Consider the following 66,590-nt stretch of genomic DNA (forward strand, 5'->3'; position numbering starts at 1 on the left):
TTCAGGGTTTAATCCTGGCTCTGTACTCGGGGGTCGGGGGTCACTCGAGGGGTGACCTATGGGAGGGCCACAGGTGGTGCCAGGGACCGAATCCGGTTCCGCCGTGTGCAGGGCCAGCACCCCACCCACTGCACTGCGGCTCTGGCCCCCCTGCAGGAGACGCTTTCTGTGCAAGAGACCAGGATTTGCTCACAGGCAGGACGGGGAGCCCCCAGCCGTAGCCCCAGGGTTAGAGTACCCCCACCCCAGTAAGGGAAGAAGAATGAGCGGGGGTCTGACAGGCACTCCCGTAAAAGGCCTTTCAGCCTGACGCGGCTGCTCTGAGAGTCACGCAGGGCCGGTGCGTGGGGGGGGGGCCCTGGGCGGCTGGGGGGCCGCAGCTCGAGCTCTGGGCCAGGCCCGGGGAGGAGCCTGGGGAAGGGGCTCCGGGAGAGAGAGGAGGCGGCCCTGGTCCCTGGAGCCCGAACACAAAATCCTCCACTATCCAGATCGCCTCCGACTCCAAACCTCCAAGGATTCAAAGCCCAGGCCGGCCACGTGGCGAATCTTCAGGAAGGTCAGGCCCGGCGCTGAGGCCGCCCTTGGGAGGGGGAGCGGGGGGCCGGGGCACCCCACACGCGCCTTCCCCTCCCCTCTCCCCAGCTCTGCCTGCCGTGACCTGCTCCCTCTCCCCAGAGCTCAGGCATCTGCAACCTTCTGCCATTTCCCGGCACCCCAGGTTCCCCTGGCGAAAGTCGGGGCCCGTCTCGGCCCACCTTGAGAGCAAGGGGTTGCCCACAGGGGGCCTGTCCCCTCTTTGTCCCACACGCCCATGAGCTCCGCACCCCAGTGGCCTGGCCGGGGCACGGGTGGGGGTTCTTCCATCCCACAACCCTCCCAGCTGCAGCCGGTTGGCACAGCCCGCAGCATCAAAGGTCGCGTGGCCACCTGGGTACAGGGCAAGGTCTCCGCGGGCAGCTGTGCCAAGGCCAGCTTGTCATGGCCATGGGACAGTGGCCGGGACAGTGGCCGGGACAGTGGCCGGGACAGTGGCCAGGCCAGTGCTCAGGCCGTGTTTGTGCCGGCGGGGCCGGGCGCCTCTTGCCCAGAAGGTAGTCTCGCCCCTTCTTCCTACAAGGCTCTCTCTGCCTGTCAGAAAGTCGGGGTCCGGGCAGCGAGTGCCACCCTCTGCGGGGACTCCCAAGGTGACCCCCAGGGCTGACGAGGGGCAGGAGGACACACAGGACTGGCCTCACAATCGAGTCATGGCTGGACGTGTCAGAGGAACTGAGGCGTGCTCCCAGGAAGGGGGCGTTCCCTCACCTGGCCGAGAGGGGGGTGGGCTGGTCACACAGGCCCCCCTGGCCTCGCATGCCCTCCGACCCCAGACTTCCCGAAAGAAAGTGGGTGCCGAGCACTGTTTGTAAGAGCACTGGAACCCGCGAGCCTCTTGTGGTACCCCTGGACATGCAGAACCTTCCTGAGATCCAGCAGGGCCACTGAGCCCCGAGCCGGAGGGGGCTTACACCCCCCGAGAAGGGGCGCCCCAAGCACCAGCGCCCGGGCAGGATGGGAGCAGACCCCAGAGAACAGCCCCTCACACTGCCCTCCCGTCTCTGCACAGAGGAGCTCCGGGGCGGACCCAGATGGGGGAGGGTCGGCCCGGGACCCAGGCCCTGCCTTCAGGGCTGCTGATGCCACGTCAGAGAGCCTGCGCCCGGCCCGCGCCAGGCGGACACACGCTGTCCCTCCTCCCCGCGGGGGAGGGAAAGGTCTGGAACCTTCTGGCCTGCGTGCGCAGCCTTCCCAGGTTGGGGCCAGCGCGGGCACAGAGGACCCGGGCTCGTGAGCACCCGGGAGATGGGAGCACTCACCTGCCTCTGACTTGGCAGAAAACAGAGCCGAGGGAGAAGATGGGCCAGAGAGATAGTCCAAGAAGACAGAGAGAGAGAGAGAGAGAGAGTCCACGGGGACGCGCGTGTCCATCCCCGGCCCTTTCAGGAGCCACCCCTTTCTCAAAAATGAGAAAAAACAGGGCTGGAGCGATAGCACAGCAGGGAGGGCGTTTGCCTTGCACACAGATGACCCGGGTCCAATTCCCAGCATCCCATACGGTTTCCTGAGCACCGCCAGGAGTAATTCCTGAATGCAGAGCCAGGAGGAACCCCTGTGCAATGCCAGGTGTGACCCAAAAAGCAAAAGAAAAAAAGAAAAGAGAAACAAAGGGAAGGGAGAATGGCCCTGCACTGGGGGACAAAGTTAACGTCCCCAAGAGGCTAGACTGGAGATCTCTGTCCCACCACCCCCAAGAGCTGAGGGCCTGTCCCCGGGTCACGTTCTGTCCTGCTCTGCCGATACCTTCCCTGAGAAAGGCTCCAACCTGCCCTAGCCCCAGGAGTGGTGGGGGGTGAGGGGGAAGGAAGGAGGGAAGGGAGGGAGGAAGTGAGGAAGGAAGGAAGGAAGGAAGGAAGGAAGGAAGGAAGGAAGGAAGGAAGGAAGGAAGGAAGGAAGGAAGGAAGGAAGGAAAGAAGGAGGGAAGGAGGAAGGAGGGAAGGAAGGAAGGAAGGAGGGAGGGAGGGAGGGAGGGAAGGAAGGAAGGAAGGAAGGAAGGAAGGAAGGAAGGAAGGAAGGAAGGAAGGAAGGAAGGAAGGAAGGAAGGAAGGGAGGAAGGAAGGAAGGAGGGAAGGAAGGAGGGAAGGAAGGAGGGAAGGAAGGAGGGAAGGAAGGAAGGAAGGAGGGAGGAGGGAGGAAGGGAGGAAGGAGGAACAGAAGAAGGGAAGGAGGAGGGGAGGAGGGAAGTAGGGGCCACTTCAGGCACCTTCTTGCTCGTCAGCTTTTCTCCTGAGAATCCAGCCGTGTTTGGGGGCGCCCCTTCCCGGGGGCTCATAAGCCCTCTCTGGCTCGGGGTGCAGCGGGCCTGCTGGGTTTCACGTGGGACGGGGATGTCGGCCCGGATGCCCTAGTGGTCTTCAACCAAGATGAAGAGTTTTCTTCTCCTCCCCTAGCTTTGACTCCCTGGGCAGACACAGGCCAGGGCAGAGCTGGAAGCGTTTCCAGGAAGGGCCAAGCATTTCCGGGAGCGGCTGGGGTCAGCACTGGGGTTCCTGGGGCCGTCCTGGAGGGCTCAGGGGGGCTGGAAGCTCAACAACCCACCGGAAGTGAGAGCTGAGGCCCGGTGGGGGGGTGCTGGGGCTGGCTCGAGGTGGAGGTGGGTCCTCACCCACTTCCCAGCACTCCGCTGTGCTCAGGACCCCGTCTCCCGTCAGCACCCCCTGGCCCCAAGGAACACCACTGACGCCAGCCAGCGCTGACAGAGGCCATGCTGGGTGCCGGGTTCTAGTCCCAAGGCTCCGGCCTCACCGCGGCCTGGCCCACTGTCCGCCACTGTCACTGTCCCCGTTGGGGGGGTGATGCTCACGGCATCTCCTTCCTTCTGTGAGTGGATTCAGGCGGCAGCAGCCAGGCCCACGCCCTGAAGCCCTCAGGGACCGTCTCCGATCTCAACACAAGCCCCCACGTGCTTCCTGTGTGGAGCCCCCCCTCCCGTGAGGGTCCTGCGGTCACCGTGGCCTGGGCTCCCGACCCCTGGAAGACCGTGCCCTTGGCCCCCGGCCCTGCCCTCCCCCACGGCCAGCAGTGACCTTGGATAACTCCCCCCAGCCCCCCTCCCCGGCTGCCCTGTCCCGTCCAGGGAGGCCGCGGCGGGATCAGAGGCTGCGCCCTCCGCCCTTCCAGGCCAGGGAGGAACCGTCCAGCTGGCAGGAGGCGAGGGGCGGGGCCGGCCGCCTTTTATACCTCTGTCCAGCTCGTCAGGGCCATTCTCCGGCTCCCCCCACTCCAGCTGCAAGTCCCGCGAAGACCAGTCATGGTAAGCGCCCGCCGGCCAGCCCAGATGGCTCCCCGCGCGGGCTCCAGCCAGGCGCCCAGCTGCGGGGCCTAACTGTCCCTCTCTGTCCCCCTCAGACTTCCTACACGGACAAGGGCCAGAAGGTGAGTGCGTGCACGCGGGCCCAGCTCTAGGGCTGGGGGTGGGACGGGGCTCCGGGGCCTGCAGAGAGCAAGACGCTGGTGCAGAGCTGGGGACGCGGCACCCCGAGGCAGAATGTGCACCTCACGGCCCCGCCACCTCAGAGCATGGCCCAAGCAATGAAAAAAAAAAGAAGACAGGAGAAGAGAGAAGAGAAGAACCACTCGCACACGGAGGCTGTCTCCACCGCACGCCCCTGAGAAACACTAGCTCCTGGGGCTGGAGCAATAGGACAGTACACAGGGCGTTTGCATTGCCCGTGGCCAAGCCGGATTCGATCCCTGGCATCCAGGATGGTCCCCCGAGCAGTGCCAGGAGTAATTCCCGAGTGCAGAGCCAGGAGTCACCCCTGAGCATTGCCAGGTGTGACCCAAAACGCCAAAAAAAAAAAAAAAAGAAAGAAAGAAAAGAAAAAGAAAGAAAACAACAACAAAAATCCTGTCTTCTGTCTGTCTGCGCCAATCTCCCGCTCCTGCCCCGTCAGCCCCGTGCTAAGCCGAGTCGGTCTGGCCGCGGCCTCACTTTCCCCGCGGCTTCACTCTCCCCGCGGCCTCACTCTCCCCGTGGGCCTCCCAGTCCCCAGACCCAGCACCTGCACGTCCCCCTCAGAAGCCTCTTTCAGGCTGACCAAGGGGTCCGGCAGCTCCGAATCCTGGGAGGGGCCGGCAGCGGGGCCGCAGGGACCGGCTCGCTCTCCCCCGGACTACCCCGGGACTCAGCTGCGCCCCCCCTCTCCCTCTGCAGCCCGAGAGAGGCCGATTCCTCCACTTCCACTCTGTCACCTTCTGGGTTGGCAATGCCAAGCAGGTAGGAGGAGGGACATGGTGCTGGGGGCAGAGGGCGGGCCGGCGGCCACGTCCTTCCAGGATTGGCCCGGGGCGGGGGAGGGCCAGGCCCCGCATGGACACTCTTTGGATCCGAATTACATAACCCGGGCGTGGACCCCGGCGGGGACTCCTCTGCTGGGCACGGGCCAGGGGCTGCCTGGGCGGTCAGCGGCCCAGAGAGGAAGGCTGCGAGGGCAGGGGGCACGCAGCGGGGACCGCCGGCTGCCCCCTGCTCTGACCCTCCTGTACCCCCGGTTCAGGCCGCCTCCTTCTACTGCAGCAAGATGGGCTTCGAGCCCCTGGCCTACAAGGGCCTGGAGACCGGGTCCCGGGAGGTGGTCAGCCACGTGGTCAGGCAGGGGAAGGTGAGTTCCCGCCACGCTGGGGATGCGAGGGACCAGGAGGCCCCGTGCCCGCAGACCTGTCCTCTCCCCGCTGCCCCAGCGCTGGGCCCCGGTGGGGGTGGGCAGGGCACCCTGCTCAGCTCCGCCCTGGGGGCCCTAGAGCGAGCCCTCAAGGCGGGGGATCTGGTGGGAGAAGCCCCCACCCACCCCAGAGGAAGCCGGGGCCGGAGCCACAGTCCAGCGGGCAGGGCATCTGCCTGGCCCGAGGCCAGCTGGGTTCCATCTCGGCACCCTGCAGGGCCCCCGAGCCCGCCAGGAGTGACTCCCGAGCACTGAGCCAGGAACCACCCTTGGCCATCGCTGGGTGTGGTGAAAAAAAAGAGAAAAGGTCAGGGGCTGGAGTGATAGTGCAGTGGGGAGGGCGTTTGCCTCGCACACAAATGACCCGGGTTCGATTCTCAGCATCCCATATGGTCCCCCGAGCACCGCCAGGAGTAATTTCTGAGTTCAAAGCCAGGAGGAACCACTGGGCATCACCGGGTGTCACACAAAAAGAGAGGAAAAAAAAAAGGAGAAAAGGCCAAGCCCAGAGTCGCAGGCGGGAGAGGGGCCTTCGCCGGGCCCGGAGGCCAGGGAGACTCCCGGAGCCCCCCGTGACGTGCGCTGTCATCTCTGTCCTAGATCGTGTTTGTCCTCTGCTCTGCCCTCAACCCCTGGAACAGAGGTGAGGGGCCCTGGGGAGAGGAAGCTTGTGGGGGGGCAGGGGGTGGAGAGGGGTCGCCTGAGGGTCCCTGACCCCGGCCCCTCCCTGCGGCCGCAGAGATGGGCGACCACCTGGTGAAGCACGGGGACGGCGTGAAGGACATCGCCTTCGAGGTCGAGGACTGTGACTACATCGTGCAGGTGAGGCCGCCCCGCCCCCGCGGGAGAGGGGCCCCCACCCTTCCCGCCCTCGGCTGGACCCCTCTGGCCAGCCTGCAGGGGCCTTGCCTCACACACGGCCCACCTGAGTTCCCTCCAGCACCAAACACGGCCCTCGGCACTGCCAGGGATGGCCCCTGAGCACCATCAGGACTGAGCCCTGAGCACCAACCCCCCTCCCCAACGACATGGAGACACGACATGGGGCGGCAGCAGAGACCCCTGCCTCCCCTCGCCAGAGGCTGGGGCAGGAGCAGCGCGGGGCGGGGCAGGGCGGGGGTGACGGCCGCCTCCCTGCCCCCCTCACCCCCTCCCAGAAAGCGCGGGAACGGGGCGCCAAGATCGTGCGGGAGCCCTGGGTGGAGGAGGACAAGTTCGGGAAGGTGAAGTTCGCCGTGCTGCAGACGGTGAGTCCCGGGGGCCCGCCGGGCGGACCCCCCACCCCTGCCCCGCCCCCTCCCAGCCTTTCCCAGTCTGCAGGCGGCCCTGGGCGCCTTCCCTTGGGGCTGGGGGGCTGGGGACAAGGTGGGAAGCCGCGCCCCAGGCCACAGTGAGGGACTTGGTTGCCCCGTGGAACAGCTGGGGGTCTGCCCCTCCCCGTGGAAGGACCAATCCTGGGCGGACCGGTGGCCTCGGGGGGCGGGGGGGGCGGTCAGTGCCTCTGAGGGACCCCGGGTGCTCGCGGAGCCCTTCAGTGGGGTTCCAGGGCACTGCAGCCGACTCCACTGTAGCAACTGGGGGGGGCAGGCCCTCGAACTAGGGTCCCTGGACACAGACATCCCCAAACACCAGGGGTGGCGGAGGCTGCCCACTCAGGCGGGCTCTGTCCACAGTACGGGGACACGACACACACCCTGGTGGAGAAGATCAACTACACTGGCCGCTTCCTGCCCGGCTTCGAGGCCCCGACGTTCATGGACCCCCTCCTGTCCAAGCTGTGAGTGCCCCTCGGGCAGGCGGGCATCTGGGGGCCCACTGGACCCCGTCCCCCGCTGCAGAGGCGCCAGGGGCCGAGAGCGGAGGCCTGGGAGGCTGCCGGGGTTCCCACCCCCGCGGCCCTTGGTTTGCCCATCTGCGCAGTGGGCGACTGTGGGTGCCCGGGGAGCCCGAGGCTGGGGCAGTACGTGCCCGCTCGGCCACCGCCCTCCCCCCACCCTCCTGCCGCTCCTGCCCAGGCCCATCTGCAACCTGGAGGTGATCGACCACATCGTGGGGAACCAGCCGGACCAGGAGATGCTGTCTGCCTCCGACTGGTGGGTCCCACCACGAGCCCCTGGAGGCTTTTGGGGATGGAGGGGAGGTGGGCAGCGGCGGAGCGGGTCCACCGGGGCTGCTCCAGGACCCTGCCCCAGGTACGTCCCTGTCCCTCAAAGGCTGCAGTCCACTTTCTTCCCTCAAACTTGCGCCCAGAATCAAATCCAGGAGGGCGCCCTGGGGTGGGGGGCCCCCGCTGGCCCTCCGGCCCATGATGACCCCACACCGCCCGCAGGTACCTCAAGAACCTGCAGTTCCACCGCTTCTGGTCAGTGGACGACACGCAGGTGCACACGGAGTACAGCTCCCTGCGCTCCATCGTGGTGGCCAACTACGAGGAGTCCATCAAGATGCCCATCAACGAGCCGGCTCCCGGCAAGAAGAAGTCCCAGATCCAGGTGCCCGTGGGCGGGGCGCGGGGCGGGGGGCGGGGCGGGGCGCAGGGCTCGGGGCGGGGCCTGACCAGCCGCCCCCTCCCTCCCGCAGGAGTACGTGGACTACAACGGCGGGGCCGGGGTGCAGCACATCGCGCTCAAGACCCAGGACATCATCAAGGCGGTGAGCAGCCCGCGCCGCACCCGGGAGGCCCACTCGCAAAACAGTGTGTGGGGGGGCTGTCCAGGGTCTCTGGCTGGCACCGCACTCTGCTGCTCAGCCCCGTCCACTCCCACTTGGAGCAGGGCCTCCGGCTGTCTTGCGGGTTCTAGAAGCAGCGGGAGAGGCGGTGAAGCCCGCATTCCGGTCCTGGTCCTGCAGGGGACGCGCTGTGTGTCTCCAAGGGGATGTCAGCCCTCTCTGGGCCTCAGAGGCCTCACCTTGAAAATGATGCTGGGGTGTGACAGATCCACTCGGTCCATTCAGCCGAGTCCTGGCCCCTGCCTGGAGGAGACGGACCCTCCCCCCGTTCTTTCTGTGCAGCTTGACCTTTCCTCTCGTTCTGCACCTAACCTAGAATTCACCGCATCACTTTAGCAGATGCTTCTCTCTCTCGGGTGCCAGCCCCTGACAGGGACGGGGGACTCGGGCTGGAGAGACAGGGCAGCAGGTAAGGGCTGGCCTTACACGCAGTCGGCCCAGGTCTGATCCCCAGCACACCTGTGGTCCCCCAAGTCCCGCCAGGACTGACCTGTGAGCACAGAGGCAGGAGCTAAGTCCTAAGCACAGCCAGGTGAAGGCTCTGGTTTTGCGCACACAAGAGCGAAAGGAAAACACAGCAGACTTGGGGAGGGGGCAGGTGGGCACGGGGCAGTCCCCGGACGCCCTGTGCAGGAAGACTCGAGGGGAGGACAGCAGGGTGGGAGAGGCAGCGACGGGCCGCCAGGGCAGAGGGGACCGGGGCATGGGGAGAGGACAGAGGGCTGCGAGGGGCCGCCAGGAGAGTCGTGGAGTTGGGCCAAGGCCCCGCCCTCCGGGCCAGCCAGAGACTTGACATGATTGGGTTTAATTGCCATGAAATCATCCTGGTTACAATGCGAGCAGAGATGTCTCCTCACTCCGTGCCTCGGTTTCCCCAGTTACGTCATGGGGCAACCATCCTGCCCCACTGTGGGAGCGTTCCCCAAGTGGGGCGACCACCCCTGTCCCAGGGCTCCCGGGCCAGCGAGGGAAAGGCAGGGCCCCCCGCCCCCCCGCACACTGCCAGCTGGGGGGGTCAGCTCGGGGCTTGACCTCCTCTTGGTCCGACGTGGCTGGGGGCTGGTCTCGAGACCAAGGCTGACCTGAGCCCCCTGCATGGCAGATCCGTCACCTGAGAGAGCGGGGCATGGAGTTCCTGGCGGTGCCGTCCACCTACTACAAACAGCTCCGGGAAAGGCTCAAGACGGCCAAGATCCGCGTGAAGGAGAGCATTGATGTCCTGGAGGTGAGGCCTGCGGGGCCCATGGGGACCGGCTCTGGTGGCAGCTGGCCTGAGCCACCCTGCGGTCAGCCCTGACCCATGCAGTGGGGAGACGTGACACAGGCACTGCGCAGGGAGAGGCAGGGCAGGCAGGGAGTTGGGTATGACCCATCCTGACAGAGGAAGGCCTGCACATGCCCGGGGACGGCCTCTTCCAGGGGGTGACAGGCCTGGGAAATCTAGATGCTGGCTGGATTTCCGGCATCTGGGTGGCCACTGGTCCGCCCAGGTAGTCAGAGGAATCTGAGGAGTAGAAGGCTGGAGGGGATAAAAGGAGTGCCAGGGGTCTCTTGAGGTGATAGCGGTAGGCAGGGACCAATTTCTTGAGTCAGCCACTGAAGAGCTTGCATTTTTTTCTTCTGTGGTGGAAAACCATTGGCAACATATTGGTTTTACTTTAGCAGGTTTTTTTTTTTTTTTTTTTTTTTTTGCTATATAAGTCACTCCTTTAAAGTGCTAAGCCAGGGTTCGGAGAGCTAGTACAGTGGAGAGGCACTGAGCCTGCCAGGAGTAAGCCCTGAGCATCACCTCTGGGTATGGCTCAAAAATAAAAAGATTAGGGGCTGGAGCAATAGCCCAGCGGGTAGGGCATTTGCCTTGCATGCAGCCAACCCGGGTTCGATTCCCAGCATCCCATATGGTCCCCTGAGCACCGCCAGGAGTAATTCCTGAGTGCAGAGCCAGGAGTAACCCCTGTGCATCGCTGGGTGTGACCCAAAAAGCAAGATAAATAAATAAATAAATAAAACGATTAAATTTTTTTCAAAGTTTAACCCTGGAGGTCCAGAGAACCAATTCAGCAGGCCACTTGCCTTGCATACAGCCAACCCAGGTTCGATCTCCAGGACCCTCTATGGTCCCCAAAACACCACCAGGAGTGACCCCCTGAACAAAGAGCCAGGAGTAAGCCCTGAGCATCAAAGGTGTGGCTCAAAAAACAAAATCAAAACCGAGCAACCCCGTTTGCCCTTCTGAAGAATGGCCCGTTTTCCAGCACGGCTGACGGTTCTACCTCCCAACCAGCAGCAGAGGGTTAGGGCTGATTCCGGTTTCCACCGCAGGGTTTTAGGCCAGAGCAGATGTTACAGAGGGCAGAGCGCTTGCCTGGCACCACAACCCTCCACCACGAAATAATACAGGGTTTTACTTTTGTTTCTGCTTTTCTAGGGGCCACTCCTGGCTCTGTACTCAAGGATCTTTCCGGGGGATGCTGCCTGGGGGACCCTAGGGTTTTTTTTTTTTTTTTTTGGTTTTTGGGTCACACCCGGCGATGCACAGGGGTCACTCCTGGCTCTGCACTCAGGAATTACCCCTGGCAGTGCTCAGGGGACCCTATGGGATGCTGGGAATCGAACTCGGGTCGGCCGCGTGCAAGGCAAACGCCCTACCCGCTGTGCTATTGCCCCAGCCCCTAGGGTTTGAAGCAGGGGAGGGGCATGACCTGATGTGACAAGCCCCTCTGCGGGGAGAGGTAAGCCGAGACCCCGTGTGCGGGCCATGGGGGTCCAGGCCGGTCTCCGTGGGGGCTCATCCAGGCGCTGTGTGAGGGGTGCACAGGTGGAGGCGTCGCAGGGCCCCGCAAAGCAGCCCTTCTCGGCCGGCGGGCCTGTGCCAGGCCAGCCTGCGCCCAGCCTCGCCCCGTCCCCGCCTAGGAGCTGAAGATCCTGGTGGACTACGACGAGAAGGGCTACCTGCTGCAGATCTTCACCAAGCCCATGCAGGACCGGCCCACGCTCTTCCTGGAGGTCATCCAGCGCAACAACCACCAGGTGCGGCCCGCGGCCCCGCGCCCGGGCAGGGGGCGCGGCTCCCGCGCGGCCGCACACCTGAGCCTCCCTCTCCGCCGCAGGGCTTCGGGGCCGGCAACTTCAACTCGCTGTTCAAGGCTTTCGAGGAGGAGCAGGATCTGCGCGGCAACCTCACCGACATGGAGACCAACGGGGTGCGCGGCATGTAGGGGCCGCGGTCGCGGCCGAGCCGCCGAGGCCCCGCCCACCCGCGCGCACGCCTGGCCACGCCCCCGGCCCCGAAACACGCCCCTCCCGTTAGGGCCCGCCCTCGAGCCACGCCCACCTCCTGGCCACGCCTCCTCGGCAGGGCCACTCCCCGCTCTCCGCCTTCGGAAATAAAGCGGCCGCGGTCCTACGCGTTGTCCCGGTGTTTGTGCGCCTTCGGGGCAGTGGCGCCCTGCGGCTGCCAGGGGGCGCTCGGTGGCAGCGGTTCAGCCCGGCTGAGAACCGCCGGATGGGCGGAGTGCAGTGCTTACTCTCAGAGCGGTAAACGCTATGAAGAAAATTAGCGGGCTGGAGCCCTAGCCCAGCGGGAAGGGCGTTTGCCTTGCAGCAGCCGACCCAAGTTTGATCTCCGGCATCCATAGGGCCCCCCACAAGCCTCGCCAGGAGTAACTCCTGAGTGCAGAGCCAGGGGTAACCCCTGGCATCGCTGGGTGTGACCCAAAAAGACGAAAACGAAAGAAAAGAAAATTAGCGGATAGGATGCTTGCCTTGCATGCAGCCGGCCCAGGCTCCCTACCCAGCACCTCATACGGTAACCCAAGCCCACCAAGACTCATTCCTAAGTGCAGAGCTAGGAGTAGCCAGGTGTGGCCCCACAGAGAGAGAGAGAGAGAGAGAGAGAGAGAGAGAGAGAGAGAGAGAGAGAGAGAGAGAGACATTAGTTGGAAGGAAAATTAAATTAGTGCGTATTTGCATGCAGGGCACCGAGGTTGATCCCAGCAGAGCCTGTATATGGGTGTGGCCCATAAAGACACACAAATTAAATGTATAAGATAAAATGGATAATAAGATTGTGTGGAGACAAGCTGGGAGTAGAGACTAATTTCAAGGAAGGGAGGTTCCCTCTCGGAGATGACACTCGGGACCAGTCCTTGGGAAGGGGAAGGGCGGTGGCCCAAGAATCTGGTGATCCCTGTCCCCAATTTTGCTGTCCAGGGCCAGAGTTTGCACAGACAGAAAGGGGGGGGTTAGTTAAAGGCCTTTGGGGTAACAACCTTGCTCAGTGATCAAGTGACATGATTCCATGTCTTCGAGGTAGAGGGGGTCTGGCACTCCCCACCTTCTGCCCTCTTCACCCCCATCCTTGTCACCATACGGCAGGTCTCTTCTGCCCAGCTAACACTCACTGTGGCTTCCTTTTGGAAAGAGGCTACTTTATTTTATTTTATTTTTATTTTATTGTTTGCTTTTTGGGTCACACCCAGCGATGCTCAGGGGTTACTCCTGACTGCACTCAGGAATACTCCTGGCGGTGCTCAAGGGACCATATGGGATGCTGGGAATCGAACCCGAGCTGGCCATGTGCAAGGCAAATGCCCTACTTGCTGTGCTATCGCTCTAGCCCTGAAAGAGGCTACTTTTTTTTTTGCTTTTGCTTTTTGGGTCACACCCGGCAATGCACAGGGGTTACTCCTGGCTCTGCACTCAGGAATTACTCCTGGTGGTGCTCAGGGGACCATATGGTATGCTGGGAATCGAACCCGGGTTAGCCACGTGCAAGGCAAACGCCCTCCCCGCTGTGCTATTGCTCCAGCCCCCGAAAGAGGCTACTTTTATACTCAAATGACTCCTGCAAAAAAACAAAAAAACCTCACAGCCAGGAGACAGACTGTTAGTCTTTTTTCTTAGTTTGGGGTCTGGGGAGCCTTGGAGACCACACGGAGGCGCTAGGAATCAAACCCAGGTCAGCTGTGTGCAAGGCAAGTGTCCTGCTGGCAGACTATCTCTCTGGCCCCCAGGAGCCCATACGTGGTGCCAGGGAGTAAACGTGGGCCTCATACACGGGGAGGTGGCACTTAGCCTGTGAAGTTGTCTCTTCAGCTGCTCAGTTTTATTTTTTATTTTTTTTGCTTTTGGGTCACACCTGGCGATGCACAGGGGTTACTCCTGGCTCTGCACTCAGGAATTACCCCTGGCTGTGCTCAGGGGACCATATGGGATGCTGGGATTTGAACCCGGGTTGGCCACATGCAAGGCAAATGCCCTACCCGCTGTGCTATCTCTCCAGCCCCTCAGCTGCTCGGTTTTAAGCAAATTCAGCATCTCAGGCAGCCGAGGCATTTCACAGAGATCTAATTTTCCTTCCCACTGCCAAGCCATCCTGGGCCCGCCTTCTGATACGACATGATCAGCTTCTCCCCAGTGGTGGGTGGGTGTCTCAGGTGCTCCCAGAGCAGACCCCAGGCCATGAGCCGAGAGAGGGGCTGGTGAGTGGGACTACCCGGACTCCCGACGAGGAGGTGGGCAAGTGGAGTCTCTTTCCATCTGTTGGGATGCTTGCCAGTCAAGGATGACTCAACTTCAAACTAGGGGCAGGTGTGAGAGCTCGTGTAGCGGGAATTCTCAGTCTAGGGCGGGAGCTGGGAGGGTTTTCCTCCCCAGAGCATCTGGAGTCGGGCACTTCAGAAAGGAGAACTCTAGTCAGCAACTTGAACACTGCCTCAGGGGCGTCTGGACAGAGTAGGTGCTCAATAAATACAGGTTCAATAGTGCATGGCTAGTAGCTTCCTCCCTGTTCCCTGGCCCGGCCTCGCTGGCCCTGAGCCGCCTTCCTAAGCCCGCCAACCGCCCTGGTGGATGTCTCCTGCCTTTCTTCCCTGGTAGGGGGCGCTGCAGGAAAACCCTCTGCCTGCCTGGCAGAGTCCATCTGTTCCCCACTGAGCCGCCTGGGCCACGGAGCCTCCGTATCTCTGTCAACACGGGGGTCTTGGTCCCTTCAGGGGGTTGTGTTTCCACTAGTGGTACCCAGGCCCACGCTCACCAGTATGGGACATTTTCCCGCTGCTGGAGTTTGCCCCCTTGGCAGGTAAATGGTGCCACGGGAGCACTCTGCCAGCCTGCTGTGTGCCCTTCTCCACGTAAGTCATCTCCGGGGTGCTCTGGGGACCCGAGGCGCAGAGCCGACCCCTCAAGAACACCACTTCATCCTTCCCAGTGTGGGGCTCCTTTTGTTCTCTGTGGGCCAGGGATGGCACCCAGGACCTGGTCCATGTCAGGCACATCCCTGCTGGTGGCCCTTAGCAGCCCCCTCCTCCCTGATGACCGCCGGCCATCTCCTAGGCGAGCGCCTCAGGCCCCACCTTCCAGGCTCCTACCGACAGCCACAGGCAGGCTCATCCCACCTCCCTAACGGCCACCAGCTGTGGCAGAGAGCTACAGTGCTGAGAAGTTCTGGAAGCAGAGAGCAAGCTGCGGCTGCTCTGCCCGGCCGTGAGCCGGCCCGGGGCTCACCCACAGGCGAGCGGTGGCGGGGCTGAGTGGACCACACTGCCCTGGGCCTTTCACCCCAGTCCAGCCCAAGGCCCCCCCAGGGACAGAGAAAGGAAGGAGAGAAGGAGAGAGGGAGAGCAAAGAGACGGCGTGTCTGTAAGAAAAGTCAGTATATTTATGGTTTGCTTTATAAAAGTTACTATAGTACAATGGTACAGAGTATTGAATTCACAAAAATATGAACAAATATTTACAGCAAGACACACCCACAACAGAAACATTTCAAAACAAGTCACATACAGATGAGTCTCTATGCACAGACACCCCTAAAGCTGATGGTTCTCTTCTCTGCTGAGGAGGGGAGGAGGAGGAGGAGGAGAGAAGAAAAAAAACATAAAAGCAGAACCCGCCGTCTTCAAAAGCAAAGATTCCTTCAGTTAAAACTGAGCCAGCAACTATCCGGGTGGCCAACCCAGGGGAGGTGCCGGGGCTTCCGGGGCGGGGAAGGGCCCAGCTGCTCGCCCTAGGGGCACAGTGAGGCCAGGTGAGAGGGGGCAGCTGGGAGACCCCCACCCTGCTCTCCTCAGTGCCCCACTTCGCTGATGGGGGTGAGGGGGGCGGTGCGGGGACAACAGTGGCAGCGTCCAGGGGCCGCCCCTGGAACCTAAACTGGCTGCAAACAATTGTCTCTGCAAACAACACATTTGCTCAGGTGAAAAATAAATATGTCCTCAGCTGCACGGCGGGCAGAAAACCGCAACTGGAAGAGAAGGTCGCGCTGTGCCCAGGACCCTCCGAGTCTTTAGGACGCTGGTTCCATGCACCCGGGAACCGGCGGACAGTCTCAAACAGAGAGGGCGTGGGGTGAAGGAAAAAAAACACAGCAAAACCACCAATGACAGAGAGAGAGAAGAGAGAGAGAGAGAGAGAGAGAGAGAGAGAGAGAGAGAGAGAGAGAAAGATAACAATTCTTTGTACAAAATTTACATGATAACAAGCTTGACACAAGCTGAGATCCCAGGCTCTCCGGCCCGGCCTGCGTGTGCGGTGGGGTCCCCGCCGCGGCGCCCCGATCACGCCGTCAGCTTCGGGGCGGGCTGTGGGCTTCCGGAAGTACAAAGAAGTGAGCAAAAAAGACTTCCCACGTGTTTCTACAAGAAACAATGTTCTGAGAACAAGTCCTTGAGGCAGCCTATATACACAACTTGGTTCTGAACTTCAAAAACCCATTTTTTTCCCTTTGTTTTGATTTTATACACGCACAAGGAAAAAAAAATAATTCATGGAAATAAACCCTGAAGAGGATGGTGGGAAGGGGGTAAAAAGGGTCCGGAACAAAACAGTCACAAGACTTAGGTCTGAGTTTAAAATCTTCTCCAAGATTTTCTCTGGGAGAAAGCATCTCACTCCAGAAATAAATATGTCACGTCTTGTTAGGGGGCTGGGGAGGCTCTGTGGGGCAGGGGGTGCGGGCTGGGGGCCGGAGGGCGAAGCTTATGAACAGAAAAATGCTATCTGCATGCGGTCAGCCCTGGGGGGTACAGGCCCCTCTCCCAGGGTGCAGGTGGGGCGCGACAGGGCAGACACAGACCCTGCCCCCTCACACCTCCAGGGGGCGCCCTCCTTGCTGGCATTCGAATGAGAAAGTAAACATTGAACCCAAGATTGGGAAGAAGGGGCGGCGGCGGGGAGAACCCCGGGGGAGAGCCCCTCCTGGGAGCAGCCTGGCCCACGGGCTCGACTCGAGATGGCGCCCCCAGGCTGCTGGGGGAGGAACAGGCGGGGCTGAGGCACGGGGCAGAGGGGTCTTCTCAAGAGTCCACAGGCAGAGAGGGGACCTGCATAGTGTTCTGGGGTCAAAGCCAGCTGGCCTGACCCCCTGCTCTCCTCAGCACCTGGCCCGGGGGTCCAGAACACGGTCCCCGACACCCCAGCCCCCACCCCTGCCCCCACCCGGCCCCGCTCCGCTCTCTGGTTCTGCCTTCACATTTGAACGGTCCAAGTCTTTCCTCACGACGAGAAGACACGGGACATAGCAGCATTCGTGGGGAGAGGCCGATGATGACGACGACGATGGGAAAGAGGAAGGACAGGCGGCGGGTGGGGGCAGGCGCGGGCGGACCCTGGCTGGAGCTCCCGGGCGCGCCCCCGAGCCCTTTCCCGCGAGGGGTCCTGGGGTAGTGTTCAGCACCTGATGGGGGGCTAGTTGAGGGTCCCCCGGCAGTTCTCGGAGCCGCAGAGGCAGGGGATCTTGACGTCCTCGATGGGGAACTTGTAGTCGTAGGTGATCTCCTCGTTGACGCTGATGTGCTGCTTCGAGTAGATCACGATCTTCTTCTGCGCCTCCACCGTGATCACCTTGGCATAGCAGTTGGGCTGCGGGCAGAGGGCGCGCTCAGACCACCCTCCTCGCCCACCCTCCGCCCCTGCAAGCACCCGCGGGCACCCGCGCCGTCTCCAGCCTGGCCAGCGGGGTCAGCTCCCTGACCCCCTCAGTGTGGCCGCGCTGTGCTGCTGGCAAAAGCAGGGGCAGCGGCTGAGGTCATCTGGGCCAGAGCTACGACGCTGACCACAGCCCTTCACCGAACAGGGGGCTAGTGCCTGTGGCCAGGCCCGGAGTGTCGCTCCCTGCTGCCCACACTGCCCCAGGCTTTGGGTTCAAGACCCCAGTGCCCAGACACAGCCCCCGGCACCCAGCCTTAGATCTGACTGATTTATTTACAATATTTGGATTTGGGGCCATACTCAGCTTTGCTCAGGGGTCAGTCCTGCGGGGCTCAGGGGACCGTGTCCAGTGCCCAGGATGGAACCAGGGTGGGCCGTGTGCAAGCCAAGTGGCCAGCCCACTGTACTATGGCTCGGGCCCCTCTGCTCAGTTTTTTAGTCACCCCCATCCAACAGTGCTGGAGGACCCAGGGGTGCCAGGGAGGGAACTGGGGACCGGCACGGAGAGGCGCTCTCAGCCGAGCTCCCCACTGTCCTACAAGGCTGAGGCCTCAGCCACCCCCCACCCCCTGCACCCCTCCAGCCGGTTCCCTCAGCCCGCCTCACTCGGCTCCCAGGGACGGTCTCCCCTGGACTCGCCCATCGTGGAAGCTGCACGGCCTGCAGACTTCGGGCCACTCACCTGGTCACCCCAACAACCCAGAAGGCGGCAGTCACCACCGCTGCCGTACGGCTTGGGAAACCGAGGCACAGAGACCCTGGGTTCACTCACTAGTTGGCCAGCGCCTCCCTGCTCCCGTCAGGAGCCCCTCCTCCTGGGACTGCCCCCCGCAAGGGCGTCCACGAAGACTCTGCTGCCCCCCGGGCCCACGGCAGGCGGAGCTCCCGGCACTCACGTTGCAGCTGTGGTTGATGAAGCGGGCGAAGTTGCCGCACTTGGTGGCGTCGATGATGGTGTCGTGGTCCACCCGGAACATGTAGCTGCTGCCGATGCCCTCGTCCTCGTAGCGCTTCTCCCGCATGTCCGCGATCACCTGGCCGCCAAGACGTCAGGGTTGGGCCCCGTCCCCGTCCCCGCGCCTGCACCCGCCCACACCGCCGGCCACCGGGGGGCGCCTACCTGGCGGATGTTTTGGCCCACGTACTCGATGACCATCTCGTCGGCTGCGATGGGCTCCATGGCGAACAGGCCCCAGTCGTGAATGTGGCTTTTGCAGAACTTGAGCTTTTTCTTGCGGAACTGGGGGGAACAGAGAAGGGGTGAGACCCCCCTGACTGCAGGTCCTGCTGCCCCACCCCCGTCTGCCCCGGGGCCCGCCTCACCTTGAGCTGGTTGAACTTGAGCAGGTCGCTGTCGCAGCTGCCAGTGAAGGAGGACAGCAGGCGCCGTTGCTCCGAGCGTCGCTCCGAGCCGGCCCGCGTGGAGGCGTGTGGCTGGGCTGGGATGCTCATGCCCTGCGGGACAGACCCAGGACAGACCATCAGGGCGCAGCCCCCGGTGGCACTCACGCACGCCCCCGCCTTGGCGTCCCCACGCCGGTCCCTGGCTCCAGGCTGATCTCTCCTGTCACTAACTGTCCCTTTGCTTCCAGGCCTTGCCACCTGCACGCCACTTCCTCGACCTGAGTTCGATTCCCAGCATCCCATATGGTTCCCCGAGCACTGCCAGGAGTGATTCCTGAGTGCAGAGCCAGAAGTAACCCCTGAGCATCGCCAGGTGTGACCCAAAAGAGCAAAAAAAAAAAAAAAAAAAAAAAATCCAGAACACGGGCCTCCCTGTCCCACAGCATCTGCCCAGAGGGAGACGGGGGACTGCCCAGACCCCGACCCCCTCGCCAGGCCCCCCAAACTGCCCATGCGTTTGGAACCAAAGAGCTATTCTCTCTCCCGATGCCCTCTCCTTCGCTTCCCGGGGACTGCCCCTGGCTCTGCCCTGCGCTGGCCACGCTCTCTACGAGGCCCACAAGGCGAATCACCTCCGGCCCTCGCCCCCGGGGGCTGCATAGCCCCCAAACTCAAGCTGTCCCAAAGCGTGAGCTCTCCCCTTCCCAATCCCTCCCCCCACTGCCGGCCTCATATGTCCCGGCCCACACCTGGGTGTCTGCGGGGGGCTCGTCGGTGCTGGCGCGGCTACTGTTGAGGTATCTGAGCTTGTCCTTCTTGTCGATGGTGTAGAAGCCCTCGCTGCGGGCACAGCCCGTCACGTGCTCCCGGATCCCGTCGTCCCGCTTCTTCTTCTTAGCGGAGGAGAGGCTGGTGGGTGGATGTGGGTCAAGGGCCACACAGACACTTTTGGACAGCCCTTTCCCGTACCCTGGTGAGCGAGGGCGTGTCGCCCCAGGGTCCCTTCTGCCCCCCAACACCAGGCCACCCAGCTCCCCCTCCCGCACCAGAGGCCGCCTGTGGCCAGCTGGCACTCGGGCAGATGCGCCCAGCTACGTGCCCTCGTTGAAGCGTTTAGATTGCATTCTCCCACAGTTTCCCCATCTGCAAAAAGAGTAAGATGACTCCTCACTGGAGGACTGCGTGTGCCGAGGTCAGTCGGCACCCAGGAACTCCAGAGACAGGCGCCCTGGGTGGGCGGCAGACAGAGCCAGGGCTACACTGACACGCGAGTACCAGTGACCAGCATGGGCGACATTCTCTGCCCACATTAGCTCGGGTTCAAACTCAGTTCTGCTCCAGAGTCGCTGTGTGACTCTGGGTGGGTGGCTTAGCCTCCCTGAGCCTCCGTTTCATCAGCACCCAGGTGGCCATCACAAGCCCCTCTACCACACTCTGGGAAGCCCTGACTAGGCCCAGGGGCTTGGGACGAGGCCGGTCCCTCTGTCACGGGGGGGCACTGGCAGGATATAGGGGTGGTACACCCAGAGCGTGTCGTTGAGCCAGTCCATGCCGTTGTCCTGCTGCAGCATCCGCTCGTACGTGACGCACAGGAAGCGGATGTCCTCGTCGTCGATGCCGCCGTTCCAGATGTCATACAGGATGGTCATCTCCTCGAACTCAGAGCGGGGTCGGAACAGAGGTGGCGGCGGCGAGAGCTCGGGCGAGGCTGGGGCCACCACCAAGTCCTCGTGGCGCTTCTTCAGTAGCCGGGGCCCTCGCCCCTTGGCCAGGTCCATTAACTCATCGTTGGCCTCGTCACGCCCCCGGTGGCCAGGTGGGATGGCCTCCGAAGGCCATTGGTTGTCCAGCTCCTTGAATGGCAGCTTTGTGGGCTGCCCGAGGGGCGGGGGCGGGGGTGGGGGTGGCTGGGGGGGCAGGGGTGGTGGGGGGGCCGGGATCCCCGTGTTCCGGAAGTCCAGGGTGACAGCCCGGGGGTCGTGGGCGCTGGGAAAGACGGGGGTCTGCGGCTGGCCCGCCAGGAGCAGGAGGTCCCGGCCCAGGGCAGCGCCCCCGGGCGGCCGCACCAAAGACCCGTCCAGGGAGAGCCCGGCAGGGGGGGATCGCCGGGGCCGGCCCGGCTTCCTCTTCATGGGCGGCGGGCAGGGGGCCAGCGGGGCGGGCAGCAGCGGGGGCAGCTGGCTGGGGGGCCGAGTCTGGGCCCGCAGGACGGGCAACGCCAGGGGCAGGGGCAGGGGCAGGGGCAGCGGCAGTGGCAGCCCCGTGTCCAGGAGCACGGGGGAGGCCAGGGGCCCAGCGCGCTCGTCCCGCCGGCCAGCCGGGAGGGGGCAGACGGGCAGGAGCAGGGGACCCCCGGGCTCGGGGAAGGTGGGCGTGAAGCTGAAGTCCCGGCCAGGAGTCCTCGGGAGACCCCCACTGCTCAAGCTGGGGGACTGGGAGGGGTAGGAGAAGGGGCTGCCGGGCACCTGCGGGGAGCTCAGGGACAGGCCGCTGCTGCCCCCCGACAGCGGGGGGTCCCCGCCCGGTGTGGCCGGCACCGTCTCTGTGCTCTGCGACTTGGCCAGGCTGCCACAGAGGCCTGGAGTTCGGGGAGGCTGGTCGTCGGGGGGCGGCTCCAGCGGCATGGGAGGGGGCGGGGGCTCTGGGGTCTCGGGCTCTGGGGGTGGGCTGGGGGGCCGGGCGGGGGGCAGTGGCGGCTGCATGGGTACGGAGCTCATCAAAGGAGACTTGGACTCCACTTCCAGGATGATCTCTGCAGAAAGGCAGGCCAGAGCCCCGTCAGCGTCCCTGGGCCCCGGGGAAGGAGGCGGCCTGTCCCCAAGGGGCCCCTGCACTTCTCAAGGACCTGATCAAGCCCAGAAAAGGTCTCGGCGAGTGGGGGGGGGGCGAAGGGGCAAGGCACAGCTGCCACCACCGACCCAACACGGAGCACCCGGAGATGCAGACAAGACAGCGGGGGCGGGGGTGGGACCCGCAATCTCCCCTTTCCTGGCTCACTTCTCGGCACTTGGAACCCTGCCTGCACACGTGAGCTGGGCACCGGGGCCGTGCGTCTCTGTCACGTTACTGGCATCGCACTAGCACAGAGACAGAGGAGCCAGGTACCAGATCCAGGCTCTGTCCAGGCAAAGGGGGAAGCAGAGTTTCCCCGGATTCCCCTAGACATGTGTGTGCACACGCACCCATGTGGGGGTGGTGTGTGGTCTGTATGTATGTGTGTATTGTGTGTATATGTGTGTGCATGTGTATGTGTGTGCATGTGTATTGTGTGTATATGTGTGTGTACTCGTGTGCACATATGCATGAGCTCACGCTAGTTTTCTGGGGGCACGCCTGCCCGTCACTAACAGAATGTGCACATCACCCCCACTCTGGGAACGTCTTGTGGGATTTGTAGTCCAAGGGGAAGGAGCAAGAAGGCGGTGCTTGCAGGGGAACAGCCCCCCAGGCTCCAGGATGCCCCAGGCCTGACCCCAGGGGACCAGCCCCCCTCCCGGCCTCCCTCTCGGGGAGCTGTTACCTGGCACGGGCTCCGGGGAGGGTGCGGGCTGGGCCTCGGTCTCTCTGGCTAGGGGCTCAGGCGTCATCGGCCTGGTCCCTTCCTGGCCTCGGCGCAGCTCCTGCGGGGGCTCCTTGCGGGCGGCCGCCTCCTTGGTGCCCAGGGCCTGGTGGGGCTCCTCCGGCACGGGGCTCTGCCCCACAGGGCCTTCGTCCTCCACCTCAATGTCCACCTCCTCCTCCATGGGCCCAGGCGCCAGGGCCAGCGCCCCCATGGCCATGTCCTCGGCACTCTCGGGAGCGGTGGGGGCCGTGCTCTCTTCTTCCTCCTCCTCCTCCTCCTCTTCCTCCTCAGCATCCTCCTCGGCCTCCTCCTCCTCCTTCTCCTCCTTCTCTGCCTCCACGGCTTCCACTGTGTCCAGCTCCTCTTCATCCTCGGACGATGAGGACGAGGACTCGGAGCTGGACTCAAACTCAGAAGTGTCTGAGCTGTCGCTGGAGGAGCTGGCTCGGGTCCCGGAGGTGGCGACGCTCAGGGTCTCTTCTGGGAGACACGGGGAGCCCTCTCGTCACTACTGCACGCCAGCCCCGTCCCCACACTCAGCAGGGGCCAGGGACTTGCATGTGCAGCGCCCAAGCCCGTGAGAAACACTTAAAATCCACCATATAAAACCAGTCTTTTGAAAAATAATTAAAAACCTCACAATATAAAACCTATCTTTAAAATGTTCCCCCCCACCCGGTTTCTGGGGCCACATTAGCAGTGTCCTGGGGCTACTCCCAGCTCTGTGGTCAGGGGTCACTCCTGGCAGTATCCAGGGATCAAACCCAGCATGAAATGCACCTCTCAGTCTCCGACCAGTGGCGTTTCAAGCACCTGGTACATGCCCCGCGTCTAGAGACTTCCAGAGCCTTCCCCGCTCCCTGGCCCCAGCAGCCGTCATCGTGTGTGCGGGCACACACGTCCCGGACACGCACACATGGCACGGGCCAGGCACGTGTCCAGCTCGGCCTCGGCCCTGGCGCCAGCTGCCCACTCACCTCCATCCGAGTCCCCGTCCTCCTTCTCGCTGGCCTCCGACATGGCCGTGTCGTGATCCTCATGCTCGGACTCCACCTGGTCGTCACTGTCCTCCTCATCGTCCTGGAGAGCAACCATGGGCGGTGGGTGAGCCCGGGGTGCCCCGTCAAGACCAGCCCGCAGCCCCCCTCCCTGGCCCCCAACGGCACCTTGTCTGACGTGGACGAGGTCGAGGAGGAGGCGGGACTCAGGGGGGCCCTGTCCTCCTCCTCCTGCTCCTCGCCCTCCTCCCCCTCCGTGCTCTCCCGCTCCTCCTTGTCGGAGGCCGAGGAGGAGGGGGACGTCGTCGACGAGCTGGAGGACGAGGACGCCGATGAGGACGAGGACACGGACAGGGACTCCTTCTCATCTTCCTCCCCGCCGCTGTCCAGCGCGATGGGCCGGCCGGGCCGCCGCCGCACCACACTCTTGGGGTCACGCTTGGCCAGCTCGCAGGGAGGGTCGGTCACGTCCCGGTCCCGCTCGCGCTCCGACTCTGTAGGGAGGCAGGGGGTCAGGGATGGCCCGGGGACCCCGGCGCCCTTCGCCCCACAGGAGGACGTGCCGCGAACCTTCATCTTCTTCGTCCACTGAGGCCGAGGGCCGCAGGCGCTTCTGGTCACCCGTGGAGGTCGTGTCGGGCGGCTCCTTCCTCTTGACCTTGAAGGAGGGCAGGCGGATGGCGCCCCGCAGCCCGATGCCCAGCCCCAGGCCCTCGTAGCCCAGGCCCTCGCCCTTGCCCCAGGACTCCAGCAGGCACGAGGCGAGGCGGTCCTTGGGCTTCGGCCTGTCCTCGTCCTTGTGTTCGCCAGACTTCACCGGGGTCAGCGAGGCCTGGAATGGGCAGAGATGGTCACGTGGCTCCCACCCTGCCAGGGGCCCCGGCGTCAAGGTGCCCCCCTCCCCCGGCCAGGAGCAGACGCCCACCTTGGCCGAGCGCTCCTTCTTGGCCCACCACTCGTCGAAGGCCCGGAAGGCCACCACCTCCACCATCTTGCGGTTCAGGTCGCGCTTCATGATGGCCTTCAGCTCCTTCAGCACCACCAGCAGGACCCCATCCACCGTGGCCTTGTGGGGGTCCTCTTGGCGTGGCACATAGCCTGGAGGCGGCACCGACGGGTCAAACTTGGGCAGGGGGGGCCAGGGCTGTCCTCGGCCGGGGCCGGCGTTGCTCAGGGCGAAGGGGCCCCGGTAGGGGGGCAGGTTGACAAACTGCAGTCCTGCCGCCATGAAAGGCGGGTAGGGGCAGGCGCCGTGGCCGGTCATTAGCCGGCTCAGCATCTGCGTTTGCATCTGGAAGGACATGGGCATGCCCCCCCACTGGCCCCCCAGCACGTGGCTCATGTCCACTTGCATCACGGGGAACAGCCCTGGGGGGAAAGGTGGCAGGGGGGGCAGGATGGGCGGGGGCGGGACGCCAGGTGGCGCTGGCAGGGGCGGAGGGGGCACAGTCACAGCCGGATGAGCTGGGGGTGGCGGTGGCGGCGGCGGGGGCAGAGGTGGGGGCATGGGGAAGCCGGGCTGTGGTGGGGGTGGCGGTGGTGGAGGGGGCAGCGGGGGGAAGCCGGGGGGCGGGGGCAGTGGCAGGGTTGGGGCAAGCACAGAGGGGGCGGCCACGGCCCCAGCCCCTGGGGTCACCACCATGGGCTTGGGACAGTCAGCACTGGTGATGGGGGCCGGTGGCATCTCATCATCTGAGATCTCCATGTCCTCGCCTGAGGACTGCTGGCCCTGTGAGGACAGAGAAGGCAGTGAGGAAGCCGGCGGGGGGCCACAGACCCTGTCCCTGAGGCCTCGGGCCACTCCTTTCCCTGCGTGCATGGGGGCGTCTGGCCCCCCACCCATCAGGAGCAGGTGCGCCATGGGACGGAGCAGCTCCTGCGGGGGAAACTCCACAGACACAGACCGGCAAGTCTGAAACGCCCCGGCTGGGAGCAGGAGGGAGCGAGCAGGGAGAAATACATTGTTTCCGTCTCAGAGAGCCGCTCAATTTGTAGCCAGGGGAGATAATGCTAAGAAGTAACTCTCCTTCCAGCCGCCACGTGGGCACCTGACCAACTCGCTCCGGAGGAAACCGGGGCGCTAGGAGCAGATCTGAAGCCCAACGTGGCCCCCCAGCCAGGGCTGCCCTCTGCCCTCCACAGGGACAGAGGCCCCGAGGAGGTGACAAGCGAGCAGAGGTGGCAGGGGAGCCTGCCTGGGCTTCTCCTAGCACCCCCTCACACAGGGGCGGGGGACAGGCTGGCGCCCAGCAAGGGGCCTCCGGTACAACTCTTGGCCATGGCTCCAAGAGGGAGCTCAGGCCCAGGACAAGGGCAGCCCTGGGCTGGCATGGAGGCAAGGCAGGGGCCCGGGAGAGGACTCCTGTCCTCCTAGCCCAGACTCTTGTCCTCTCCACGGACACGGCTACGGGACAGAGCTGTTGGCAGACTGGAGGGAGCCCCTCTGGGTGAAGGGTTAGAAGCTGGAGGCGATAGTGGAAACGGGAGCAGAGAAGAGGAATGCCAAGCCTTGGGTCTGACTAGGTCCCCTCCCCAGCCTCATCAGCCCAGTTACGGGCTGGCGACCCGCGCATAGAGGGTTAAGCAGGCACGCGGCCACCAGCCAATCACGGAGCGCCGGGATCACTGACCCCAGGCCCAGCCCGCCCCCGGCCCTCCCACCGGGGCGGGGCGAGAAGGAGGGGCAGGGCTGGAGCTGGAAGGGAGGCGCGGGGGAGAGGGTCTGGCGCACCAGGCGGTGTGGGGCAGGGCTCCCACAGTCCCACTTCACAGACAAAGAAACTGAGACCCGCAGGGGCCAGTCTTCCCAGGGCCGCATCACTAGGAAGTAACTGAACTGAAGCGTAAGGCTCAAGGTCTGGAGCCTAAACGATCAAGCACCGCCTCGGCAAAGAAAGGGGATTTTCCTCCCGCCGGAGGCTCTGCGCTGCTCCCCTCCTCCAGGCTGGGGTCGCGGGTACAGCTCAGCCCTCAGGTCAGGCCCGGGGAGGCCGGGGCCGCGTGCCCTGCAACCAACAACCCGCAACCACCAGGGGGCGCCCGCGGGCCAGCCACAGGCCCCGGGATTCCCTCGCCGGGGCCCTGGGTCACAGTCGCTTGGTGGGAGCCCCTAGGCCCACTGGCGACTCCCCCTAGCCAGGAGGTTAGCGGGGCAAACACCCCCTAATCCTAGACTGACACCTCACCTCTAAACCCTGTCCGCTGCACCCCTGCCTGGACCCCCTTGGCATCAGCACCCACTAACCCGGCGCCCCTGTGGCCAGCTACCTGCGCTCCTTCCCTCTGTTCCCCCTGAGGCAGCCCTCGGGAGGCAACCTGCACCCACGGCCTGGGGGCTGTTCACTCAGGCCCTGAGGGGCCCGGGCTTCCGGGACAACCAGGCCTATGCCAGGCACGAAGACCCAACCCTACGCCCACCTCAGGCTGGAGTCTGGGCAGTGAGCCCCCTGTCCAGGCTCTGTGGGTGAGAAGCAGGGATCACCCTGACCTGTTTCTTGGCTATAGCCCTAGACTGGAAGGCCCCCTCACCCCTCGCCCCTGCCTGCCAGCCTGAAATCTGCCCCGTGGTCAGGGTGTGCTTTGGCCAGCCCAAGTCACCCGGACAGATGGGGCTTCAGAACAGCCCTTCCCAAGCTGCCGGGGGTGGAACAAGCCTCCCGCTGCCTCTGGCCTGGCGGGCCCAGGGCTCCCTCTCCCGCACATGGAAGAGACCCGGGCTCGGAGCCCCGCTGCACTTTGTCAAGACCTTCCCTGCGCTTCCTAGACGGGTGGGGGTTTTCCCTGCTCCGCGCCTGCCTCCGAGTCCTGGCTAGTTCTCCTAAGAGGACGACCCTTGCATGGGGGGACGCGAGTCCTGGCTAGTCCTCCCAAGAGGATGACCCTTGTGCAGGGGGACGCAGCATGAAGCCAGCCACAGCACAGACAAGCAGGCAGACGTGGGGGTACCTCATCCATCTTCTCTGAGGTTGGGGTCCTGTCTCCAGCCAGGTCCAAGGCGGCCTCAGCTGACTGACCCAGAAGGCCGGCAGGGTCCGGGGGCCCTGGCTTGGGTGGGGGCCGGGGGCCCAGGTCCAGCTCCTCCTCGTCATCGGAGTCGGGCAGCGGCGTGGGGCTGATGTCCTCCAGGCCCGTGCTGGAGGGGCGCGAGGAGGGGGGCGAGGGGCCGCGGAAGCCCAGCTGGGAGGTGAGTGGGGAGAGCTGGGAGGACGAGGAGGAGATGGGGCTGCCCTCCATGCGCAGCTCGGGGTCCGAGTCCTGCTCCCGGAGGAAGGGCAGCTTGGTGCGCTGCTCCTTCAGCAGCATCTCGATGCGGGAGTCCAGGCTGTCGTGGGTCTTCTCGGGCCCGGCGGGCGACGACTCGAGGGTGGGCGTGCCGGGGCTGTCGCAGGGCTCGGGGCTCCAGCCGAAGGTGGGGCGGCCGCCCAGCTCCATGCAGTTGGCCTCGGGGGGCGGGGGTCCCGGCGGCGTCCCTGGCTTCTCCTTGGTCAGAGGCTCCGCGGGGGGCAGAGGCGGGGGTGCAGGTGCCCTCCGGAACTCCCCACTGTCCCGGGCCCCAAAGGTGGGGGCGGGGCTGGGCTCCTCTGGGGGTGGGGGGTACGGGGGCACGGGGGTCTGGTAGGGGGAGAAAGCGGACTTGAAGGGCACCCCCGTGGCAGGGGGCGCTTGGGCTGGTGGTGGAGTGTGGGCAAACGTGGCTGACTCCTGCGGCTGGGCCTTGAAGGAGGGGGGGGCGCTGCTGCCCCCACTGCAGCTGACTGCCCCGAACGTGAGGTCTGCGGAGCCCCGGTAGGCAGCTGTGGTCCCTGCCACCGGAGGGCCCCCCCCAGAGGAGCCGTGGACATAATGGTGCTCGTGGCGGCGATTGTAGGCGTCCGTGAACTTGCTTTCATGGCGCCGGGCCTTGAAGGGGGCTGCGGGGTCCTGGCTGAAGAGGTAGGACGGTGTGGGCTGGCGGCTGGAGTAGCTGGAGTCCTGGGAGAAGGGGGTGCCCAGGCGCGGGGTGAGCGGGGTGCCCTGTCCATAGGAGTTGGGCGTGTCCAGGCGACAGCTGGAGTAAGCAGTGTCCTGGGAGAAGGGCGTCCCCCCGCTGTTGGGGGTGACCGCCGACGAGCCAGAGCCACCGCCGGCAGACAGGCCACTGTCCCTGAGGCGCTTCAGGGCATCTGAGAGCTGGAGAGAGAACGGGGGAGACCTGGGTTCGATCCCCAGCACACGGTAGACCTGGGTTCGATCCCCAGCACTCCACAGTCCCCTGAGCACGGCCAGGAATAATGCCTGAGTGCAGAGCCAGGGGGTAACCTCTGAGCGCTACCATGTATGGCCTCAAAAAAGCAGCTGGGTGAGCCAGGTGTAAGGCAGAGGTGGGGAGGCCGGGAGAGGGTCTGGAGGGGCCTCACCCTTCTCTAATCTTGGAGTGGACAATTACACTGCAAGAAATTTTACGATCTTGGGGCTGGAGAGATAGTACAGCTGGAAGGTACTTGCTTTGCATATGGCCAACTGGGGTTTGGTCCCCAGCACCCCGTGTGGCCCTCTGAGTCCTCTCCAAGAGCCGTCCCTGAGCACAGAGCCAGGAGTAAGCACTGAACCCAGCTGAGTATGGCCCAAAAAGCAAAAGAAAAAAATTAATTTTATGGTCTTCAAAAGACCCTGACAGTAGGGCGTTTGCCTTGCACGCGGCCAACCCGGGTTCAAATCCCAGCATCCCATATGGTCCCCTGAGCACAGCCAGGGGTAATTCCTGAGTGCAGAGCCAGGAGTAACCCCTGTGCGTTGCCAGGTGTGACCCAAAAAGCAAAAAAAAAAAAAAAAAAAAAAAAGAATAACAAAAGACCCTGACACTCTGGTGTGAACTGGGATCGCACTGGGGTCTCAGGCCCCTTCTGGCAGGGGGAGCAGAAAGAAGGGGAGCTCAGGAGCAAGAACAGGGGGGGCCAGGCCCTGTCCCCTCAGCATCACCCCTGAACACCTTGACTGGGAAAGATACTTGGGAGGCAGACACGCGCAGACTGTCTCACCCATGGGACAGCCGTCCAGGGAAGGTGCCGGGAGCACTTGGGGAATGACCAGTCTTGCATGGAAAAATCTGACCAAGCCCTTGCGGGGAACAGGGTGAGGGTTTCCAGGACACGGGGACGGGGCTGAGGGTGTCTGGGATCCACCCACCTGCAGGGTCTCATTCACGATGGGAGAGACGGCGTCCAGCTCGCCCACCGGGAGGGTCTGGGGCGTGTATCGGCCTGTGACCAGCAGTTCATAGAACCGCATGCGTGTTTCCCCTGTGGGAGGGTAAGCAGAGCTCAGTGAGACTGCAGGGTGCCCACTCGGCTTCCTCAGGGCCCCTGTGCCTGAGCCCCCCGCCTGGCCGAGTTCCCGCTTCTCAGGATCCTGTCTGTGTGGCAAAACTGACAAACTATGATTTTCCTGCTGCTGAGATTCGAAATTTATGCCCAGTGGTTGGGACTCCCCCAAGACCAAAATACTGACACTCCCCCACCCCCACACAAGGCCCCTTCCTGCCACCTGGCTGGCTGTCCCCAAAGTAAGAGTCGGGTCTTTCCAACTGGGAGCACAGAGCAACGGAGGTGTGTGTCTCTGGCCTAGCACAGCAGGACGCTGTAGCGCTGGCCCTGGGGTACCCACTGACCCTCGGGTACCCACCTTCGGAGCCAGCCCAGAGGCCCCACAGCCCCATCCTGGCCCCAAGTGCAGCTGCTTACATATGCAAAGGAGGCCGTTCCTGGAGCGTGCTTTACAGTTTACTGCTTACTGCGCTTTCTCAAAATACAAACCCACTGGCAGTCTTTGAGGACTTTTTTTTTTTTTAGAAAGGAAGTTTTGGAGAGTGGGAGCTGGATGCTCCATCGAGTGGGCCCCAGTCACTCTCAGGAAGCCACAGAAAAGCAGATTGAGCTGGGCTCAATGCCCTCCACTTCCCCGCCAAAACACACACACCCAGAAATCGAGAAACTCCGTACAGGAACCTGGACTTGTACACTGACTCGGAACTAGGCCCAGGCTGGTCTGAGTGTGCGACCACGTGCCCACCACCCGGGGTCCTTAAGAAGCCCCAGAGGGGTCTTGGAGGCTGCCAAGCTGGCACATTAACAACAAACAAGAGAGCACTGCACTTGAGCCCCGATTGCCCCAAGCCCCGCGCTGACACCTCTCAGCGGCTCTCAGGGCTCAGCCGGGGCAGCCAGCGGGCCCCAAGGGCCATGGACACAACAGGGTCTGCCCAGCTAGCGACGAGGGCGGGCTGGACCTCAGAACCAGGCACTGGCGCAGGAAACGTCCCTAGAGACGGGCCAAACTTTGGGGATGCCCTAGAGTCCGAGCCCTCCCCCCACCGACGGGCTCCCTCGCTGGGAGGTGGGGGCGTGTCTGGCCCCAGGGCGCTCCCGCGGGGGCGGGGTGAGAAGAGCCGGATTCCCAGGCCGCCAAGGTGCCGCTGTCTCTTTAAGAGAGGAGGGAAGCCGCGGTGTCAAGCCAGCAGCACCCAGAGCTGAACCGTATCAATGAAGCCGCACGCGGCGCCCACCTCCAAGCCCACCTCCAAGGAGGCGGTGGGGGCCCCCTGGGAGAATTCCCCTTTCACCCGAGGGATTTCTCTTTTCTGTATTTAAAGGAATCTGGGGCGCACGATGCCACCCTTCCCCAATAAACAAGCGCAGTCCCCTTCCCTCACGGAGCCTGCAACACGAGGGACTCTCTAAGCCCAGGGCTCTGGGAGGGGCCCAGGGGTGTCAGCGGTGGGGAAGCCTCCGGTGGTCCCCAGAGGTGCGGCGGCCAAGGACAGGCACATTTGGTAAATTACAGCTTGTCTCCTAGCAACAGACAACACACTTAGCAACACGTGACTCTACCCTCAAGAGGGGGCAAGGGAAAAAAAAAGGCTGCAGGGGGGCATCCAAGGAAGAGGAGAGTAGCAGTGGGGGGAAGGGGCCACCTGCCCCGTGAGGGGGTGGCCGTGGGGCCTGCACTCACCTTTGGTGTCCAGTTCCACGTGGATGATGTTACCCATAACAGACGTGCTATGCAAGTGTTGCACCGCCTCCTTGGCGCCGCGGACCGTGCTGAAGACCACCTTGGCGATCCCCAGGTGCTTCTTGGTCTTGGGGTTGTAGAGAATCTCCACCTCCTCCACCTCCCCATACTTCTCGCACATGTCCCTCAGGAAGTTCTCACGGATGTTATCATTCAGCTTGGCAAATGTCACCTGCTTCGGAGGCACTGGGCCCACGTAGAACTCATCGATCTGGCAGGGGCCAGAGGGGGAAGGGAGTTTGGAGAACCTCCACAGGCCGGGGGGTGGGGGGAAACACCACATTCCCCAGTCACCCGCGGGTTGTAGACAATGAAGGGTAAAAAAATATGTGTAATTTTTTTTTGAGGGAAAAAAAAAAAAAACCACGCGGGCGGGCGCGGGAAGCGGAGGATTAAATCGTTTGGAACGTGGAAGTCCTCCGGGTTCGAAAGGAAAGGGGAAAAGAAACAGTTTCCAGTTTCTCTTTCCTTAACCCTCCATTCTCCCAGCTGCCCCCTCGGGGGCGACCCCGAAAGAGAAAGTTGTCCTCCTAAGGCCCCCAGCTGCAAAGGGGGCGGGTCCGGGCCAAGCCCCCAGGCTGGCCGAGCAGGGCGGGACCGCAGGGACCACGAGCCCGGCGCGGCCTGGAGGATCGGCCTGGGCTCCAGGTTGCGTGCAGGCTGTCGGGGGGCCCACCCCTCTCGGAGCCATCGCCGCTCCCCGCCAAAACTTCCCCGGCCGTCCTGGCGGGAACTCGGAACCGGGCAGGGCTGGGTCGAGACTGACGTTATTTTCGAACTCGGGAGTGGGGGGCGGAGGGAGGCACCGCGGGGAGGGGGAGGGGGGTCCCACCTTGAATTTGGGCACCGACAGCTCCAGCTCCTTGGTTTTGGTCCAGATGCCCACGACCCGGGGATCTTCGACAATCTCCACCGGGCGGTTGCTGGACATCTGCGGGAGAGTGCGAGCGGGTGGGTGCAGGGACCGGTGGGCCGGTCCCACTCCGGAGGGGGGCGGGGGGGGCGCGCAGGGACAGACCCTCTCCTCCCGGGCACTTGTCAAACTCGGGGACTGGGGAGCAGCTGACAGTTGGTCGGCAGGTCGGGGCTGGGGGCTGGGGGGAGGGGGCGCCGGCCACTCACCGCCAGGCTGAAATGCTGCCCATCGTAGCGGTACAGCTTATGGTGCCCCTTTTTCAGGGCCGGGTCGATCATCAACTTGTAACTTCTCCAATGGTGGTTCCTCCTCTCGCCCGAAGGGCCGGGCTGCGGCGGGGGCTGCTGGTGGTGGTGGTGGGGGTGACTGTTCTCCATGCCGTTAACCCAACCTGAAAACCAGCAAGTTGTTGTCGTCTCCGCCGCCGCCGCCGCCGCGGCCGCCTCTACACACACGCACACACACACATGCGAGAGAACCCGATCGGCCGGCCCCCACCCCCTCCCGCCTTACCGGAGCGCCCCGAAAGGAGCTGTCTCGCCGGCTCCCCCCAAAACCAGAATGGGCCGAGAGAACCCCCCTTCCGGGAGAATTAGGCGGCCGCCCGCTCGGCCACCGTCTCGGGGCGGCAGCCGGGGGCTCCCGGGGGCCCCCGCTGCGGGCCGGCGGGGCCCGGGGCGCCCGGAGGACGCGGGCTCCGGCCCATGGTGCCCGCCCGCCCGCCCGGCCGCCCGGCGTGGCACCGGCCCGCTGGCTCGCTCGGCCCGGCCCGGGCGCGGGGCTCGCGGCAGGCCTGGCGCCGCCCGCCCGCCCGCCCGCCCGGCCGGCCCGGGCCGGGGGCTCCGGACGCCCGGCCGCGGCCTCTCCCTCCCCGCGCCGCGCTTACATCCCCGCCGGGCGCCGGCCTCCCTGCGCCGCCAGCCAGTACATGGTGTCCCCCGCGGGAGCCGGGGCCGGGGCGGCCGGACCGCGGGCCGGGACCGGAGGGCGCCGCCGCCGCCGCGGCTGCCGGGCCCGGAGCTGCCGCCGCCGCCGCCGCCGCTGCCGCTGCCGCCGCCGCCGCTGCTGCTGCTGCTGCTGCTGCCCGGGAGGCGGCTGGCGGCGGAGGCTCGGCTCCCAGTAGCCGCACATCCCACAATACACCGCTAAGGAGCCCGACCCGAGCGCTCACCCTCCTCCTCTTCCTCCTCCTCCTCCTCTTCCTCCTCCCCTCTCCTCCTTCCTCGCCGCTTCCCCGGGCTCTCTCCCGGCGGCGGCAGCTGCGCCGCCAAAGCCCCGGGCCCCAGCGGCCCCCCACCCCTTACTCGCGCGCTCCCACACTGCCTCCCCCCTCCCCGGGGGAAGGCCTTTTAATTTATTTATTCTGCTGGGACTTAGGTGGGGGGTTCGGCGGCCGGGGGCGGGGGTCTCCCCGGCTCTACCTCCTGCTGCCGGGGGGCTAACCCAGGAGCCGCGGCCGCCGCGCCGTGCGCCTCGGGCCTCCAAAACTGTTTTCAAACTGCCAGGACCGGAGGTGGGCGCGTGGGGACTCGAGGGAAAGGGTTGGGTAATTTTTTTGTTGTTTTTGTTTGTTTGTTTGTTTGCTTGCTTGGTTGTTTTCGGGTGAGTGTGTGTGATTGTGTGTGTGGACGCAGGGAACCGGGGGTAGGTGGTGGAGGGGTAGAGGCAAGGGGACTCGGGGACAAGTTGCAATCGAGGTATCTCGGCTCCGGCTTCCTCTTTTGCCCCGCGACCCCCTCCCCCCACGGGAGGAGCCGAGCAGGGGAGGGGAGAGCAGGATTTTAACCAAATTAGCATTCACATTCCTCGGAGGATGCAGCCCTCGCCTGGACCCCAGTGATAGAAGCTTTTCTCTCTGTTTTTATTTTTGGGGAGGAGCGCCTTGTAATTGTCTTGAACACATGCTTCTCTTCTCCCCCCACCCCCCTTCTTCCTCCAGCCACCAGCAGAAGAGAGAGTCCCCCCCTTTTTTGCATTTATCTTTTCCTTCCCCTTTCTTTATTAAAGGTCCGGGAGTGGCGGCGGCCAATCAGCGCGCGGCTTCCATTTTGTGAGTTCAACTCCGAGGCTCCCGGGCTCGGCGAGGGCGCCTTCGCAGCCCCCTCTGCTTCTCCTCTCGGGCGTCCGAGGCGCCGGAGCCGCCCGGCTGGGGCGTCGCGGTGCTGTATTTCATATTGGGGCTCTTTTCGGGGTTTGTAATTTGGCCGTGGGTAGGTAATTGGCTGGAGTAGGGCGGCAGGGCGCGACAGCCAATCAGCGCGCGGCTTCTATGGGGCTTGAGTTATTAGACGCTGATCTCAAAACATCCTTCATCAGACACCAAGGAGAGGCCAACAGATGAGGGGAGCCATTTTTCTGCAATGGAATTAAATGGCCAAGTGGGTTTTTCCTTTATTGCAAATGGGGAATGTTTTTCCTTTGACTCCACCATCCAGTTCAGGACGTCTCAGTGTGTTTAACATTTGTCAACAGGCTAAAGGATTCAAAATTGGAAGAATGAAGAAGACTTTTTAAAAAGATCTGGATTTTTCCTTATGACTTGGAATCCATCTTTGTCTTGTATAACTAGGTCATAGCACACCATTAATGTCAGCAGTTAACAATTTTGAATTCCAAAAAACCTAAGTAAACGACATATTTAATTCTTTTTTCCTTTTTTTTTTCCTTGGGAGGGGGTGGGAGGGAGCTTGGAGCTGTCTTAATACTGTATTCTCTTGACTGAACAATAAATTTTTAAGTATAGTTTCCTCTATTAAACACTTAAACCTGGCCATCTTATTAACTCCTTCTGCTCTCTTTTTTAACAAGGTAATGTTTTAAATGTATAGTTTTAGGATTAGCTAAATGGCAGCAACAAAAAATTGTAAGCATTTGTTACTCTTTTTTTTTTTAAGTCGTTAAAAACCTTTTACATTGTAAGTACCCAAGCCAGTCTGTCCTTAGGAGTGCAAGTTTTCATGTTAATGTTGCTGCGATGTCCTTAATTTTTCGGAACCTTCCTCTGCATGTATGTCTTTGTCTCTTGTCTGATAGCAGCCAGTTTAATGCTTTTAGACGATTTTGCTTTTATAAAGCTAAGGTTTTTTTTGTTTTTGCTTTAAGCTTTGGGAAATGTTTTTAGCAATAAGTGCTAGCCAGCCTTCTGCCCAGTAACGTACACTTTCTTTGAAAATCGATCTATTTGAAGAGAAACAGCTCGGTCTTTCTCATGGTGGGGTGGGGGTGGGGAGAGAACCTTCTTTCTCTTTGTGTAGAGAGAGACTCGAGCCGTCACAGAAAACTAGATTAAAACTGGGAAACAAGTCCGAGCTGGCTCGAGCCAAGCACGACGTTTGCTCGGGCGTTTTCCATGGCGGTTGGGATGGCCGGTGCGTCTTTTGCCTTTGTTTGATCTTGACTCTGTCTTCGCCTTTTGTCTCTTAATGACGGTCACACCATTGCTATATCCAGAACAGTAAACAGTCCTCAGCGAAGCCGCCTTTCGCCAACCCAACCCGGGAAAGTTTGCCGAAGTGGAAGGAGCAGAAATTGCCATGAGAGTGTAACTTACAAAAAAGGTAACAGCAACAAAAGACACCACCATGCACCCCCAAATATTCCCACCTAAACAATCCCCCCTCAAAGAGGTTCTTTCTGTTTTTTCTCTTTTTTTTTTTTCTTGTTTTTACAAAAACACTTCCAAAACCTCCGCCCAGCTTCGTCCTCCAGACTGCCAAGGCTCCGGGCTGAGCGGGTAAGTAAATCCTGCCGATAAGAATAAAGAAAAGCGCCTTTTGCCCCTTCGAGGAAGCCTGCAGGCCCAGGGCCGCGGGCCGGCGGCGGATTCTGGAGCTTTGGCTTTTGGCAGCCGGGGGGGCCGGGGAGGGGGGCCGGGGTCGCGCTGGGCGCTGGGGCCCCTCGTGCGCGGGGGGCGAGCGGGGGGTCCCCGCGCCCCCTCGGTCCAGGGCGCCGCCCGCGCCCGGCCCGGCCGCCCTCCCGGGTGCGCGCCCGGTGCGGGGGGGGGGGGGGGGACGTGGGAGGGCTCGGGCCGGGCGCTGGGGGCGCGGGGCCCGTTTTCCCGTCGATTCCGGGGGGCCCCTCGGCTCTCCGGGGCTCCGCGGCCGCCGCCGCGCCCCAGGACAAAGGCCGGCGTCCATGTTGGCAGCATGACGCAGCAGCCCGGCCGCCGGCCCCGCCGGGCCTCCCGCGCGCGCGCGCCGCCCTCCCGCGCCCCGTGTAGTCTCGGGCTCAGAGTGGCGGCCCCGGGGGCGCGGGGGGCCGGGCCGGGGGGCTCGCGGGGGCCGTTGCGGGGGCGCGGGGCGTCGCGCGCTGCCCGAGCCGGGCGGGCGGACGGACTGACTGAGGGACTGACTGACTGACTGAGGGACTGACGAGGCTGCCTGACTGACTGACTGGCTGGCTGACTGAGGGACTGACTGACTGACTGACTGACTGAGGGATTGACTGACTGACTGACTGACTGGCTGGTGGACTGAGGGACTGACGAGGCTGCCCGACTGACTTCGGCGGGCGGCCCCGGCTGCCTGACATGGCGGCCTGCCCGCGCGGCCGAGGCGGCCCGGCTCGCTGACTGACTGAGTGGCCGGCGCGGCGGCCTGACGGGCGCCATTTCGCGCGGCGCGGCGGGGCGGGGCGCCCGCGGGAACCCCAGGCCGCCCCCCCCCCCCGCCCCCGCCGGGAGCCCCTTTGTCCCCGGCCCCGGAGTCGCGCGGGCGGGCGCGGCCTGGCGCGGCTCCCCGCGGGGGGGGGTGGGGCGGGGGCCCGGCCGCTCTGTCCCAGGTCTGTCCCGCCGGTGACCCCCGGGGCCGCGGGCCGGGCCTGCCGCCGCCGTCCCCGCCAAGGTAGGTGCCGGCCGGGACTGGGGGGCGGCCCGGGCTCCCCAAACCCGCCCGGCCGGTTCCGCGGCCCCGCCCTCGGCGCGCCGTGCCAGCTGTGCCCGCGGCGGGGCCCCCCGGGGCTCCCGGACGCCGCCCCCCGCCCCTGCGGGGGCCCCGAGTCCCACGCGGCCAGCCGGGGACACGGCGGGCTTTGTCCGAAGGGCGCGGCCCGGAGGCGGTGACCCTTGGCCTCTGACCCCCGCCCCGGCTCCCAGAACCCCGCGGGGGCACCGCCCGCCTCCCCGCCCCCCCGCCACGGGGCGTCCCGGAACCCCGCGGGCGGCACCCCAGCCGCCGATGCGGCAGGTGGCCCGGCCGGGCGGGCGGGTGACCTTGGGCGGGTCCCCGCGCGGCCCCGCGGAGGGCGGCGAGGATTAAGCGTGGTCAAGGGGCGGCCGCGGGCGTGGCCGCGGGCCATGGCCGGCTCCTCCCCGGGGCCTCCGAGCACGTGGCCGCGAGCAGCGGCTCCTGGGCCCGCTCCCGGCTCGGTTTTCTTTTCTCTGGTTGGAGTTTGGAGGCAAGTAGTGACCTGCCCTGCGGCCAGTTTGGGGCCAGGGGTGCAGAGTGGGGGCCGTGATTTTTGGGGGGGGTCACAAGCGATTCAGCCAAGGTCACAAGGCCACGGGCTCCCAGGACGGGATTCCAGGTGTCTTGACTGCGGCCCGGGCCACGGCACCCGGCGGCCCAGCTGTCGGGGCTATTTTGGGCTCCCTCCCTGTGCCAGCTGTCGGCCGGCCTCCGCCGAGCAGCGCTGCCCGTGGCCGGGCTTGCCACGTGACTCCTGGGCTCCGAGGGGCTCCAGTCCCACCTAGCTGGGTGGGCGCCTCTTGTCCCTGGTCGTGGGGGAGGTAGCTGAGGTGCCGCTCTCCAGGGGTGGCATTCCACTGGGCCACAGGAGCTGTCCCCCTCCCCCGTGACCCTCTGCCCCCGAGGGCCGCCTGTCCCTCTGGGCGAGTCTCTCCCCTGGGGCCGGGCCTGGGGTGGTTAATTGATTCGAGCCTCCCCTCCCTGCTCCAGCCCGTTCCTCCACTCCTGCCCCAGCCAATTAGGGAGCAATTAGGCGCTAAACTGTGGTCTGGGCGTGATTCTTGGAAGGCCCGGAGGAGAGGTGACCTGGAAAGATCTGGAAGGATGGTGTCCCTTCCCTGCTTCCTTTTCTCACTTGCCTCCCTCTGCTGGCTTGGTCACCGGCCTGGGACAGGAGGGGCGTGGCCGCTGCCCCCCTCCCCCAGGGAGCCCTGGGGCCGGGCTCCTGCTGTGCTGGCGCCAGGCCCGGGCCAGCCTGGAGAGGGCCACGCCAGCGGAAGGGCAGCTGGGCCGTTCCACCACTGGGTGCCCAGCTCCCGCCCCTTCCCTTCCTCTCCGCAGCCCCGTGCCGGCTGCATGTGACCTTTTGGACCCTCTGCTGGAGAGGCCCCCAGGCATGTTTGCAGCCAGTGACCTTGGCTTTTGGCCGTGCTGGGCTGGGTCTCCTCTCCTGGGGCCCCAGAGGAGGACGGGGCGGGCGTAGCCAGTGGGGCTGGAGTGGAGAGGGGTGGGCAGAGCCTGGGGCCCCCCTTGCACCCCGACCCCCTGATGGCTGGGAGCATTAAGCACACAGCCGCCACCGGGTCGGCCCTCCTCGGCCGGCCGGCCCGACAGCTCTGGCCAGAAGCAGCCCGCAGTCCTGGTCCTCCCACTCTCCAGGAATCCCCGGTGCCAGGAGGACAGAGCCTGGCTCCGGCTGCAGGTAAGAGCAGGCTGGGGCAGTCCTCCAGGAGGCGCAGGGCAACTGGCCTGGCTCCTGGGTATTTTTAGCCACAAATCCAGCCCCCGCATCAGCCCTGGAGCTGGGTCCAGCTCTGACACTGCCCTGCGGGTGGGGCCCCGGCCGCCGCAGCTGTTACCCCTGGATGCAGGGGCTCCCGGCCCCGTGCCGAAGCCGCTCTTACAGTTCTGGTCTCATCCCAAGTTCAGCCCCGTTTCTCCGATGGAGAAAGTGGGGACTGAGGCCTGTGGCTTTGGAGGCAAGTTGGGGAGAGGCCGAGCTGGCTGCAGAGGTGAGTGGGCCTCTCCTCCCTGCGTCCCCTGCGTCCCCTGTGGGCCCGGAGAGCCGAGACCCGGCCCACTCTCGGGAACCGCGGGCTGTCCCAGAAGAGGCCACAGAGAAGACCTGGGCTGCTGCTGCTGCCCGCCGGGCCCTTTGTGCTCGAACCCCGCCACCTGGTGGCCCTGGCCCCCAAGGCTGGCCGTGGGCACCTGCCCAGCGTGGGTGTGCCCCTGCCCCTCCCAGGCCTTGTAGACTGCAGCTGGCTCTGAATAAACCTGCGTTGCCGAAAAGGAATGAATGAGTCCGTGTAACTTTGTCTGGGCCCCACCCAGCCCTGGGCCAGCCCTTCCGCTCCGCGTAATCCCCGCTGCGGCCGCTGCTGCCCCCTGGTGGTCACACCCTGCCCTGCCGCGGGCCAACCTGGCCGGGCAGAACTGCCAGGCTGGCCATGGCCATCTCGTCCCCCCAGTGAGAGCTCGGGCGTGGGGACGGGGGCGGAGACGCTGAGTACCACCAGAGGATCCCGCTCACCCCTCTGGCCGGCCCAGGGCTGCCTGGGTTCCCTCCCGCAGCCCGGCCCACTGCCTTGGGTGAAACAGCAGCACGAAGGCAGAGAAGGGAGCGAGGGGCCCAGGGGGCCCTTAGTACCTGCCCCCAGCTAGTGCTCAGGTGTGGGGCGGGGTGATGCTGGAACCCTGCTTGTGTGGACGGTGCCTTCAGCACCCACCGAGACTGGTGCTGGGGCCCCGCTGGCCCCCCGGAGTCACCCCTGAGCACGGCGGGGGGTCCTGCTCCTCCGGGATAAAGCCCCCAGACTAGCGGCGCCGCCCCGCGGGGGGCTTGCCCGGGACGGCTCCGGACCGCTCGCCCCCGGCGGCCCAGCAGGGGGCGCGAGCCGCCCACCCCGCAGCCCCGCGGAGGTGGGGGCCCCGGGGCCAGGGCCGTGCTGTGCCGGCCCGGCCGCTCCCCCACGCGGGGACCGAAGCTCCTGGAACCCGGGCATGCGTGGGGTGGGGGGGCGCCCGCCAATCCAAAGAGACCCTGACCGCCGGGGGCGGCCGAGCCGGCCAATCAGAGGGTCCCTGCTGGAGCCGAGCTGCCAATCAGGGGCACCTGCTCCGGAGTGGGGGGAAACGATAGCCCTGGCGCGTGGGGCCGGGACGGAAGCGCGCGTACCCCGGCGGCGGCAGTGCCTCTGGGACCCGCACCCAGGCGCGGAGGTGGGCCGGGGCGGCTGCCTGGCGGAGGCGGCGCCGGCGGGCGGGGCGGGCGGGCGGCCGCGACCCCGCCCCCCGGCGCGCCCCGCTCGCAGTGTCCCGCTCCCGCCGCAGCGAGCCAGTGCAGCGGGCTCGGGGCCATGGACGCCCCCGCCGCCCCGGGCCCGGGCCCGGCCCGCAAGGAGCTCAAGATTGTGATCGTGGGCGACGGCGGCTGCGGCAAGACGTCCCTGCTCATGGTCTACTGCCAGGGCGCCTTCCCCGAGGTGAGGCCCGCGCGCGGGGGGCCTGCGTGGGGGGCGCGGGGCCGGCCGAGCCCGAAGCCTCACCGCACCCCCGCCCCGACAGCACTACGCCCCCTCCGTGTTCGAGAAGTACACGGCCAGCGTGATGGTGGGCAGCCAGGAGGTGACCCTCAACCTCTACGACACCGCGGGTGAGTCCCCCGGAGGGCCGGCCGGCGCCTCCCCCTTGCGTGACTGGCGGGGTTCGGGTGTGAGAGACCCCAGCCCCACCCGTGCGCCTCTGCTCCCCACTGTTCGGGCCCCCTGCGTGCTGCGGGTGCCCTGGAGCCCTGCGCTGGGCCCAGGCTGCATTTCGGGGGGCTCCCCGCTCAGGGGCCAGCCGGAAGCCAGGGGCCCCTCGGGCACCCGGCCCACGCTGGGGTGTGTGTGGGTATGGGGTGCGCGGCAGTGGCTCCGGGGGTCCTGGGCCGGGCTCAGCCTTCCCGATCTCCTGGGGAGAGGCTCGGCTCTGCCACCTGCAGCTGGGGCGGCCCGGGTGCAGCTACTTTGGAGTCTGTCCTGCAGGGGAGCAGAGGGCAGAGCCCCCACCCGGCTCTGAGTCAGTGTCCAGTGACCTGCGTGGAGCCTCGTCATCAGCTGGCTTCCCCTCCCTCCCTCCCCCTACCCAAGATGTTCTCCACCCCTCTGTCCCCCCTCCTCTCCCCATCTCCCTCTCCCTCTCCCCACCTCCTGGAGAACCAGCCTGACCCCTCCTGCCCCCTTCCTCCTCCTGACTTGGCCCACCTGTGTTCCCTGGGTGTGTCCCCCTCTTGCCTGGGGAGGGACCTGCAGGCTGCCCTGGAATCTGGTCAAGGCCAAAGGTTGCTGGGGAGTCCCCGGGCGAGGCTGCTGTGGCCACTTTTAGTTTCATGTTTGCTGACCCCACCCGGGCAGGGGCTGCCTCTCTAACACCCCCCTTCGCCCCCAGCTGAGACCCCTCTGGGAGCCTGCTTGCTGCAGGCAAGGGGCGACTAAGAGGGCGATGCCGCAGACAGACAGACGGACGGACATCACTGCAGGACAGACGGACACCACTGCCGGACAGACAGACACACTGCAGGGCAGCTGCCACTGCTGGCAGGGCCATCCCGCCCGGCTCCCTCCGCAGCGGCCTTGCCTGGAATGCTACAAGACATTAGGAATTTTATCTGGTTTTGGGGATCACTCCTGACTCATTGTTGGGCGGAAGGTATGCAGGATCAGGGGTCAAACCCAGGCCCTGGTGCAGACGTGCTCAGCCCAGTGGGCTGCTGGGAGTGCGGTGAGAGAAGGGCAGTGGGGAGGGGGCGCAGTGGGAGCCGGGGGGGACCCTGTGGCTGCTGCGGGCCGCCTTGGGTCAGACCTGAGCCTTGCTGTCACGGAGGGGGCTGCTGGCCACACAGTCCTCCCGGAACCCGGGCCCCAGAGGGCCTGGGGCGGCCTGGACAGCTCGAGGAGGGGAGAGGCGGTTCCCCGCTGCAGTGCCGCTCGCAGGGACCCGAGATGGCTGACAGGTCCACCCACGTGCGCTAGCGGATGCTCTGGGGACAGAGCAGGAAGGGACCCGCGAGTGAGCGGCTAGAGCAGGCCTGAGACTGCGGTGAATGGGGCCAAACCTGTGGTAGAAGGTTCTGGAAGCTGAGGGCTAGCGCCATGGGGAGAAGCAGGGGCATTTTCCAACTCCACGTGGTTCCCCAGAGTAGGGGGCCTTGGGCTGATTCTGGGTCTGTCTGAGCGCAACACCCCCCCGCCCCCCGCAGCTGCTCAAAGGTGAGAGGCGGGGCTGTGGGTACCCCAAGACAGGAGGGCAGGAAGCTGTGGTGAGGAGTTTCCTGCGCGGGGGGCAGGGCATGCTGGGGGCGCAGGAGGGCGTGGGGTGCTGCTGGCGGGGACGCAGCATCCCTTCCCAGTCGGAGTGGGGCTTCGGGGTGGGGCGTCGTGAGGAGGCGGGGGGGGGCCCTAAGCGGGGCGCTTCCCTTGGCACCCCCCATCTGCACCCCTGCTGTGCCCCCTCCCGCTGGCGCCAGGGCCCTGCCTGACTGCGGTCTGGCCTTCACGGTCTGCAGATTTGGGACCTGGGACCGAGTGGCCTCAAGGCAGCCCAGGCCTTAGGGACCCCCCAAAAAAGCTGGCGGCCACAGTCAATCTGCACAGAGCACAGGCCTCCTGGGCACCCCAGCTGGCGATTGGGGGGGGGCGCTAGACGCTGCCCCGTCCCTCCCCAACTTCCCTGCTGGTCCGTGGGCCCTAATTTCCTGGGGCTGGAAGGGACTTTCCCAGGCCCTTGGGAGTTTGTGTTTCAGTGGCCGCTGTCCAGTGTGACCAGCCTTATCGCCCCCTTTACGAGATAACTGAGACCCAGAGAGGCCCCGTTTCAAGGTGGAGAAAGGGGTGTCTGCAGTGAGCCTGTTGTCCACCCCACTCTGAGGTCAGCAGTGCTGAGAAGTCCATCTCCTGCAGCCAGGGCCCCTCACCGCATCCTTAAGGGAAACTGACGCAGGCACAGTTAAGCCCGGAAGGCGGCCTGGAGGAGGCACCAGAGTCTGGCTGGGTTGCGCATCTCTCTTTCCAGGGTCTCTTAATTAGTTTTTGGTTTGGGGCCAAACCCAGCAGTGCTCAGGGGCCTCTCCGGTCTTATACTTGGGTCGGGGTCACTCCAGCTGGGTGCCCGTGTGTTAGGTATGAGAGCTCAGACCCAGAGCTCCTGGGCCGGAGAGATAGTCCTGAGGGGAGGGCGCTTGCCGGGCACACAGCCACCCCGGGCTTGGTCCCTGGAACTGCACGTGGTCCCCTGAGCACCACCAGGAGTGAGCCCTGTGCAGCACCAGGGTTGGCCCTGAAGCCAACAACCAGCCAAACACAACAGGCCTCGTCCACTCAAGCGCGTGCCCACTCCGTGCCCACCCCTCCAGCTCTCGCTCTGCAGCCCCTTTTCCTGTGTCGGCAGCCTGTTTCCGCCTGGTCAGCGTCAGGGCATGTAGGGAGCACGGCGTGTGGAGGGCCCCCCTCACCCCTGCACTCTCTCCAGCCCTGCAGGGCCTGGGGCGAGGGTGGTAGTCCTGCGCTGCACCGACCCAGGGTATAGCGAGGTGGTGGGGCACCTGCCTCGCGCGTGACCAGTCTGGGCTCGACCCGGTATGGGCCCCGAGCCCACCGGGGATGGCCCTTGAGCAGAGGCCGGAGTCAGCCCTGAGCACTGCCGGGTGCGGCCCCAAAAGACACACACAAATCTATGTATAATAATTTGACATCAAGGAAAATCCAATCAAAAGCAGTTATCCTATAGTTCCAGCTGAAAACGTTGAATGTTTATTGCTGATTCTCTCGCATCTCTTAACTTCTGAGTCCCAATCGCTGTCACTGCTAAACTCGAATTCCCTGTCTCTGTCACTGCAGACTCCGAAGCTTCGTAGCCACATTACTAGGGATGAGTGTAAAATAATGTATTTTCAGTGAAAGCCCAGAGCATTTTTTTACCCACAGAATCATAAAAACTCTAGTGCTGAAAATCCACAGGCTGGGGCCCAGCGATAGTACAGCGGGGAGGGCGTTTGCCTTGCACGCGGCAGCCGACCCAGGTTCCATCACATAGGGCCCCCCGAGCACCACCAGGAGTAACTCCCGCGTGTAGAGCCAGAGTAACTGGGAGCATTGTGGGTGTGACCCAAAAACAAGACGAAAAAGCAAAAGAGCCTGTGGGTTTGCTTTGGCTTTTTGGGTCACACCGAGCTGTGCTGTTCAGGGCTGACTCCTGGCTCTGGCTTGGGGAATCACTCCTGGCGGGGCTCAGGGGACTACACGGGGTGCCAGGGATCGAACCCAGGTCAGTCACATGCAAAGTAGGGGCCCTGCCACCCTACTATACCATGGCCCCCAGCTTCCCTCCATCTTAGGAGGGCCCCTCCCCCTCCCCCAGCACTGGGGGGCTGGCTGCAGGTCAGGGCGACAGACCCGCTCTGCTGGGACCCGGGCTGGAGGGGGCAGGGGTGGCTACGCCCGGTCATCAGTGGAGGCCATTGTTGGCAGGAAGGCGGGCAGGAGGGTGCTGCCGGCGCCCACATGGCTGGCACAGGGGCCTCCGTGCTCTGTGCAAGTGACCTTGCTTTCCGCAGAGGTGACGGGCGGGACTGGGGGAGTTTGCAGAACCTGCGGCCAGATAACAGCTGCGTCTGCCGCCGCTGAGCTGGGCCACTGGCCGCCGCCTTGGTTTCCCAGCAGGATACTTGTCCCCCAGAAGGGGACAGGGTACCCGTGTCCTTGGGGAGCAGAGAGCAGTGGGGTCACGGCGCGGGAGGCTTCGAGTTCGCCGCTGTCGCCTGTTTTGCTCTTGGGCTGCGCCCGGCGTTGTGCCGGGGAGACCACAGATACGGGGGGGTGGCCCGGGGCCTCCCCCGCGAGCCGGCGCTTTGCACTTGGCACCCAGTGCTGAAACTCCCAGGGAAACGCTGCCAGAAACCGGGAGCCCGAGGGACGCAGCCTCTTCTAGGCGTTGCTGTGTGGAGGCCGGGCCCGCTCCCCCGCCAGCTGGCCTCCGTGTCCGTGTGGCGCCTGGGCCCGCCCTGCCCCAGAGCGGGTGATCCCGGAGACAGCTGCGGAGCTCCTGTGCAAGGTGCGATGGGGGAGCTGGGCCCCCCCCCAGCCCCCCTGAGCCCCTGCCGCTCTGACCGCAGGGCAGGAGGACTATGACCGCCTGCGGCCCCTGTCCTACCAGAACACGCAGCTGGTGCTCATCTGCTACGACGTCATGAACCCCACCAGCTATGACAACGTGCTCATCAAGGTGAGCCCCGCGCCCCACGCCCCTCGCCCCGCGGCAGCCCCGCCGCCTCACGCACCCTCCCCAGCCCGCTCCCTCCCTCGTCCGCAGTGGTTCCCTGAGGTCACGCATTTCTGCCGGGGAACCCCCATGGTGCTCATCGGGTGCAAGACTGACCTGCGGAAGGACAAGGAGATGCTGCGGCGGCTGCGGGCGGCACAGCTGGAGCCCATCACCTACATGCAGGTGAGGCTGGGCGGGGGTGTCCAAGGGCCCATCACCTACATGCAGGTGAGGCTGGGCGGGGGTGTCCAAGGGCCCATCATCTACATGCAGGTGAGGCCGGGCGGGGGGTGTCCGAGGGCCCATCACCTACACGCAGGTGAGGCCGGGCGGGGGTGTCCGAGGGCCCATCACCTACACGCAGGTGAGGCCGGGCGGGGGGTATCCAAGGGCCCGTCACCTACATGCAGGTGAGGCCGGGCGGGGGGGGAGTGTCCAAGGACCCATCACCTACACGCAGGTGAGGCCGGGCAGGGGGGTGTCCAAGGGCCCATCACCTACACGCAGGTGAGGCTGGGAGGGGTGTCCAAGGGCCCATCACCTACATGCAGGTTAGGCCGGGCAGGGGGGTATCCAAGGGCCCATCACCTACACGCAGGTGAGGCCAGGCGGGGGGGGGGGGTGTCCGAGGGCCCATCACCTACACACAGGTGAGGCTGGGCAGGGGTGTGTCCAAGGGCCCATCACCTACACGCAGGTGAGGCCTTGAGGCCCGAGAAGCCGGGGATGGCGGGGGACAGGGGGGGAGCTCAAAGGGAAGGAGTGAAGCTTTGCATGTGGGGCCGGCTTGGACCTCTGGTCTGCGCCCCCTTGCCCCCCTCCATCTCCAAAAATTAGTCATATTGGGGCTAGATATGGATGATCCAGGTGTGACCCCTTGTGCTCCATCAGGCCCTGATCAAGGCCGGGCGTGGCCCAAGCCCCTCCCCCCTCCAAAGTAAAAGGGCAAAACTAAGCCAGTTGAAGTGTTGCTGTGGAAAGCCAGCCTGAGAACCCCCCAAACTCCAGTGAGTGCAGTGACTCCTCAGCGCTCTGCCGCGGGGACAAGGGGGAACAGGGTCCCGGAGGCGAAGCGCTGGCCAGACCCCCCCCACAGCATGGCCCGGCCCAAGGGCCCTCTGTGGCTTTCTGGGTGAGGCCAAGGAGAAGGAAGAATAAAAGGAACCGAGAGGGAAACTAGTAACATTTAATAAAGAGAAATAAGCATAAATAAAGGTGAATTTGCTTTAGAAATAAAAGATTGCCCAGGGCCCGCGAGCCGGGACTGCAGAGCCGCGAGGAGCCCCTGAGCAGGGCGGGGTGTGGCCCAGAGGTGCCTCCGAGGTGAGGCCTGACGCTCTCTCACCAGGGCCTGAGCACCTGCGAGCAGATCCGGGCCGCCCGCTACCTGGAGTGCTCGGCCAAGCTCCGCGAGAACGTGGAGGACATCTTCCGGGAGGCGGCCAAGGTGGGCCTGAGCGCGCTCAAGAAGGCGCAGCGGAAGCAGCACCGACGGTGTCTCCTGCTCTGACCCCGGCCGCCCGGCCGCCCCCCAGCACCCCGCCCGACCCCGACCTCCCAAGGGCACCTGGCTGTGTGGCTGTGTGTGGCGGTGTGGCTCGACCCCCGGAACGTTCCGGAACTCTCCCAGGTGGGGCCTGAGACCACGGACTGACCCTGAAGGTGCTGACCCCTCTGTGCCCGGACCAGCGCTGCCCCCGGCGGGATACCCTCTGGGCTGTGCCTGGAGGCGGCCTGGGGTCACGTCACTGTGGACTGGCACTGTGCCACCCGGTGCCGGCTGCCTCCCTGGGCCGCTGAGATAGGCACCCCAGAGCCCCCTGCTTCTGGCTTCCTTCCCCCGCGAACTCGGGGCCGTCACAGGCCAGTCCTATCGGGAGGACGCAGGCCCCCGCCCGGACATGGGGCCCCTCGGGCCTTGGCTCCGACTCTGGCCATTCGCCCAGAGCTGGGCACATGCCAAGGAGGAGAAAGTGTCCCCCAGAAGCATGCCCGGACCCCCCGCTCCTGACCCCTGCCTCTGCCTCTGCTCCATGGCCGGGAATTGGAGCTGACGAGACGTCCGGTGTCCCACCCGCCCACGCGCTGCCACAGCCTCGACAGGGAAGAATGTTCTGGAGCTGGAGCACCCCCAGGCAGGGCCCAGCTGCCCCTCCTGGGGGCTCAGAGCCCGGACTTGGATATGAATGTACGAAGGGGACTGCCCCTCCCCCCAGAGCAGCTGGGGGGCACCCACCTCAACGAGGCTCCCAGGGAGCACCTGGGGCCGGGTGAAGGCTGGGGGTGACGTGGGAGTTGCTGCTGTAAATAAAGGCTCTGCGCCCCCCATCCCGGCCTGCGCCCCATCTCTCAGTGGTGCTGCCCCCGCTCTGGGGCGGGCCGCACTGGCGGAGGGGCCAGAGAAACAGTACAGCTGGGTGGGAACAGAACCCACACCCCCAGCCCCCGCCTGGGGAAGCAGGTTTGTGGGTGTTTACATAATATCTCAGGCTGGATTCTCTCTCTCTTTCTTTTTTTAAGGTCACGCTGGGCAGTGCTCAGGGGTTACTCCCAGTTCTGTGCTCCAGGGTCGCTCCCAGTGGTGCTCCGGGGACCAAGTTGTGCCGGATCAAACTGGGACCTCCCGCCCTCAGCCCGTGTCCTTTGAGGGTCCTGGGGAGACTCGAGTGTGACTCACTGGGCCGGAATGAGGATGCAATGGGGCAGGTGCGTGCCCTGCAGAGGGCCAGCTCCGTTTCGGTCCCCTGCACACCCCCACAAGTGACCCCTGAGCACAGCCAGGTGTGGCCTCCTGACCAAGCACAACAGCCACGAAAGTAACTCATTGCTGGGTGAGAAGGTGCCTCCCCGTAGTGGGCAGGTCGGGGCGGGGAGAGCCAGGCAGGAAGGGCAGCTGCCCGTCCCTCGCCCCCACAGCTGACCAGCAGGACCAGCTCACCCGCCCCCAGCCCAGGCCCCTGACCTCGAGGTGGCCACACCTGGGTGAGAATCGGGAAGCTGGCGGCAGGCAGGGGCACCCGGAGGCTGTGGGCACAGCGCCCCCTGGTGGTGGCCGCGCAAAGCAGGCGCACAGGCGGCGTCAGTGGTTCTCTGAGAACAGCCCCGGGAGGGGGGCGCGGGAGCACGGGCTAGGCCAGGGCGGCCCCCGTCGCGCTCGCCTGGTCAGCACAGACCCACCCTCACCCGAGGGCTCAGGGCAGGAGCAGGGCACGGGGTGGGGGGGGCTCCCTGAGGCTTCCGGCCTCTCCCCCAGGAAGACAGCCCGGCCCCAGCTGAGGCCGGGAGGGGCGGGGGAGGCCTCGGGCAGGGGCGCGGGGCGGGGGTGGGGGACATCATAAATAGAGGGGCTGGGGGCCAGGCAGCCACAGTCCGTGGGAGAAGCGCTGCGGCCCCGGGGCAGGCTCACGGCTTCTTGGCTTTGCTTTTGTTCTGCTGGAGCTTGGCGTGCACCACTCGCAGCGTGGTGAGGAAGTTCCCGAGGAAGAGCACGAGGAAGGTGAGCGCCAGCACGAACACCTGCGGCCACAGAGGGCAGAGAGGGGACCAGGGGCCACAAGGGCTGAGCACACACCTTGCTGCTCCTCAGGGCCCCCCCCCAGGCAGGGCGTAGGGCCAGACAGGCCTTTGGGGGCTCCTCCCTCAACCTCCTGCGCACGCTCAGAGCCCTGGGGGGTCCCCGTTCCCGCAAATACCCTCCCACCAGCTCCCCGGCTCCAGGAGCAAACCCTGGTCCCCAACACATCACACACCGCTACACGCGCATCACATACAAATGCATCACCTACCAATCACACACATACACAGCACACACTGTGTATGTGGACACATCTCTCCCATACCACACGTGTAACACACACACAGACTCCGTAACACCTGCCGTGCCTACCTGCCATTCTCTGCATTCCTCATGGCTGGAGAGTTCAAACAATGTGACGGCGTTGTAGAGCTGCCAAAACTGAGGGGGAGAGAGGCTCGGTCGCCCCGTTCCCCCTGGCACCCCAGGGAGAGCCCAGGGACCCAACCTGGCCAGCTGGCTGCCGGGACTGACCACTCCTAGACAGCAACACCCCCAGGCCCTCGGGTGGCCCGGCCTGAGCATGCAGGTGTGGGGGCAGGCGCTCGGCCCGAAGGGGACTCACGTGGCCACAGAAGAGGAACGGGAGGAGGAAGGTGAGGCCTCGCCACATCCACGACTGGAACCCCTCTGTGCGGAGGAAGGGGGGTGGAGGGCTGTGGGAGGGGTCCGGCTGCACCCACCAGCTCCCCCAGACAGGGTGGAGGGGCGGCTCCCACCCCACCAGCAGCCGGAGCAGCGGACTCGAGAGGGAGCACAGCCCGCCCTGGCCACTTCGGCTGCCCCCTTCATTTCCGTAGCGGTTTGGGGGCCACACCACGGGGTAATCAGGGCTTACTCCTGACTCTGGGCGCCGAGATCACTCCTGGTGGGCCTTGGCGGGCCAGATGGGGTTTGGGGGATCAGACCTGGGTCGGCTGTGTGCAAGGGAAGTGCCCTACCCCCTGTTCCATCTCTCTGACCCTCTTTTTCTTCGTGGGCCTCAGGCCAGAGGGACAGGTGCTCTACCATGAACTCACTCCTGCCCTCGAGAGACAGATGTGAGCTGGAGAGATAGTAGAGATAGTAGAGATTAAGTTGTGTTTGTGTTTTTTTTTTTTTTTTGCTTCTTGGGTTACTGTTACTGTAACAATAGGTCTCATTCCCCTGACCCTGAAAGAGCCTCCAATCGTTGGGAAAGAGGAGTAAGGAGAGACTGCTAAAATCTCAGGGCTGAGTGTAATAGAGACATTACTGGTACCCGCTCGAGTAAATCGATGAACAACAGGATGACAGTGATACAGCGCTTTTTGGGTCACACCCGGCGATGCTCAGGGGTTCCTCCTGGCTCTGCACTCAGGAATCACTCCTGGCCGTGCTCAGGGGACCATATGGGATGCTGGGGATCGAACCCGGGTGGGCTGCATGCAAGGCAAATGCCCTCCCCGCTGTGCTATTGCTCCAGCCCGAGATTAATTTTTAAAATACAGAAATAGGAGCTGACTTAGATACAGATGTTTAGAGGTCAAGTTTGTGGCGATGACATGACCAGAGCCCCTGATTCCGGTCCTGGGCGAGACTCCATGGCAAGCACTTGCCCACGCGGATGAGGCCCTGGGCACCGCAAAACAAAGCAAAAAAACTTTTCTGATTTCTCCTGATTTGAAAAGTTTAATGGAGCCGGAGAGACAGTGCAGGGGGTAGGGAGCCACACCAGGGTCAATCCCTGATCACCAGCAGGAGTGACCCCCGAGCGCAGAGCCACTCGGCCTGAGCACTGTGGCCAAAACACAGAAACAAAAAAAAGGTTTAAGACACAGACATAAGCCGCAAATGTGCCGCCAGCTGCGGGCTGGCTGCGAGCCGTGCGATCACGCACCGTGAGACGGGATCAGCTCGGGGCCGAGCAGGGGCCGACACGCGGCCGGTTCTCGCTCGTCGGCGGAAACAGGATCCATGATGAATTATGAAGAGCCACTGGGTGAAGGCCAGCTGCCCGGCCGCCACAGGGGAGTCCGGGGGGAGGAGGGAGAGCGGACGTCCGGGCTTGCCCTGCCCAGGCTACTCACCCACTGTGAGGTCCAGGTGATTCCTCTCCCCCAGCGCCCGCAGCCGGTAGAGGCAGCCCCGCTGGTAATAGTACTGCAGGAACTGGACGCAGCCTGCAGGGGGCGACACAGCTCAGGGCCCAGAGCACCCACCACCCTGGGGCAGGGCCCTGGTCCTCACCACTTCCCACCCCATGGATTGAGCCTGGGGACCCCCACGTGCAAAGCATGCGCCCCCCTCATCCTTTGGGCCATCTCCCTCCCCTCCTAGCTCCCTTTGAAAAAACCAAATTAAGTGCCCCAGGGCCACTCAGCTCTACATCAGCGCAGGGACCTGGCCCCTCCCCCAGAGTGAGGGGTGGGAGCTCCTAGGGTGGGAGGGAGGGGGAGTCCTCTGGAATGGATGCGGGCGGGTGCCCAGGGTGGCCTGGAGGCCACGGGAACCCCAGGCCCTCCCCCACGGGGGCAGAAGTCACTCACTCTGAAAAATGGAAAAGGCCAGAAACTGGTTGCGAAATTTCTGATAAATGAGTCCGTTGGGCCTGCGGAAACGGGGGGTGGGGGGGAGCAAAGGTGAGGTGCTGAGCGGCTCCAGCAACGGGGAGAGAAGCCGGAGCCCCTCGTGGGGAACACGCCCCCCTCCCCCCCACCCTGCACACAGCCTCCCGGCCCAGGGCACTCACCAGGTCAGCATGACGCCGGACAGGAAGGTGGACACGTAGTGGTGAGACACCCACCAGCCTTTAATCCTTGGGGGTGAGACAGAGGGGGGAGCTCAGCGGGGGAGGTGACAGGGGGTCCCCGCACGATGGCGCCAGGCCGGCAGGAACCCGCACAGCTGACCCACAGCAGTGTCGGGCCGCCGGCGGCCCCCTCACACCCCTGCACTGGCTCCCTGCCACGGGCTTCCTTTTTCTGAACCCCTCCACACTTTGGGGTCTGCTGCGGTTGAACTGTGTCCCCCCTCAAATGCTGAGTTCAAATCCTCTAGAATGACTTAGATTTGTTGTGGGTCTGTGTTGGCGGGGACGGAATGGGCCTTTGCACAGGAAGGCATGGACTCGTCCCCTGGGGGTCACTGAGGTGTGCGCCTTGGGGCTGTACCCACGGAGCGCCTCTGGGCAGTGTCTAAGGCTGACCAAGACCGGGCAGGGCCCTGAGCTGACAGGTCAAGGTCCTGTAGGAAGAGGAAGCGCAAGGGCCAGCGGTGACAGCGCAGCAGGGAGGGCGCTGACCTTGCATGCAGCGGACGGGGTTGATGCCCACATCCCGTCAGTCCCCAGCAGGGATCCCTGAGTGCAGAGCCGGGAGAAGGCCCTGAGCACCACCAGGTGTGGCCCCCAAACAAACAAACAAACAAACAAACATCCCCCAGCTTGCTTCCTCCTGCTGCTTCTCAGATCAGCCCCCATGCATCTGTCCTGCTTCCTTTCGTGTATGTGGCTTGGGAGTGACTGCAGCCCCATGCTGGGGACCCTGCAGGGTTGGGGGGACTGAGCCTGGGTCTCCTGCCCGCACCGTGTGCCCAGCCCACTGAACCATAGAGCTTCTAGAGAACCGTCACATGGCATTTCAGGGTGTGGCCCGTCACAGTCACTGAGCTAAACTGACTGTCACTAACATCCTCACCGTATCCATGACAACCTTGTGAATGTAGCGACACTCTTCCTCACTGTGACCACACGCAGCTGGGTGTGGGGTCGGAGAGTGGCAGCAAGGCTATTTCCCCAAGTAGCCTTCGAAAAAGGGAACCCCAGTCTCCCCTGTCCCCCAAGCCCTCCCCAAGGCCAGATATTAGCATTTAAAACTCCTCCCGGGGACCAGAGTGATAGTACAGCGGACAGGGGCCTTGCCTTGCACGCAACCAACCAGGGTTCGACCCCCAGCACCTCATATAGTTCCCCAAGCCCCGCCAGGAGCGAGCCCTGAGCACAGAGCCAGGAATAAGCCCTGAGCATCGCCAAGGGTGGGCCCAAAGCAAAATAAACTCCTGCCAATCTTACAAGCTGTCGCTGAGATTTTCATTTCCATTGTCTTGAGACATGAGTTTGAGCAGTTCTAAAATCTTCTACCCAAAAAAAGATACTGGGAAAACATTTTAGGGCGGGTCTTGCTGCATTTCCCTGATAGCACACCCATGTGTGTCTCAAGAGTTATGGCAAAGGGCAGAGATAGTACAGCAGGGAAGGTGTGGCCTGCAGTCAACCTGGGTTCCATACCCAGCAACCCTAGGGTTCCCAGGGTCCTGCCGGGAGTGATCCCTGAGCACAGAGCCAAGAGGAACTCCTGAACATCACCAGGTGTGGTTGGGGAGGGGCTATGGTGAGGAGCTGGAGAGTGTAGAGGGAAGGTTGACCCCAGTTCAATCCCGGACACCACCTGGCCTCCGAGCACTGCCGAGGGTGGCAGCACCGGATAAACAGGAGGCACTCAAAAAGTGTTGCAATGGACGCGGTCCAGGGGGAGCTGGTGAAGGCAGCGGCCCGTCTGGGTGCCAATGGGACAGTGATGATGCCCGGCCTCCTAACGAGGACACCCTTCTGCTGGCCCCAACGCCCCAGGGGCTCTGCTCCGACGCATGCTCTGACCCTAGCACCTGCGGCCCCCACTGGGAAGCCCCCCGCAGCCCCTGACTCCGTGCAATTCCTCAAAGCTCCCCGCAAACGCCCACTGCTACCCCCGGCTCGGGCGGCCCCCACAAAGCACAGCACAGCGCAGGGGAAGGCCCCTGCTGCCCGACGGGTGCCAGCCTGGTGCCGGTTTCAGGGCGAGGGCTCAGACAAGGCGCAGCCGGCCCAGAAAGCACGCGAGCCGGGCTCCGGGTGGCCGCAGCGAGGCGTGGGCGTGAGCGGTCCGGTCCCGCCCCCGCCGCTGGCCGGGGCCCTGGGGCCGGCACGGTGCAGGGACAGCCCGGCCGAGAGCTGCAGAAGGGGCTTCAGCTCCGGGGCTGCCTCCGAGCCCGCCGAAGACCCCCAAGAGCCGGCTGCGGCCAGGGCCGGGCGGGCGGGCCGCCTCCCAGGAAAGCCAGCAGGATCCCTGCTCCATCATCCCCCGGCCCGGAACGCACTGCAGGGCCATCTGCTGTTGTGCCTGTCTCCGCCGCCAGCCCCAGCAGCCCTGCCTCCACGCCCCATCTTTCGGGGAACTACCTCACCCCCAGACGCAGCCCCGGAGGGGCGTGGAGGCGGGGGCTGGAGGGTGTTCACGTGACCCAGAGCCAGCCAATCCGAGCACGGCACCCCTGAGGTGGGCCAAGGCTATTGGCTCGGGAGCGACCATGTGACCTGAGCCTCGCCAATCAGAAGCGCCCCAAGATGGCGGGGCGCCGGGCGGGGAAGTGCCGCTGTGGCGGGCGCGGCCGCTCCTCCGTCCCCCCCCCCTGCAGCTCCTCGAGCCCCCGAGCCGCGTCCGTGCATCCCCGCGCCCGCCTCGTCGGCACGGTCTGCCGGGGAAACTGGCTCGGGAGCTCCGTCACCGCGGCGGCTGCTGCCCGGGCCACACCCCCGGCTCGGGTCGCAGGTGCATCCGGGACGCCGGCGAGCCCGGGCTGTTGTCGACAGGCAGTTCCTGCCCCGGAGGACTCCTGCTCCCGTGCTCCGTGTGTGTGTGTGTGTGTGTGTGTGTGTGTGCGTGCGCGCGGGCGGGGGAGACTCGCAGCTCTTCCCTGGCGGGGCTCGTGCCACCCACACCCGCAAAAGCAGCATCTTCCTGGCCCGTCTCCCGGACGGGGCTGTGGGCGGGCGCTGCGGGCGGGTGGGAGAGGCTGCAGCGCCCGCAGATGTGCTGCATGAGTCACGAGCGTTAGTCACCCAGACTCGGCCCACCTGCGTTCCCCGCGACCTCCCCCAGACTGCAAACAACTACTCATCCTCCAAGAAGGGCGGCACCCGGGGGCCCCACCCCGCCCCAGATTCCCCAGCGGGGCGGCGCGCCAGCCACCTGCCAGCCACCTGCCGGAGGCGGGGCCAGGCCTGCAGGAAGGCCGCCGGCACCACTGCGGAGTCCTAAACCACATGTGGGCTTTTTCCTTGGCCTTTTGGGGGCACACCTGGCAGTGCTCAGGGTTTCTGCACTCAGGAATTGCTCCTGGTGGTGCTCGGAGGACCATATGGGATGCCGGGGATCGAACCCGGGTCAGCAGCGTGCAAGGCAAACGCCATCCCCGCTGTGCTATCGCCCTGGCCCCAGATGGGTCTCTTTTAAAGAGCTGCGTGTTGGTGCCGGAGAGAGTGCAGTGGGCACTTGCCTGGCAAGCGGCTGACCCTGGTTCTACCCCCAGGTCGCTGGAGCCTGCCAGGAGTGAGTCCTGAGCACTGCCTAGTTTGGCCCCCTACAACCCCCCCAAAAGCTGCGTGTTGTCCTAAGTCAGGGGCTCAGGGCCTTCCCCGGCGGCCTGTGGCTGTGCAGTGATGGGTGAACAGCTGGGTCTCATCAGAAAAGCACCTGCTGAGGTGTCAGGCAAGCCATGCTCGACCTGGCACTCCACTTTCCCCTTGGAAGCCCCCTCCCCATTTTCTGGGGTACCCCACCTCCCTTCTCTCCCTGGACCCAGAGCTGATGACTGCTTGCGGCTGTTAGAGCACAGCCTGTGAATACTCATTTTGAGGACCACCCCTGACAGTGCTCAGAGGCCGCTTCCAGCTGTGCACCCGAGATGCGGCTGGTGTGCGGGCTAGTGGTCCCATCTCCCTACCCCTAACATGCTACAGAGGCCATCAGAAGGGGGGGTGGGTGACAATGGGCGCGCAGGGGTCGGAACTGGTAGCAAGCAAACCCCTTCACCGGTGGCCTGACCTCGCGTTCCCAGAACAGCGACCGTCTCCCTCCAGCCATCCCCAAAGCAGAAAGACGGGAATCGAAGGTTGTTACTGGGCGGTTTCTGCATCTCTCCCTTCCAAGGCATGGGGACAGGGGACGCAGCAGGTTTCCGGGGCCGAGAATGGCCGCGGCTGCCCCTGAGTGCGAAGCGAGCAGCTCTCTCTCCGTTCTTCTGATGGCCTGGAAGTGCGTGCGGGGGAGATGCTACGACTTCTCACCCTTGCGGGTGGGTGGGCTGCTTCCCTCCGACACGCACGCAGGGAAGCGACCCGGAGCCCTTGGCAGCGAGTGGGATCGACTTCAAGAAATCAGACAATAAAAAGAGTTTTACACGACTTCCTCTTTCCTGCATTGATGTTAGTTTTCCATGTATGGTGGTGAAATACAGTTTCCTTTTCAAATAAATGTTTATTTAAGTTGAGAAAAAAAAAGAAAAGGAGAGGGTTGACTTAAAAATGTCAGAAGGTTTTCACCCAGATGGCCCGCAGACATGGCAAACGGGGCCAGGCCTGGAGAGCGTTTGGCTTGCAAAACATTAACCTTTGCTCAAGTTCTGTGGGCTACAGCGCGGGTGCCTCAGACTCACCCCCGGTCCTTACTCCTCAACACTACGCTCGGGGCAGAAAAAAGGTGGAAAATTATCCGAGGGCTTATATGGATGATACTTGTTGTTTTTTTGGTTTTGAGGCCAGACCCAGTGATGCTTAGGGGTTAGTCCTGGCTCTGTGCTCAGGGGTCACTCCTGGCTGTGCTCAAGGGACCATACAGGATGCTGGGGATTGAACCGGGTCGCTCAGCCATGTGCAAGGCAAATGCCCTCCCTGCTGGACTACTGCTCTGACCCTGATTTTTTTTTTTTTTTTTTGGCTTTTTGGGTCACACCCGGCAATGCTCAGGGGTTCCTCCTGGCTCATGCACTCAGGAATTACTCCTGGTGGTAGTCGGGGGACCATATGGGATGCTGGGAACCGAACCTGGGTTGGCCGTGTGCAAGGCACACGCCCTCCCCGCTGTGCTATCGCTCCAGCCCCTCTGGCCCTGATCTTGTGGAAGCTCCAAACCTGTCCTGAGTAGCCCTGGAGGGAGCACACAGGAACTGGGAGGTTGTGACTTCTTGTTTCGGGAAAGACCAGGAACTAATGGCGCAGAGGTGCGAGGGGGCACACGGGCGCCTACACCCTCCGCTCGCGCGGGAGAGGCAGGAAGGATCAAGTGAAGATGGGGAAGCACTTCAGAACGGGGAGTGAGGGGACCCCCAACTGTGCCTGACCACTGGGCGACACGGGGGCACGGAGCCGGTCCTCAGAGGGGATGAACCCAGCCCAGTTGAGCTGCTCGGAGCAGTACCGGCTGGTCCCCTCCGCCCGGCGCTGGCCGCGTGAGGGCTCCTCTCCAGCCCCCCATCTCTCTGTGGGGACGGGCCTGCCTTGCCACTGCGTCCCAGTCACCCAGAGCCAGCGACTAGCTCCCCGGCAGGATTTCCCCCAGTGCCGCCGTTTCTACGCCCTGGAGCCTTTCACTCCCCGTTCTGACTGCCCAGTGACCGGCTCAGGGACGAGCCAGACACTGCCAGGGGCCCGCGGGGCCCAGTGGGATCCCGACAAGAGAGGGAATCTGTCTGACTGCGCTGGGAAGGCTCGAAAGAAGTGAGCTTGGGGCTTCTGGGTGCTCGGCGCCGAGACGACAGCCCGCAGAGAGACGGGGAGGAACCCCACGGCCTGAGCAGCGACGCCAAGCCCTTGCCAGCGGCGCCACCACTGGACTCGGGGAAACCAAGGTCGTGCCGTGTGAACCTGCTGGGCGAGGGCTTCTCGCCTAAAGCCTGGCCGTGGGGAGCGGTCTGTGGTGACGGCTCCCGACGCAACTGTCCTCCCTGGTGAGCAGTCCCGGGACGCCCGGGAGGAAGGCCATGGGGGCAAGGGTGACGCCTGCCTGCTGCCCTTCCACGCGGGATTCCCCTTCGGGTCCCCCTAGCACCCCGCCCACCCCAAGCCAGCCCCATTACCTTGAGCCGTTGCTGATGAGAATGCTCTCCCGGATGGTCAGGGTGCAGTAGTACCACACCAGCAGGAAGTTAAAGACTTCGTCCGTCACCCTGGGGGGAGGGGAGCAGGCATGAGAAGCGGGGCGCTGTCCCCACCCGAACACCGTTCCCTCCACACCTTTCTACCTGCATCCTACCTGCTCTTTTTTTTTCCTTTCCGCTTTTAGGGTCACACCCGGCGATGCTCAGGGGTTCCTCCTGGCTCTGCACTCAGGAATTACTCCTGGTGGTGCTCGGGGGACCATATGGGATGCCGGGGACGGAACCCTGGTCAGCCGTGTGCAAGGCAAACGTCCTCTCCGCTGTGCTATCACTCTGGCCCCCCTATCTGCTCTTAAGGCTCAAGCCGGGGGCTCCCCTTCCTGCTGGCCACCAGCCCTCGCCCCTGGAAGCTGTCTGGCCCGAGGCTGTGGCTGGCGGGGACAGAGGGGCCGAAGCAGGGAACCCGCCGGCAGCCTCAGCCCCAGCAGCAGCGAGATGCATCGACCATCAGCCCTGAGCCATCTGTAACGGCCGCCCCAGCTGTCTATCGGCCCGAACACCGTGGTCAGACTCACTGATCTCTGGTGCTGGGTCTGCGCAGGGCAGAGCTCACCGCCTCCCGGGCGCCCCGGCGGGGAGGCCAGTGGCCTCGGTATCTGTCTCGGGAAAGGGCGAGAGGGTCCGCCTCCACGTGCATTCCCGGGGGGACTTGCCACAAGGAGCCCCTCAGAGCTCTGACTCGGGCCTCTGCGCCCCTCCCAGCCCGTGACAGAGGTACTGGACAGGGCAGGGGAGACCTGGCACCTGCGCAGAGGGCAGGCGGTGTCCCCCCCAATGCGTTCCGAGGAGAGGGTGGTTTGGGGCCACACCCAGCGACGCTCTGGGGCTATTCCTGGCTCTGAGCTCCGGAGTGACCCTGGCAGTGCTCGGGCACATCTTCAGCGCTGGGACGGAACCAGAGTCGTCCCCCTGCACCGTCTCCTGGTTTCTCCTGCTGACCTCATGGTCGGGCAGGCCGGGGGGCACGCACACCCGACAACGACCCTGCCCGTGCGACGGGGCTGAGCCACACCAAGAGCTGGACAGCCCTGGAGGAGAGAAGGAGCCGCTTCCTGTCCTTCCAGAAGCACCCGAGTGTGCCAGGCCCGAGACCGAGGAAATCACTGGCCTCCTGGCGCCGACCCTCCGGGACCCTCACGCAGCTGCCACACGGGGCCCGGCTCGCTGCTGGGCACGGGCGGGACCCCAGACCAACACAGGACGGTTAGACCCCGACCACACACCTGGGCCTTGTGCTCGGGGCCCCTCAAGGGCCCCACCGGGAATCTGGTCTCTCTACAGAACGTCCCCCGTGAGCACGGCCCTGGCAGGCACCAGTGCTGGGCCGCCGCTGGCCTCTGGGGAAACGGGCCAGGCCGCAGGCTGCCGGCGCCAGGCGAGCACAGGCCCCAGGCCCCAGACGGGCACGGACCCAAGGCCTAAAAGACCCATTTGTTTGGGCATTAAAGCCAGGCCAGACCAACTGACCTCCCCGCCAAGCGCCAGGCAGGAAATAAACCCTTGACATGCGGGCCAGACGCCCAGGGTGAGCCTGGCAGCAGCCGGGGCAGCAGCCAGCCTGGGCCCCGCCTCCTGCCCGACTCCAGCTGCTGCTCTCAAGGCCGGGCTGGGGGCCAGGCTGCTCGCCCCGGAGCGCGCCCCGAGTTCGTGCCACCGGCCGGCATTGGAGGACTTATCCGCTCCCCCTCCTCCCGTCCTCCCCGTGCCGAGTTCTCGCCCGAGTCCAGCCCCGGAGCCTACGACTCGGTGTCTTCGGCATAGCCACTGGCAGGCACCCAGCAAGCACCTCTTTCATTCCAGAACCTTCCACCAGCACTAACTCCAGAACACCCCACAGCCTACCTCCGTCAGCAGCCTCTCTCTCCCCGTGCCCCCCGCTGCCCTGGCCGGACCCGGCCAGCCCTCCGTGGAGCTGCTCTGGAGGGTCCCAGTGGGACCCTGTGGGCCACGGGGGCTTCGTGACGGGTTTCTCTGCACTTTGTGGAACATTGTCTACACCCGGCCGGAAGCCACAATCCTTCACTCCTTCCCGAACACCCCTTCCCTTTCTCCAGCCTTTAGTACTTATTCGTGGAGGGGTGTTTCTGGGCTCAGGGGGCTGCGGGGGAGCCCCACAACCCTTCTCTACTGACAAGTGAGGGCGCCAAACCTCCTGGAGGTGGGAGAGGCCCCGCCGTCCGCACCACCCCCTCACCTGTAGTGAAGGACGAAGCGACAGGCCACGGCGCCCAGCAGCAGGATGATGGTCAGGTAGAGCTTGAACTTCTCATACTCGTCCTTGTAGGCAAACCTGCGGCGAGAAGCGCCCCACGAAGGCCACAGGGCGAGAGGTCAGGGGCAGTGGGACAGCCACACGGGCCCTCTGCCCTCCTGCACCCACAGCCCCGGGACCCTCCAGTGTCCCCGAGGCAGGGCTGGAATAGACGGTGAGGGTCTCCTGGAGGAGGGGAGCAGCCCAGCCCCCCCAGGAAACAGAGAGGGTGGGGAGGGGCTGAGACCTGCACCCAAGCTGGAGGGCAGCAGGGGCCGTTTCCCCTGGAAACAAATATCCCTGAGCCCCAGAACACTCTGAGGACGTCAGGAACCCCCCACCCCAGGGAACTCTCCCACGAAGGAGCGTGTCCAAGGCCAGCGCCACAACCGAGCGCCCCCTGCAACTGCCCGGTTTTCGGTCACACCCGGCGGTGCTCAGGGCTGACTCCTGGCTCTGCACTCAGGGATCGCTTCCGGCGGGGCTCGGGGGACCGTCTGGGGTGCCGGGGATGGAAGCCAGGAAGGCTGTGGGCAAGGCCGGTGCCTTAGCCCAGTCTGTCTCTGCCCGTGAACGCTTCCCGATTCCTGAGACACTCCCCGCTCACGCCTGGCAGCTGGGTGCCGAGAGGCCAGCCGCGGGCAAAGGTACTCACTTGGCCTGGTTGCTGAGGAGAGTCACGTTTACGTTGCCGAGGACGAGGTTCAGGTAGAGCCTGGAAGGAAAGGCCCGTGTGGGTTCCTGAGCCACGGCAGCCCCAAACGGTCACACGGACTGGGCACTCACCAGCTGCCGCTTTAGATGACAGCTTGTCAGGCTGCACGGTCAACTCACAGCGGGAGAGAACAGTGATTAACTAAAGAGTGACAACTGTGACCCGTGACCCCCTTTAGCTGGCCGAGAGGCCGTATTTCCCAGACTCCCTTGCAGCTAGGTGTGACTCAGCGCCAGCCAATGGGCTGACAGCGTACAGGCTCCGTTAACCTAAGAAGGCTCTCAGGGGCTCAGGGAGATAGTACAGCGAGCAGGGCACTTGCCTTGCATGCAGCCGAGCCAGCTTTGATCCCGGGAATCCCATGTGGTTCCCTAAGCCTGTGAGGAGTGATTCCCTGAGCACAGAATCAGGAGTGATTCCCTGAGCACAGAGTCAGGGGTGAGCCCTGAGCAACGGAAAGGGCTCACTGGCTGGAGAGGGCTCAGGGGCCTGAGACAACGTTATGTGTGGGAGGATGACGTTATACCGAGAGCCACGTGGTCCCCAAGCAGAGCTGGGATTCGCTCTGACCATGCTGGGCGTGATCCTTCAAAAAAGAAGCTCTTTGTTACTTTCGGGGGGATGGGTTTGGGCCGTATCCGCCTGCTGCCCAGGGGTCACTCCTGTCGGGGCTCAAGGGACCACATGTGGTACCAGGATAGAACTGGGGTTGGCCATGGGCAAGAGAAGCACCCCAGCCCCTAGATAACTGGTCCAGCCAAAAGGGCTCTTTTTAAAATCAAGGCACAACTTCCTTAAGTGCACAAGACATCAGTGTGTGACATGAAACTTTTTTTTTTCTTTTTGGGTCATACCCCGTGATGCTCAGGGGTTACTCCTGGCTCTGCACTCAGGAATCACTCCTGGTGGTGCTTGGGGGACCATATGGAATGCCGGGGATCGAACCCAGGTGGGCCGCGTGCAAGGCAAACACCCTACCTGCTGTACTATCGCTCCGGCCCCATGACATGAAGCTTTTTTTTGTTTGTTTTAAGCAACATACACATCCACGGACCTGACCCTCAGAACAAAACACCTGGCGGGCCAGAGTGTACGGAGTTACAGTCTCTGCACAGTTACAGCCCCTCCGCGGGACCCTGCTCCGGCCTATATGTTGGTTCTTACACCGACAAGCAGGAAGCAGCCCCCACTGGCTCTGGCGCTGTCTCTGCCTTGGTTATTCCCACTGGCGGGGGAGGGGCAATGCCAGGGACTGTGCCAGTGGTGCCCAGGGGTCACCCAGATGCGTTTCTCGGCTCCAGGGCCCCTGTCCTGTGATCCGTCTGTCCTGTGCCCACGGCAGCTGACCGCCCTCCACGGCCACAGCACAGCCACCGTGTGATGCTGGCGAGCACGTGCCTGTCTCAGTGTCCCGGAAGTGGACTCCAGACTGTCTGAGGCTGAAAGCAGGCTTTTTGGTTGTTGTTGTTTTGATTTTAGGTTCATTCCCAGCAGTGCTCACGGAGCCATACGTGGTGCTGGGGTGGAACCAGAGTTACCGCATGTAAGGCAAAGGCCCCAATTCCTATTTCTCTTTTTATTTTTTAACATATAATTCACATATCATACCAGTCTTTTGTTTCAGTTATTTTTTAGTATTTCAAGGCACTGGGGATGAAATCTAGGGCCTCACAACATGCACTGGAGCGACAGCATAGTGGGTAGGGCGTTTGCTTTGCACGTGGCTGACCGGGTTCGATTTCTCTGTCCCTCTCGGAGAGCCCGGCAAGCTACCGAGAGTATCCTGCCCGCACGGCAGAGCCCGGCAAGCTACCCGTGGCGTATTCGATATGCCAAAAACAGTAACAACAAGTCTCACAATGGAGACGTTACTGGTGCCCGCTCGAGCAAATCGATGAACAACGGGACGACAGTGCTACAGTGCTACACAACATGCAAGGCAGGTGAGCTACCTCTGCGTCACCTCCCCCAACCTGCCCACATCGGCCTTTTTTAAAGTTTCGGCTTTGGGTGTATTTACCATGTTATGCAACCACCACCATGACTGAATTCTAGGGCACGTTCATTACCCCTCCCACAGGGACACACCCGGTTCCCCATCCCCAGTCACCCATAACTCCGCCCAGGCCCCAATCAACAGTCGCTAGTGTTGTCTGCTCCCCGGGGACACACTGCAGTCAAAAAGTCAAGCCTGGGGGCGCTGGAGCGATAGCACAGCGGGTAAGGCATTTGCCTTGCATGCGGCCGACCCGGGTTCGAATCCCAGCATCCCATATGGTCCCCTGAGCACCGCCAGGAGTAATTCCTGAGTGTAGAACCAGGAGTAACCCCTGTGCATCGCCGGGTGTGACGCAAAAAAAAAAAAAAAGTCAAGCCTGGGGCCTCTGGATGTGAACGTGGGACACACTCGCGCTGGGTGTGAGGTGCGAGTGTGATTTCAGGGTAGGTGTGCGTCTGGCACCGCTGGGGAAAGACAAGTATTCCACCCCGTTTCTTCCCGAGAAGGCGATGGTGAACCAGTCTTGGTCATGCAGGTGAGGGGGTGAAGCAGACAGCTAGGAGGGGCCACCAGACCCTCACTGACCCAGGAAGCTCCCCCACTGTGCCCACCCACCTCTACACTGCACATGGGAGAGAAATCAAAGCGAAGGGTTCCTGGTCTGCAGCTGACCCCCACAAGCGGGGGTTTGGGACATTTCATGCAGGCAGTGACATCTAATTGGCTCCAAAGGAGGAGAGTTTGTGAGGGAGGGCGTTTGCCTTGCATGCAGCCGACCCGGGTTCGATTCCCAGCATCCCATACGGTCCCCTGAGCACCGCCAGGAATAATTCCTGAGTGCATGAGCCAGGAGTAACCCCGTGCATCACCGGGTGTGACTCAAAAAGAAAAAAAAAGAGAGAGAGAAAGGGCTTCGGATCCTTTTTAGCAGGAAGTGGATTCTAGGGCCACTGCCCATCTAAGATGGTTCACACTGCAGGGCCAGAGCAACAGTACGGCGGTGGGGCATTTGCCTTTCAGGCCAACTGACCTGGGTTTGATCCCCACACCCCATAGGGTTCCCCAGAGCCTGCCAGGAGCAAGTCAGGAGTTAGCCCTGGACACTGCCGAGAGTGGCCCAAAACAGAAAAAAAAAAGTTATACAAACCCAGCTATGACAACAATCACCTGATTGGGGCCAGAGCGGGGAGGGCGTTTGTCTTGCACACGGCTGACCCGGGTTCGATCCCAGAATCCCTTAGGGTCCCCCGAGCACCGCCAGGAGTAATTCCTGAGTGCAGAGCCAGGAGTCATCCCTGAGCATCGCCAGGTGTGACCCAAAAGGAAAAGGGAGGGGTAAAAAAAAAAAAAAAGCACTAGGTTTTCTTCCAGCACAAGCCTTACCCCTACGAGGGCAAAGCGCGCGCCCCACAAGGCACATTTCCCCAGAGGTTCCAGGGCACGGTTCTGATTGGGGCACAGCCAGTCACGTGACACGACCTAGGCCAATGAGGACAGACCTGGAATTTCCCCTGCTCCCACCTGCCCTAACCTTAACCTCCAGACGGGCATGTGGGCAGGGAGGCCGGGAGAGAGTGAGACTGTCCCTCGCTGGCCTCCCGGGCCGGCCACCTGGCCGAGATGCCCCCTCTGCCTCGGAACCGTGATCTGGCTCGCAGGCTGAGGAGCAGGCAACTGCGGGCGAGGGAGCAGCTGGGCAAACAGTAGGTGCTCAATAAGTGCCTGTTCCCTGCGGGCGAGCAGCTCGGGAACAGTGACGCCCCCACCCGCGGCCCCGCCAACCCCACGCCTACCCGTTCTTCTTGGGCAGGTAGGCCTCCATGTCGAAGAAGGCGTCCTGCCGCTCCTTGATGTTGGTGCCCATCTGCTGGGCCAGCTCGGCCTCCTCCCGGCTGCCATGGCGCTTGTACCTGTGGTGGGTGCGGGCACAGAAGCGGGGGGTGTGGCTCAGGCCCGGGAGGACTGTGGGAGCACTGAGCTGGCTCACGCTGCTCCCCGGCCCCACACTTCCTCCCTTCGATGGATAGGGTGGCCTTGGGGTGCGGGGCACACTGACCCCTTATTTCCCAGGGGCCTCAAGAAAACGGGGGTAACGGGCTGACTCGCCAGGCGCATCGGGGGCATAACTCAGGGTGGGCAGAGAAGAGAGGTCGCCGGCTCTTGGCCCTGCCTGTGGCTGCCTTTGACCCGGTTTCCATCCCTAGCCCTGCCCGTGATGTGCTGGGGCTGTCACGCACCCCCAGGGGTCACTCCACAGCACGAAGCCAGAAATAGCCCCGAGCACTGCTGGGTGAGGCCCAACCCCCCCCACCCCCAAAGGAGGTACTGGACCGTATGGCCCCCACCACATCCCAGCAGACAGAGGGGCGTGCCTGGGGCCGCTCTGCAGACAGAGAGGGAGCCGGAACCCGGCTCCCACACCCCAGCCCCCCACTCGGCCACGTCTCTGTCAAGTCCTGACAGACCCAACTGCTCTCCGGCCCCGATACAGTCACCCAGGGCTAGTGGGTGCTAGGGGCGGCCTTCCCCACCAAAGCTCAGGCTGTGGAAGGGAAGCATGGGACCTTTTAAACCTTTTCACTGGGGCCGGAGCGGTAGTACAGCGGGGAGGGCGTTTGCCTTGCACGTGGCCGACCTGGGTTCAATCCCAGCATCTCATATGATCCCCCAAGCACCGCCAGGAGTAATTCCTGAGTGCAGAGCCAGGAGGAACCCCTGAGCACTGTTGGGTGTGACCCAAAAAGAAAAAAAAAATTTTTTTTAAAGTTTTCATTAAAATACATTTTTTACAGTGCCAGGGCTTGAACTCGAGGCCTCAGGCACGCAAGACAATGTTTGATCACTGAGCCACATGCCTGGCCCAGGAAAGGGAAGAACTGAGGTGGGAACTGAAGCCCATGAAGTGACCCGGGCCAAGCCCCTCAGAGCCTCAGTTTCCCCTGGCAAGTGAGCAGAGCAGCCTTCGGACCCTCCCTTCCATGAAGCCCCGAGGAATGGGCAGTGGTCCTGGCGCCTCCCGGCCAGCAGCGCCCCTTCCAGACCCCCTCTGCCCCATGCCCAGCCCCCGCCCCCAGGCCTGCCAATGCGCCGTGATCCATTCCAGCCAATGGATGCACAGCAGTTCTGTGGGCGGGTGGCCGTGTCCACGACCACAAGGGGACAGTGAGCCCAGGGCCGCGTCAGAAGCCACGGCAAGACACAGTCTGGAGGGGAAAACCAGATCCCTAAACCCCCTGGCCCAGGGAGGCCCGCAACTGCTCCTGGGCGACTTCCCGAGAACATTTCCATCCTCTGCTCCAGGCAGTTTGGGCTTTGCTGTCTGTGAGGATTTGGGTTTGGGCCCACGCCGTGCAGTGCTCAGAGGCCACTCCTGGGCTCAAACCCCGCCCGGGGCGCCCAGCAGAGGCGGGCGGGGTGCTGCCGCTGCCCCTACCTCTGCAGCGAGCGCTTCAGGTCCTGCAACCGCGACTTCTGCTTGTGGATGGAGCCACTGCACAGCGTCTGCAGCGCCGTCAGCTCCTCCAGCTTCTGCTTGTAGATCCGGTGCGTTTCCTGAGGGGTGAGCAGCCCGGCAGGGCGCAGGCGTCACTGTCCGCATCGGTTTGTGTCAGCTGACGCGAGGACCCAGGTCACAGTCTGACAGCCAAGAGCAACTACGACCATTTAGAACGGGGGCAGGGGCCGGAGACAGCACAGCGGGGAGGGCGTCTGCCTGGCACGCGGCCGAGCAGGGCTCAGTCCATAGCATCCCACGGGATCCCCTGAGCAGCGCCAGGAGTGATTCCTGAGCACAGAGCCAGGAGTCAGCCCGGAGGACTGCCAGGTCGAGAACTGGGGGACGCAGCCTGGCCCCCGTCCTGTGCACTCAGCAACCGCCAGGCTCCTCCCACCGGACTCCATCCCTCTGTCAGGAACTAATAAGGCACCGACCGGCACCTCCTGTCAGCTCTGTGTCTGGGATCTCTGAGGAGGGCTGACCGCCCCCACGCCCAGAGTGGTCACGTGACACAGGGCTGGCCAGTGTCCCAGGACCCGACAGCTTCAGATGAGGGTCGGAAGCTCAAACCGGGCAATGAGTGTCCTGGGACAGGGGCTGGGGGTCCAGGTTTGGCTACACACACCCTCCCCCA

The 66,590-nt window shown here is 64.0% G+C and overlaps 4 protein-coding genes across 6 annotated transcripts in view; 2 read left to right on the forward strand and 2 right to left on the reverse strand.

Moving 5' to 3' along the window:
- Window positions 1-3,785: 3,785 nt before the first annotated feature.
- HPD (4-hydroxyphenylpyruvate dioxygenase) lies at window positions 3,786-11,382 on the forward strand. Its single transcript, XM_004611039.2, has 14 exons — window positions 3,786-3,847; window positions 3,943-3,969; window positions 4,751-4,813; window positions 5,094-5,198; window positions 5,859-5,901; window positions 5,998-6,080; window positions 6,416-6,505; window positions 6,932-7,035; window positions 7,274-7,351; window positions 7,588-7,750; window positions 7,839-7,910; window positions 9,091-9,213; window positions 10,902-11,018; window positions 11,099-11,382. Exons 1-14 carry the CDS (start codon window positions 3,845-3,847, stop codon window positions 11,204-11,206), a joined length of 1,179 nt encoding a protein of 392 aa, XP_004611096.2. The 5' UTR covers window positions 3,786-3,844; the 3' UTR covers window positions 11,207-11,382.
- Window positions 11,383-14,627: 3,245 nt separating this feature from the next.
- Window positions 14,628-33,289, reverse strand: SETD1B (SET domain containing 1B, histone lysine methyltransferase). 3 transcript variants are annotated; one of them, XM_055147074.1, is made up of 17 exons: window positions 32,957-33,289; window positions 31,992-32,176; window positions 31,702-31,800; window positions 30,810-31,080; window positions 28,989-29,101; window positions 26,769-27,992; window positions 23,749-24,552; window positions 23,394-23,655; window positions 22,992-23,317; window positions 22,803-22,905; window positions 21,784-22,305; window positions 19,774-21,015; window positions 19,013-19,179; window positions 18,243-18,374; window positions 18,040-18,159; window positions 17,816-17,953; window positions 14,628-16,850 (listed from the first exon to the last, which is right to left on the reverse strand). In XM_055147074.1, the coding sequence occupies exons 2-17, from the start codon at window positions 32,160-32,162 to the stop codon at window positions 16,677-16,679; spliced, it is 5,868 nt and encodes a 1,955-aa protein (XP_055003049.1). In that variant the 5' UTR covers window positions 32,163-32,176; window positions 32,957-33,289; the 3' UTR covers window positions 14,628-16,676. The 3 variants fall into 3 exon arrangements, with proteins under 3 accessions (XP_055003049.1, XP_055003048.1, XP_055003050.1); XM_055147073.1 differs by lacking the exon at window positions 32,957-33,289 and adding an exon at window positions 32,672-32,820; XM_055147075.1 differs by lacking the exon at window positions 32,957-33,289 and adding an exon at window positions 32,299-32,363.
- A 6,462-nt stretch (window positions 33,290-39,751) lies between these two features.
- Window positions 39,752-46,503, forward strand: RHOF (ras homolog family member F, filopodia associated). Its single transcript, XM_055147076.1, has 5 exons — window positions 39,752-40,174; window positions 40,257-40,344; window positions 44,842-44,951; window positions 45,039-45,173; window positions 46,339-46,503. Exons 1-5 carry the CDS (start codon window positions 40,049-40,051, stop codon window positions 46,498-46,500), a joined length of 621 nt encoding a protein of 206 aa, XP_055003051.1. The 5' UTR covers window positions 39,752-40,048; the 3' UTR covers window positions 46,501-46,503.
- A 1,867-nt stretch (window positions 46,504-48,370) lies between these two features.
- The window catches only part of TMEM120B (transmembrane protein 120B), a 34,711-nt gene continuing 16,491 nt past the window's right edge, over window positions 48,371-66,590 (reverse strand). Inside the window, exons 2-12 of the mRNA XM_004611042.2 lie at window positions 65,894-66,012; window positions 64,254-64,370; window positions 60,402-60,461; window positions 59,690-59,785; window positions 57,415-57,504; window positions 51,275-51,340; window positions 51,072-51,133; window positions 50,613-50,705; window positions 49,130-49,194; window positions 48,877-48,945; window positions 48,371-48,506 (exon numbers count right to left, since the gene is read on the reverse strand). Of these exons, the coding sequence (XP_004611099.1) occupies window positions 48,393-48,506; window positions 48,877-48,945; window positions 49,130-49,194; window positions 50,613-50,705; window positions 51,072-51,133; window positions 51,275-51,340; window positions 57,415-57,504; window positions 59,690-59,785; window positions 60,402-60,461; window positions 64,254-64,370; window positions 65,894-66,012 (951 nt within the window). The 3' untranslated portion in view covers window positions 48,371-48,392. The remainder of the gene's footprint in view (window positions 48,507-48,876; window positions 48,946-49,129; window positions 49,195-50,612; window positions 50,706-51,071; window positions 51,134-51,274; window positions 51,341-57,414; window positions 57,505-59,689; window positions 59,786-60,401; window positions 60,462-64,253; window positions 64,371-65,893; window positions 66,013-66,590) is intronic.

This window comes from Sorex araneus, chromosome 9 (assembly GCF_027595985.1).
Source record: "Sorex araneus isolate mSorAra2 chromosome 9, mSorAra2.pri, whole genome shotgun sequence".
NCBI classification, from domain to species: Eukaryota; Metazoa; Chordata; class Mammalia; order Eulipotyphla; family Soricidae; genus Sorex; species Sorex araneus.

Coding starts and splice junctions, on each gene's coding strand:
- SETD1B (XM_055147074.1), bottom strand. CDS start 32,162: ATGGAGAACAGTCACCCCCACCACCACCACCAGCAGCCCCCGCCGCAG. Junction 31,801..31,991: donor GGCAGCATTTCAGCCTGGCG/GTGAGTGGCCGG, acceptor ACTCTCCCGCAG/ATGTCCAGCAACCGCCCGGT. Junction 24,553..26,768: donor CCTCAGAGAAGATGGATGAG/GTACCCCCACGT, acceptor CTGTCCTCACAG/GGCCAGCAGTCCTCAGGCGA.
- RHOF (XM_055147076.1), top strand. CDS start 40,049: ATGGACGCCCCCGCCGCCCCGGGCCCGGGCCCGGCCCGCAAGGAGCTC. Junction 40,345..44,841: donor CAACCTCTACGACACCGCGG/GTGAGTCCCCCG, acceptor CTCTGACCGCAG/GGCAGGAGGACTATGACCGC. Junction 44,952..45,038: donor ATGACAACGTGCTCATCAAG/GTGAGCCCCGCG, acceptor CCTCGTCCGCAG/TGGTTCCCTGAGGTCACGCA.
- HPD (XM_004611039.2), top strand. Junction 6,081..6,415: donor ACTGTGACTACATCGTGCAG/GTGAGGCCGCCC, acceptor ACCCCCTCCCAG/AAAGCGCGGGAACGGGGCGC. Junction 9,214..10,901: donor AGAGCATTGATGTCCTGGAG/GTGAGGCCTGCG, acceptor GTCCCCGCCTAG/GAGCTGAAGATCCTGGTGGA.